The sequence below is a fragment of the Panthera tigris genome, chromosome B2, assembly GCF_018350195.1.
Source record: "Panthera tigris isolate Pti1 chromosome B2, P.tigris_Pti1_mat1.1, whole genome shotgun sequence".
Classification (NCBI taxonomy): Eukaryota; Metazoa; Chordata; class Mammalia; order Carnivora; family Felidae; genus Panthera; species Panthera tigris.
Window position 1 is genome coordinate 29,570,207 of NC_056664.1, and position 59,197 is coordinate 29,629,403.

The 59,197-nt window shown below is 40.8% G+C and overlaps 2 protein-coding genes across 2 annotated transcripts; both read left to right on the forward strand.

The window, feature by feature from the left end:
- The first annotated feature begins 15,160 nt into the window (after positions 1 to 15,160).
- Positions 15,161 to 31,191, forward strand: LOC102971238 (histidine-rich glycoprotein-like). Its single transcript, XM_042987584.1, has 3 exons — positions 15,161 to 15,239; positions 16,123 to 16,142; positions 30,244 to 31,191. The coding sequence occupies exons 1-3, from the start codon at positions 15,161 to 15,163 to the stop codon at positions 31,189 to 31,191; spliced, it is 1,047 nt and encodes a 348-aa protein (XP_042843518.1).
- A 6,539-nt stretch (positions 31,192 to 37,730) lies between these two features.
- Positions 37,731 to 39,732, forward strand: LOC122238835 (protein PBMUCL2-like). Its single transcript, XM_042987585.1, is given in 4 exon segments — positions 37,731 to 37,841; positions 37,844 to 37,931; positions 38,946 to 39,154; positions 39,289 to 39,732. Coding segments are annotated over 4 exon segments (852 nt in total).
- Positions 39,733 to 59,197: the final 19,465 nt, after the last annotated feature.

Genomic DNA, 59,197 nt, shown 5'->3' on the forward strand with positions numbered 1-59,197 from the left:
TAATACAATGATAGTTTGAAAATTATCGAGGCATAGCATTTTGCATAGCATTTTCTTTTTTTTTTCTTTTTTCTTTTGAAAGAGAGTGACCAGGGGAGGAGCAGAGAGACAGGGGGAGAGAGAATCCCAAGCAGGCTCTGCACTGTCAGTGGGGAGCCTGGTGAGGAGCTCAATCCCACAAACTGTGAGAAAATGACCTGAGCCAAAAATCAAGAACCACCTAGGTTCTCCTGAAGGCATAGCATTTCCTAATCGTAAAACAAATCTTATAAATTTAGTATCACTGCTTTTTCCACTGAGGTTGCAAATTGTAATTTGTTCAATAAAACATATATTACCAAATAGTTACAGGTAAATTCAAGTTTAGTAGTTTAAACTCACAAGTTCAGATGTCTACATTTATTAGTAATGGTATCTTTTAGTGTGTTTCCTTTTTATTTATTTTTATTTTTGGTTTGTCAGTCAATTCCTTATTTTATTCTGATAGAAGATTCAATATTGTATAACTACGTTTCAAGCATGTTAGTGAAAATATTTGTACATTGACAAATTAAATAACGCTTCGTTTTTTTACTGTCTTTGTTTTCCTTTCACTTGATTTCTTATTTAAAATTGTAATGAAGTAATAGCTAGAGGTACATGTTTTACTTCAACAATTCATACACAGATTTCAAAGTCAACCCAAAAGCCAATCCAGAGAGAGACAGATTGTGAGCAGAGAGGGGTAGAGAGAGAGGGAGACACAGAATCCAAAGCAGGTTCCAGGCTCCGAATGGTCAGCACAGAGCCCAATGTGGGACTCAAACTCATGAATGGCAAGAGCATGACCTGAGCCGAAGTCGGATGCTTAACCAGCTGAGCCATTCAGGCGCCCCTCATCCAGATTTTTTTAAATGTTTATTTATTTTTGAGAGAGAGAGAGACAGAGCACGAGTGGGGGAGGGGCAGAGAGAGAGAGAGAGAGAGAGAGAGGAAGACACAGAATCCAAAGCAGGCTCCAGGCTCTGAGCTGTCAGCACAGAGCCTGATGCGGGGTTTCAACTCATGAGCTATAAGATCATGACCTGAGCCAAAGCCAGATGCTTAACCAACTGAACCACCCAAGCACCCCCAAAATTATTTTTTAAATAAAAAATATTTTCCTCAATAATTTCCTTGTACGTCAAAAGTTCAAGTTCATTGGTTATGTGGGCTGCTGTATAAGTAGGGTGGTTACAAGAATTAAGTCTTGGATATGAACAGATTTAGTTGCTGATTGACTACATGATCTTAGCCAATATATTTATTTTTTAAGTCTTGTTTTCTTTACAGAAAGGGAACTTTAAAATCTTTTTTTGTCTTTCATGATTTTATTTAAATTCAAGTTACCTTGGCAATGAGAAAGAATGAAATATGGCCTTTTGTAGCAACGTGGATGGAACTGGAGAGTGTTATGCTAAGTGAAATAAGTCATACAGAGAAAGACAGATACCATATATTTTCACTCTTATGTGGATCCTGAGAAACTTAACAGAAGACCATGGTGGAGGGAAGGGGGGAAAAAGTTACAGAGAGGGAAGGAGGCAAACCATAAGAGACTCTTAAAAACTGAAAATAAACTGAGGGTTGATGGGGGGTGGGAGGGAGGGGAAAGTGGGTGATGGGCATTGAGGAGGGCACCTGTTGAGCACTGGGTGTTGTATGGAAACCAATTTGACAATAAATTTCATATTAAAAAAATTCAAGTTACTTAACATATACTACAGCATTAGCTTCATGGGTAGAATTTAGTGATTAATCACTTGCATATAATACCCAGTGTTCATTACAACAAGTGCCCTCCTTAATGCCCATCACACATTTACCCTATCACCCCATCCACCTCCCCTGCAGCAACCCTCAGTTTGTTCCCTATAGTTATTAGTGTCTTATGGTTTGCTTCCCTCTCTGTTTTTATCTTATTTTACTTTTTATCCCCTTCCCCTATGTTCATCTGTTTTGCTTCTTAAATTCCACATGAGTGAAATCATATGGTATTTGTCTTTCTCTAACAGACATATTTCACTTAGCATAGTACACTCTAGTTCCATCCATGTCATTGCAAATGGCAAGATGTCATTCTTTTTGATGGCTGAGTAATATTCCATCACATATATATCTCACATCTTCTTTATCCATTATGTCAGTCAATGCACATAGGCTCTTTCCCTATTTTCTTCCCATATTTTGGTTACTGTGGATAGTGCTGCTATAAACATTGGGGTGCATGTGCCCCCTTGAATCACTATTTTTTTATCCTTTGGATAAATACTTAGCAGTGTAATTGCTGGGTCATATGGCAGTCCTATTTTTAACTTTTTGAAGAACCACCATACTGTTTTCCAGAGTAAACTGGCTGCACCAGTTTGCATTCCCACCAACAGTGCAAGAGGTTCTCCTTCCTTCCTCTGCATCCTCACCAACATCTGTTGTTTCCTGAGTTGTTCATTTTAGCCATTCTGACAGATGTGAGGTGGTATCTCATCATGGTTTTGATTTGTATTTTGTATTTGTATTTTAATTTGATGATGAGCGATATTGTGTATCTTTTCATGTGTGTATTAGCCATCTGGATATCTTCTTTGGAAAAGTGTCTATTCATGTCTTCTGCCCATTTCTTCACTGGATTTTTTATTTTTGTGTGTTGAGTTTGGTAAGTTCTTTATAGATTTTGGATACTAGCCCTTTATCTGACATGTCATTTGAAAATATCTTCTCTCCATCCCCTCCCCCCGCAAAAAAAAGAAAAAGAAAATATCTCCCATTTGGTTGGTTGCCTTTTAGTTTTGTTGATTGTTTTCTTTGCTGTGCAGAAGTTTTTTTTATCTTGATGAAGTCCCAAGAGTTTATTTTTGCTTTTGTTTCCCTTGTCTCTGGCACGTATCTACTAAGAAGTTGCTGCAGCCAAGGTCAAAGAGGTTGTTGCCTGTGTTCTCCTCTAAGATTTTGATGGTTTCCTGTCTCACACTTAGGCCTTTTATCCATTGTGAACTTATTTTTGTGTATGGTGTAAGAAAGTGGTCCACGTTCATTCTTCTGCATGTCACTGTCCGGTTTTCCCAACACCATTTGCTGAAGAGACTGTCTTTTTTCCATTGGATATTCTTTCTTGTTTGTTGAAGATTAGCTGACCATATAATTGTTGGTCCATTTCTGGGTTCTCTATTCTGTTCTGTTGATCTGTGTGCCTGTTTTTGTGCCAGTGCTGTACTATCTTGATGATTACAGCTTTGTAATACAGCTTGAAGTCCAGAATTGTGATGCTTCCAGCTTTGATTTTCTTTTTTAACATTACATTGGCTATTTTAGGTCTTTTCTGGTTCCATACAAAACAATTTTTTAATATAATTTATTGTCAAATTGGCTGACATACAGTGTGTAAAGTGTGCTCCTCGTTTTGGGGGTAGATTCCTGTGGTTCATCGCTTACATACAAAACCCAGTGCTCATCCCAACAAGTGCCCTCCTCAATGCCCATCACCCATTTTCCCCTCTCCCCCACCATCCATCCACCCTCAGTTTGTTCTCTGTATTTAAAAGTCTTTTATGGTTTGCCTCCCTCCCTCTCTGTTTGTAACTATTTTTTCCCCTTCCCTTCTCCCATGGTCTTCTGTTAAGTTTCTCAAGATCCACATATGAGTGAAAATATATGCTATCTGTCCTTCTCTGACTGACTTATTTCACTCAGCATAATACCTTCCAGTTCCCTCCATACAAATTTTAGAATGTTTGTTCTAGCTCTGTGGAAAGTACTGGTGTTATTTTGATAGGGATTGCATTGGATGTGTAGATTGCTTTGGGTAGTATAGACATTTTTACAATATTTGTTCTCGCAATCCATGAACATGGAATGCTTTAGCATTTTTTTGTGTCTTCTTCAATTTCATTTATAAGTGCTCTATAGTTTTCACCATACAGATCTTTTACTTCTTTGGTTAAGTTTATTCCTAGGTATCTTATGGTTTTTCATGTAATTGTAAAGGGATTGATTTCTTGATTTATCTTTCTGTTACTTCATTGTTGGTGTTTAGAAATACAACAGACATCTGTGCATTGATTTTATATCCTGCAGCTTTTATGAGTTCATGTATCAGTTCTAGCATTTTTTTGTGTGAAGTGTTGCAGGTTTTCCGTGTGGAGTATCATGTTGTGTATGAAGAGTGAAAGTTTGACTTCTTCCTTGCCAATTTGGATGTCTTTTATTTCTTTTTGTTGTCTGAATTCTGAGGTTAGGACTTCCAGTACTATGTTGAACAACAGCGGTGGGAGTGGACATCCCTGTTGTGTTCCTGACCTTAGGTGAAAAGCTCTCAGTTTTTCCCCACTGAGGATTATATTAACTGTGGGTCTTTCATATATGGCCTTTATGATATTGATGTATGTTCCTTCTATTCCTACTTTATTGAGGGTTTTTATCAAGAAAGAATGCTGTATTTTTCAAATGCTTTTTTTGCATCTATTGAGAGGATCATATGTTTCTTATTCTTTCTTTTATTAATGTGGTGTATCACAGTGATTGATTTGTGGATATTGAACCACCCCAGCAGCCCAGGAGTAAATCCCACTTGATTGTAGTGAATAACCCTTTTAATGTACTGTTGGATTCTATTAGAGCTAGTATCTTGTTGAGAATTTTTGCATTCATGTTCATCAGGGAAATTGGTCTGCAGTTCTCCTTTTTAGTGGGGTCTTTGGTTTTAGAATCAAAGTAATGCTGACATCATAGAATGAGTTGGGAAGTTTTCCTTCCATTTCTATTCTTTGCAATGATTTCAGAAGAATAGGTATTGCTTCTTTTTAAAATGTTTGGTAGAATTCCCCTGGGAAGCCATCTGGACTCTTGTTTGTTGGGATATTTTTGATTACTGATTCAATTTCTTTGCTGATTATGGGTCTGCCAGATTTTCTATTTCTTCCTGTTTCAGTTTGGGTAGTTTATATGTTTCTAGGAGTTGATTCATTTCTTTCAGATTGCCTAATTTGGCATATAATTGCTCAATATTATCTTGTAATTGTCTGCATTTCTGTGGTGTTGGTTGTGATCTCTCCTCTTTCATTCATGGGAGGTGCAGAGAGAGAAGGAGAGAGAGAAGCTCAAGCAGGCTCCATGTTGTCAGCCCAGAGCCTGACACAGAGCTTGAATCCCTCAAACTGTGAGATCACGACCAGAGCTGAAATCAAGAATCAGATGCTCAACCAACTGAGCCACCCAGATACCCCTCTATATTCATTTTGATGTCTGGCTAGGGGATTATCAATTTTGTTAATTCTTTCAAAGAACCATCTCCTACTTTCATTGATCTGTTCTACTGTTTTTTTTCTATGTCATTTATTTCTGCTCTAATCTTTATTATTTCCCTTCTCCTGTTAGATTTAGTTTTTATTTGCCTCCTGCTGGATTTAATATTTTTTTGCTGTTCTTTATCCAGCTTCTTTAGGTGTAAGGTTAGGTTGCATATTTGAGACTTTTCTTGCTTCTTGAGGAAGACCTGTATTGCTAAAGTTCACTCCTAGGACAGCCTTTTCTGAATCCCAAAGGTTTTGGATTGTCGTGTTTTCATTTTCATTTGCTTCCATGTATTTTTAAAATTCTCCTTTGGGCTCATGGGTGGCTCAGTCGGTTAAGCGTCTGACTTCAGCTCAGGTCATGATCTCGTGGTCTGTGAGTTTGAGCCTCGCATCAGGCTCTATGCTGATGCAGCTCAGAGCCTGGAGCCTGCTTCGGATTCTGTGTCTGCTTCTCTCTCTGCCCCCCCCCCCCCGCCACTTGTGCTCTTTCTCTCTCTATCAAAAATAAGTAAATGTAAAAATTTTTTTTAATTCTCCTTTAATTTCCTAGTTAATCCATTCATTCTTTAGTAGGGGATGTTCTTTACCCCCCATGTATTTGTGGTCTTTCCAATTTTTTTGTTGTGGTTGACTTCAAGTTTCATAGCATTGTGGTCTGGAAATATGCATGGTATGGTCTCAATCTTTTTGTAATTATTGAGGGTTGATTTGTGACCCAGTATATGATCTATTCTGGAGAATGTTCCATGTGCACTTGAAAAGAATGTGGATTCTGCTGCTTTAAGATAAAATGCTCTGAATTTGTTTGTTAAGTCCATCTGGTCCAGTACATCATTCAAAGCCATTGTTTCCTTGTTGATCTGCTTAGATGATCTGTCCATTATTGTGAGAGTTGTGTTAAAGTCCTCTACATTATTGTATTATTATCAATGAATTTCTTTAAGTTTGTTATTAATTGATTTATATATTTGGCTTCTTTCAAGTTAGGAGCATAAATATTTACAATTGTTAGATCTTCTTGTTATATAAACCCCTTTATTATGATATAGTGCCCTTCTTCATCTCCTATTACAGTCTTTGGTTTAACATATAACTTGTCTGATATAAGTGTGGCTACTCCAGCTTTCTTTTGATGTCCATTAGCATGATAAATAATTGCCACCCCTACACTTTCAATCTGGAGGTGACTTTGGGTCTAAAATGAGTCTCCTGTAAGCAGCCTATCAGTGCATCTTGTGTTTTTATCCATTCTGATACCCTATGCCTTTTGATTGGGGCATTTAGTCCATTTACATTCAGAATAATTATTGATAGATATGAATTTAGTACCATTGTATTAACTGTAAAATTGCTATTCCTGTAGATTGTCTCTGTTCCTTTCTAGTCTTTTTGCTTTTGGTCCTTCTTTCCCACTCAAAGTGTCTCCTTTAGTATTTTTTACAGAGCTGGTTTAGTGTTCACAAACCCCTTTAGTTTTCACTTGTCTTGGAAACTTTATCTCCTCTATTCTGAATGATAGCCTTGTGGATAAAATATTCTTGGCTGCATATTTTTCCCATTTAGCACATTGAATATTTCCTGCCACTCCCTTCTGGCCTGCCAAATTTCAGTCTGCTGCTAACCTTATTTGTCTACTCTTGTAGGTCAAGGACCTTTTGTCCCTAGCTGCTTTCAGAATTCTCTCTTTATCTTTGTATTTTGCAAGTTTCATTATGATATGCTGTTGTGTTGACCTGTTTTATTTTATTTTATTTTTTATTTTGAGGGGAGTTCTTGGTACCTCTTGGACTTGAATGCCTGTTTCCTTCCCCAGATTAGGGAAGTTCTCAACTATAATTTGTTCAAATAACCTTCCACCCCTCTTTCCCCCACTCTTCTCTTTCTGAGGCTCATATAATAAGCATATTATTTCACTTTATGGAATAGCTGAGTTCCCTAAGTCTACCTTCATGATTTAATAGTTTTCTTTCCCTCTCTTTTCAGCTTCATTATAGTCCATAATTTTGTTTTCTCTATCACCTATTCTCTCCGCTGCTTCTTCAATCTTCATTGTGATTATATTCAGTACCTTTTGCATCTCAGTTAAAGCATTTTTTATTTCAGCCTGACTAGTTTTTTAGATCTTTTATCTCTGCAGCAATGGTTTCTCTGGTGTCCGCTATGCTTTTTTCAAACCCAGCTAGTTTGTCTTATGACAGTTGCTCTAAATTCTTGTTCAGATATATTGCTTATATCTGTTTTGAGCAAGTCCCTGGCTATGATTTCTTCTTGAGCTTACTTTTGGGCAGAATTACTCTGTCTTGTCATTTTGGCTAAGTTTCTGTCTCTTGCATGTTTTGAAAGCTTGTTATGTTTCCTGCACCTTGGAGTGCAGTCATACATTGCCCAGGACCTGGCATTCAGGAAGTGTTTCTGGTGTATGCTGTGTGCACTCTGCTGTTGCATTTTGGCTGCTTTTTCCCACTGGTCAGTCCTCTGAAGAGCTCCTCTTTGCTTGCAGTGGGGAGTGTTTGGACCTGTACCCGCTTGATTTGTTTGTTAAATAAGCCTAGAAAAAAAGAAAAAAAGAGAAGGAAAAAAATCCTGATCCAAAAAAAGAGAAAAGGAAAAGTAACAAAAAACCAACCAAACAAAAAACTATAAACCTGATTCCAAACAAAAAGAAAAAGAAAGAAAAAGAAAAGAATAAAAGAAGCCTGATCCAAAAAGGAGAAAAGGAAATGAAGCTAACAAATAAACAAAAAACTATAAGCCTGATTCTAAAGGAAAAAAAAAAAAAAAAAAAAAAAAAAACAGAAGAAAAAAGAAAAAAAAAGTAAGCCTGGTCTTATTTCCACCAAAACTTCAGGTGCCATTTTGAAGCACTTGATGTTCAGTACACTTGGTGTATTTTGGGGTGCTGGCTGTGGTGTTCTGGAGGACAGGCTCCCTGCACTGTCTCAGAGTCAGTCTTGCCCTCAGATGCCAGGCACAGCAAGGCTGGATTTGGTGTAAGCAGAGTGCAGCCTCAACTGGGGGCCACTTTGTTGCTCTTTGAAATCCCACCATGTTGGTGACAAGAGGAAAAATGGTGCCACTCCACTCTCTCATCCCTGGACAGGAGATCTCACACTTCCTGCTGCTTAGGGAGCACTCACAGAATAGCGAGGTCATCAGTGAACCCTGCGCCAAAGCTCTCCTGCGTTTTATCTTTGACGCATAGCTAGGATTCAACACTCCAAATCTTAAAGGACCCAGCATGGGGTAGACCCCCCATCCCTCCCCCCCCCCCCCCAGTGTAGAGTCTCTCCATGCTCTGTCTGATGTCTTTTGTCCCAGCAAAATAGTCCCACATCTGCATGGTGTATGGAATTTATGGTGTAGCACTGTGAAAAGCAGCGACCAGGTTATCTACCCTCTGTGCATGCCTCAGTCCCCTGCTGATACAAGGCCATTTGCTGGCACCTGCTGGGTTTTTTGTCCTATGAAAGGCAATATAACCTCTTCCAAATGTTCTACAGGAAGGGGAATGTTCTTTCCCAGTGCGTCCTGGAGATCTCGACGCCATGCTATGCACTGTGGGGCCAGAGCCCTCCTTCTCTCCAGGAGCCCACTCCACGGCTCCGCTCCAGACAAAGCTGTGCACTTCCAACCTAAGAGTTTGAGTTCCACACTGTTTGCAAAAAACCTGCGATGATACTCAGTATCCCTTACTCCCTGGTCTGTGGTCCAGAGAGGTTTTTGTCTTGTGTGACCCAATGCCGCACTTTCTCAACCCCTCATTCTCTTCCTTTTCTCTCCACAGAAAGGGTTGCCTCTCCTCTGCAGCTCCACCACTTTTCTCTCCCCCAATTCACATCCACGCATCTCACGCCTGCCAAGCTGTCTCCCTCCAATGGTGGAGACCCTTCTGCCAGTCCTCAGATAGATTTCCTGGGTGTTCCAAGTGATCTGACCTCAATACATCTGTGTTTGAGGGACAAGGAAAGCAGGGAGTCCCCCTACTTCTCCATCATCTTAACTCCTCCCTCTTTCCTTTTTAAATGGATGACAGAGCATAAACTGAGGATGGAAAACAAAAAGGACAACATGGTGAAAAAAACACACAAAGCATATCTTTAAAAAAAAATTTTTTGGGGGGCGCCTGGGTGGCGCAGTCGGTTGAGCGTCCGACTTCAGCCAGGTCACGATCTCGCGGTCCGTGAGTTCGAGCCCCGCGTCAGGCTCTGGGCTGATGGCTCGGAGCCTGGAGCCTGCTTCCGATTCTGTGTCTCCCTCTCTCTCTGCCCCTCCCCCGTTCATGCTCTGCCTCTCTCTGTTCCAAAAATAAATAAAAAACGTTGAAAAAAAAATTTAAAAAAAAAAATTTTTTTTAACGTTTATTTATTTTTGAGACACAGAGAGACAGACCATGAATGGGGGAGTGTCAGAGAGAGAGGGAGACACAGAATCTGAAACAGGCTCCAGGCTCTGAGCTGTCAGCACAGAGCCCAACGGGGGGGCTCGAACTCACGGACCGCGAGATCATGACCTGAGCTGAAGTCGGAGGCTCAACCGACTGAGCCACCCAGGCACCCCAAAACATATCTTTTGGTGCATGGAAGCATGATATCACAGCCAATAAAACTCTTTCAAGCAAAACATATTAGAGTGGAATAAGGTGGAACAAGGAAAATATTCATGGCACAGAAGGAATTATGTGAGATTTTTATTGTTGAAGATAAACTTGCTTATATGCTATTAAAAAGGATATTGGTGACTATTGAGATGCTACAGTATTCAGAGTCTGAAACATTTTAAAAAGTAGTGAAACTTTTATTGTTTCAATGTTTATATTTACAATATGGTAGAAATTACATTATTTGCAATTACTAAACTTATTATTTAAACACTAGATTAAACAGAAACAGATGAGGGAATATACAGTTTTTCAAAATGCTTATTGAGAATATATGAGTGGAAAAGTTGAAGACCATTGCTCAAGCACACAAAGACATTTCCATACAGTGGTTCAAGGTATTTGATGAAGTCTTAACAAACTCATGAGAGAGCTTCACTCTCAAATCCAAGGATGACAGCTTCCATCAGGGGGCCAGCTTGTAGAACGATGGGTCACAGACTTAAATCATCTAGGTCTGTATTTCATAGAAGACTGTGTTTCTTTTTATGCTATTTTCTGATAAACCATATGTCATATGGAAAGACAGTTTTGTGACTCCTTATACTGACAAGAATTCTGCTGGAATTGAGGATTCAGAAAAAGAAAGGAGACTCTTGTCCATTCAGTTTGGAGAAGGACATGTTGAGGTTGGAAGACAGGCAGTGAGAAGCTGGAACTCAGGAATTTCCTAAATAAAATGCTCAGCACAAGAGAGAGAAGGAAGAATTTCACATCTGCACTAGGTCTTTACAAATCGCTCACTTGACATAAGTACTTGGTTCCAGAAATTCCTTAAGCTGTGATAAACTAATCTCTTACTCTGCAAAATAAACAGAAGTTCTAAGCCTTCAGCCTCTGCATTTTCTTTCCTTCATAGTCATCAGAACTGTCATCTCCAAACAGGCACTCAAAAAAATGACCTCTGACCAGGTAGCTGGTCCTAATGCATTAACTCAGGCAACTTACTCTTAACACATTAACTCTTCTGACCTGTGCCTTCTCATGACTATTTCATCTATTTTTTAATACACCACATGGCTGGGTCTCTCCAGCTTCTGTGGTCATATATTTTAGCTTTCCAAGAGTGACAGCTCCAGAATTTCTATATAGGGTGAGGTTGTGAATAGGCAACCTGACTGCAAGAAGATAGGTATAGAACCAACCAGACTTAAAGCCCTGTTTGTGCATGAAACACTAATGGCTAAAAGCACATAGTCTGAAGCTGGCTTCTTAGTTTACTTCCTGCTTATGGCACTTATTAGCTTTGTGAATTTGGCCAAGTTACTTGCTATCTCTGTGACTTAGTTTCCTCATTTATGAAATGAAGACAACAGTAGCACGGTGTCTTAGGGTTGTTGGATGCCAGCACAGGTTCCAACTGGCCAGATCAGATAAGAGCAAGCTGAAGAGAGACCTGCTTGAAGGACCCAAGTCTTTTCTCCACACTACCATTAGGAAATATAAATTCCCCTCAGAGGACATGTGGAAAAAAAGTGGAGGGGAGACTCCACTTGAAACTAGAAAAACAGAGAGGGGGCAATGTAATTAATATGGGCTGGAAATTTACCTACAAGGGTCCTTTAAGTTTTTCTTTTTTTTTAATTTTTAAATTGAGGCTAACATATATGAGGCTAACATAAAGTGGACACATCATAAGTATTCAAGTTGTTGAATTTTAACCTATGCTTAGACCTTTATATCCTCCATCCAGACCCTACTGTGAAGTATTCACATTGCTAAATGTAGTCCCCATCTGTCAGCATACAACATCTTATAATATTATTGACATGTTTACTATGCTGTACCTTTCATCTCCATCACTTATTTATTTTATTACTGGAAGTTTGTATCTCTGAATCTCCTTTATCTATTTTACCCATATCCCCACCCACCTCCTCTCTAGCACCATCAGTTTGTTCTCTGTATTTAAGAATGTTTTTGTTTGGGGGCTCCTGAGTGGCTCAGTTGGTTGAGCATCTGACTCTTGGTTTTAGCTCATGGTTTGTGAGTTCACGTTGGGCTGTCTACTGCCAGTACAGCCTGCTTGGGTTTCTCTCTCTCTCTCTGTTGCTCACACACACAGTCTCTCTCTCTCTTTCTCTCAAAAGTAGATATGCTTTAAAAAATGTTTTTTGATTGTCCATTGTTGTTGCTTTTTAAATATTCCATTTATAAGTATGGCATTTGTCTTTCTCTGGCTTATTTTACTTAACATAATGCCTTCTAGGTCCATCCATGTTGTCACAAATGCCAAGATCTCATTGCTTATTATAACTAAGTAATATTCCCTACATATATATCCATATACTGTGTGTATGTGTGTGTGTTTACATTGTATAACACAGGAGGCAAGGATATACAATGGAAAAAGACAGTTTTTTCAATAAATGGTGTGGGGAAAACTGGATAGTAACATGCAACAGAATGAAAATGGACCACTTTCTTACACCATACACAAAAATAAACTCAAAAATAGACTAAAGATCTAAATTTGAGACCTGAAACCATAAAACTCCTCTAAGAAAACATAAAAAGTAAGCTCTTGGATATTGCCCTTAGCAACATATTTATGGATATGTCTCCTCAGGCAAGAGAAACAAAAGCAAAAATAAACTATTGATTTGCTTTCATATCTTGGCTCTTTTAAATAATGCTGCAATGAACATAGTGGTGCATGTATCTTTTCAAACTAGTGTTTTCATTTTCTTTGCATAAATATCCAGAAGTGGCCACTCAGCATTTAGCCTCATCTAAAAGCTACAACCTGACTGCCTTCATTTCATGCATAATAATCTGTGGGTTCTGCTCAGGCAGGGACAGTATGCTGAAGGTCCCAAAGAATCAAGGGGGGATTTGCACGTGAGGGTCTCAGCTCAAGTGTCCTACCGTTTTGGTGTGACCTCCCCTTTACTTTCACCCAGCTGAGGGAATGCTTCTGGGGATATCTGTCCAGATGACCTCTATGTTTTCAAACAACACATTTTCTCCTTCATCTGAGCTCCAACAATCCTTCATGTTAGAGAAATGATATGCAGTTTCTGTTTGTGTTGCCTCCTTAACATGTGTTAGATTTTAAGATTCACCTAGGCAAACAGCAACAAAAACCCCACAGAAACCAAAAGACTGAGGACCCTGATTAGCAAAATTCTTGAGGAAAGAAGAGTGTAGAGGTGATTGATCAAAAGATTCATTCAACACAGAAGCACAAGTGACTCAGCAGGCGTGCCCACAGCATCCACATTGGGGGTGGGGGGAGATTAACTGCAGTCTAGATACCAGTAGTTCTGCAGACTTAAAGGAAACAAGAATGACAAATTCGCACAATACTCTTAATTAAATATAAAAAATGCAAAAATTAGGGTTATTCCTGAATAAAAATTAATGTATTTTAGGGAGGACTACAACTCCTGGCTCCACCATAGCCTCTGAGCCCTCCATACCCTTGATCACAGCTGCCAGGCACACTACCAAGACAACCACGGCCTCAGGAGACACCACAGTGTGTGTGTCCACAATGGGCTCCTCCCACAGGTCCTCAGAGCAACTCAACGTCTCAGGCCATCGAGGTCTCCACCACAGCTTCTGAGACCACACAACCATCACCACAGCCTCTGAGGCCACCACACCCTCCACCACAGCATCTGTATCCACCATGACCTCTACCACAGCCTCTGAAACCACCACAGGCTCTGAGACTACCTCAGTCTCCCGTACAGTTTCTGAAACCATGAAGTCCTTCACTACACTGTCTGTGCCAATGATGGCCTGCACCCCAGCCTCTGAGACTACCGTGTCCTCCATAATAACCTCTGTGCCTACCATGGTCTACAACTCAGGCTCAAAGATTACAACAGCCTCTGAGACCATCATGGCCTCTACCACCACCTCTGAGACTACAATACCTGCCAACACAGCCTCTGATATCAGTACAGTTTCCACCAAAGCCCTTGTGACAATTTTGAAGTCTGTGCCTTTTGCAGTCACCCCAATAACTGCTGACGCCACAGCATCTCTGTCCTTCACAGCCTCTGGGAGCACTGCTCCCTCCATGACGACATCTGTGCCCACCACAGTCTTCACTACAACCTCTGAAATCATCACAGGCCCTAGAGCCACCATAGATTTCACCACAGCTCAAACACCACTGCAGAGTCTGTGTCCACCACAGGCTCTGAGATCACCATGCCCACAGTGGCCTCCTCCTTTGCCTCTGAAATCTCCATAAGCATGGACACCACCATAGCTTCTACTATAGCTACTGAGATCATCACACCTTCCGCTACAATGTCTGTGCCAACCACAGCCTTCAGCATAGCCTCTGAAGTCACCATCAGTTCTTCAACTACCCTAGTCTCTCAGATAACTTCTGAGGCCCTCAGGTCCACCACTGCAGCATCTGTGTCAATGATACCCTCTATCCCAGACTTTGAGGCCTCTGGAGTCTCTACCAAGGTCTCTGAGACCACCACAGCCTCCACAATTACATCTCTGCCCACCACAGGCTCTAAGAACACAGCTTTTGGGACTACCATGGCCTCCACCACCACTTCTGAGACCACCATGGCATCTACCACGACTGCTGATACCACTAAGGCCACCACTGATCTCTCTGACAGCAGTGTGGTGTCTACCTTGGGCCTCTGAGGCAATGACAGTATCCACTAAAGTCTCTGACACCAGAAGAATCTGTGCCCTCCACAGCTATTCCAATGTCTGGAGAGACCCTAACTGTCTCACCTACAGCTTCTTTTTTTTTTTTCTTTAACTCACCCCTTTATTTTAAAAAAATATATTTATTTATTTTGAGAGTGAAAAGGAAAGAGAGATAAAGTGTTTAAGTAGGGGTGGGACAGGCAGAGAGGGAGAGAATCCCAAGCAGGCTATGTGCTGTCAGCATGGAGCCTGATGTGGGGCTCACACTCACAAACTGAGATCACGACCTGAGCAGAAATCAAGAGCCTGCACCTAACCAACTGAGCTACGCAGGCACCCCTCAATGACAGCTTCTATGGGCACCACAGTTTCTTTCTCAGAATCCGGGTCCATCATATATTCTTCAACAGATTCTGGCAACACCGAAGCCTCCACCTCACCTTTTGGACATACCACAGCCTCAGAGGTCACCACACCTTTTACTTTGGCCTTATCACCTACCTTGGCCTTTACCTCTGCCTCTGAGGTCCCCACAGTCTCTACCAGTGTCTCTGGACCTTTCATGGTCTCTTCTATCACCTTGGTGCCCACCAAGGTCACTGACTTTTCTACTCAGACCATCACCAACACAGCTTTATCAGGTACTGACCACCATGTCTTCTCTAAGCACACACATTTACCTCCAGTGACAACCATCACCTTTTTGCCTGTTTCTGTCATTTCTGCTCTAGACTCTAGTCAAGCCACCACTCCTCTTAGATATAATTCTGTTCCCTCTTTTTGAATCTTACTTATTTCTGTTCTGGTCTCACCTTCTTTTGCTCAGTGTCCCTCATTTCCATCCCAATCAGATTCTTTGCAAATAACCGTCCCCCCACCCCAACACACACACATTAATTATATTCCATCACTTCTGCCTAGAGGGAACTCACCTCAACTGCGACAAACATCTCAATTTGTTAGATGCTATCACTTCTGTGCCAAGCCCAATCAGCTCTGTCCCACCCACCGCCTGTGACATTGCCACCTCATCTTCAATGTATTGAGCGCTGGCCCAGGGGCTGCTAACTACACTTCATGGACCAAATCTGGCCTGTTACCTGCTTTCTCAAATGAGGTATTATTGGAGCACAGGTGCACGTACTCCTTTACGTCTATAGCTGCTTTCCAGCTACTTTGCATACTTGTGAGAGAGACTTTGTGACTCAAATAGCTTAAACATATGCCACCTGATGACACTTTACAAGAAGAAGTTTTCCAACCCTTGCTCCAAGTTTAAGACCAAAGTGATTTTTTTTCATATTCTTCCACTTGCTCTGAATAAAATCACCTCTGCACTTGCCATCAGCACTCATGGAGAATGTGATTCAACCCATTTTGTTCTGAGCCACTCACTGCTATTCCAGTGACTGACACTGCTCTTGTAACCACTTCCAGTCTAAGCACAACCCTTGCTGCCAATGCCACCTGCTGTATGTATTAGTTCCCCCAGCCTTATTCTGAGCCAGCCTCTCCTGTCCCTAGGGCCAGACTCCTCCCTGTGGGTCAGGTTCTTCCACATGAGTTCTGAGCATACTCACCTCACCTTTGTTGACCACCACGATTGTGTTAGATTATGTAACCTGTGCTCCCAGCCATGGCCACTGTCTCACCCCTGAGTAAATCTGAGTCCATCATCCCGTCCTCCAGCAATGTCCTTATGCCCAGTTGAGTACATCACAAGAATATCAGACTCTGCCCCTTTTATCCCTTCTCTATTTGGGTGATCACTTCTAAAATTGAATAAATCTTCTCCTACATCAATCACAGTCACATTTCCTCAGTCTTAGCCTTCACTATCACCAGTGGACATAGTCTACGTCCTCTTCTCTAAGACACTCACCTCTACTCTGGGGACCATGGCCTCAGGTGAATCACTTTCTAACATCTCTCCTCCCACCACAACAGCTCTTCTCAAACCACCACTCCCATTAGTGCGCTAGATCAACCTTTCTTCTCTAAGTACACCCGCCTCCCTTTTGATTACCTGTTTCCTAGGCACCAGGACTCTGGAATCAGGCCAACTACCCCCCCCCCACCCCGTCACCATGGCCCTTGCAATGGACTCTACATCCCCTGCCACCAGGAATATCGTCCCTGAGAGAGCCCCAAATGCTCTGACCTGGGCACATCCACTGTTGGAGCACCATCTACCACCTCTGTTCCAGGTACCAGGAACACCAGGATGAGATTCACCCAGGAGTCAATCTCCACTCTTGGAAGAAGAATTACCTCCCCCTAAATAGACCCAGTCACCACAGGCACAAACACAGTTACCAAGAGTCAAATGCCAACAAATGAGAGTAAACAAGTGGATATTTGCACCCCTGGGGCATCATCCTCATCTCTCTGTCTGGAGTCATAGCGGCTATTGGACTGTTAGTGGGACTGAGTTTTGGGCTGGTGAGTATCAAGGTTGAGTTAATAGAGGAGCCTGCTAAGAAGGCAGAGTATGAATGGGAGAAGAATTCATGTAGATAGTGCCATTAAGATATCCAGAATGAGAGAGAAGAATAAATTGGTATGCTACGAGGAAAAGAATCACCTAGTACACTATAAAGACTACAGAGAATGATTAAATGAGGGAAAGTGATAAATTTAAGGAAGAAAAAGAAGAGAAAAATATAAAATTAGGACTAATGTGAAAGGATATTTTGTGAAAGGGGGAAAAACAGAAGGCATTTTTTCAGAAATCATGTCTCTTAATGAAACAAAATCTGGAAGTAAAGCTGTTTTAGCACTGGAAGAAGAATCTCCAGGGAGTAAGGGATGGTTAGGCCCTCACCTTGTTTACAAATTTCCACTGCAAATGTTAGTACTGGTTATCCAGGCAGAGATAGTCTACCTTGGCTTTTCTCAGCTCAGCTTTTAGGCTGGCAATGTCAAAACATTTCACTAAATCTGAGAGAGAACAGGAAAGAAATAAACATAAAGAAAACAGGAAACATGGGGATGTTCAGCCGCCCATAGTGCAGTTTTCCAATGTTATATACTAACAAGCACTCTGCAGTTCCTAGTTCTATCTGGGCTAGTCAATCTCTGACTTCCCACAGCATCTCTGCTTTCTGGTCTTTATCTTTCTGTAAATACATATTTGTACTATTCTGATTTTGAAATTTATTTATGCTTTTCCTGTTTTCTGTAGTTTCTGTTACTAAGCTCATATTTGAGGAATGATTCAGAGAACAATAGGTGGTGTGCAGAAGTATGTCACACTGCCTCACAAGAGACTGTGCATCTCTTCCCAACTCTGGGTTCAGGAATGTCACTTTGGTAGTTTAAAATATGCTGTGGTGGAAGTATTTATAGCCTAGAAACCAGAAAATTCTACATAATGTCTTTTAACCTCTGGAGAGCCGTTGTTAAACAATCACCAGTAAAAATAAATGCAACACATTCTGCAGCCAAAAGCTGGCATAATCTAGTCAATTTACTAGCATTCTTTAGTTCAGAATTTTCAGTCTGCCTCCATACGTAGGCTAAAAAATAAAGTCCCATCATCCAGGAATGACTTCCTAAATTATTATTTTATGTGAAAAGTTAACATATAATGAGAACTAAATTTATTGAGTTTTTACTAAGCGTTAGGCTCAGGTCTGAGTGCTTAAAATGCATCATTTCATTTCATTTGCTCTACAGTCCTAAGGGGATATTATAGCCACCTGATAGACTAGGAGCCTGGAGCTCCATGATCTTAGTTATTTGCTCCAGCACATACAATCTCAAAGCTCTACATGAATATATTCTAAGGTCTCTCAATTCCATGCACCTGTCTTCAGCTTCCTTAGCTGACTAACAAATTGAAAGTCTCTCTTAAGTGAGTCTCCACAATTTCACATATAGATGTGCATTCACTTTTTTCTTGATAGTCCAATAGCGCATAAGCTTACCATGCTGGAAAGGATGTATTAATAAAGTGACAAGGAAAGTTGTTTACTCAGATAGAAATATGGGAGAGACAAAGACACAATAAGGATGGTAACAAGAGGAGAAAATAGGTGGCTCTGAAAAGTAAAAATCTGACAGTGAAAGAGATGATAAGGGAGATAAAGGAGAAGAGATAAGGTTGGTGATAAGAGAAAAGATAAATTAATTTTATAATATTATTATTTTTTTCTTTTTTAGACGGACTTTTACTTCCCCCTGATAAATAGTGGTACTTACTACCCTCATGACTACAGCCTTGACCTTGGTCTGGACCTGGATTATTCAGAACTGGGCTCTGGCATGTTCCACAGCCTGGAAAATGAATTGGTCCATGGAGGAGCACATGGCTTTGGACACAGAGTGGGCCATGGTATCAACCATAAATTGAGCCATAGCTGTCAGAGTGGTTATGGCATGAATCATGACAGAAGTTATGGACATAGAAGAAGCCATTACAATAGCCATTACCACAGAGGAGGCCACTGAGGAAGCCATGAAGTGGGCCACAAAGGAAGATATCATGGAAGCCATAGCAGGGCAAGATGGTCATGGCCATAAACTGGATAATATAGGAAAATATAGAAAACGAAAGGTTGAGAGGGTGTCATGGGGGAAAAATGATCATGAAATGATTAAAATGAAGTTATAGGGGCACTTGGATGGCTCAGTCAGCAGAGCATGAATTCAAGTCCCACATTGGGCACAGAGTCTACTTAAAAAAAAAAAAGTTAAAATGGAGTATAAAAAGGTTCTCAAGGAGCAAGGAACAAGGTCAAGGTCAAAAAAGAATGAGCAAAAAGATCTCAGAGACCTTGACCAATATTGGGAAAAATCAAGCAAAGACTAGGTTTAGAGTAGATGCACAGCTTTACCAGGCTTGGAGATGACTTCAAGTCAAAGCTTTCTTGAGTTCTACCTGAGTCTCAGACTGTATTGTAGGGAGTCATAGTGATCATCCGCAGCACTTTTTCTCTCCTATCTCCCACCACCAAGTCATGGTCAGTGTTTCTCATCCCTATGTTTCCTCAGGGTGCTATAAATGTTACCACACAGTTCTAAGAAGCAAAAGCACAAAGTAAGTATATTATCAGGACTACAGGCTTATTTGGTTTCCTTGTTTTCCTGTTTGTTCTTTTAGTATTCACTGATTTTTTTTTTTTTTTTTTTTGTGACTGCTATGTTCCAGGAGCTATCCCAGGAGCATTTAAATACATCATCATTTAATCCTTAAAAAGTATGAGGATGAGGGAAGATGGCGGTGTAGGAGGATGCTGGGCTCACCACGTCCTGCTGATCACTCAGATTCCACCTACACCTGCCTAAATAAGCCAGAAAACCACCGGAAGACAGAGATCAAGGGACTAAGGAACAGCCAGGAGGAGCTAAAAATGCTATAAATGAACTGCAAAATAAAATGGAGAACAACCACGGCTCGGATTGAAGAGGCAGAGGAGAGAATAGGTGAACTAGAAGATAAAATTATGGAAAAAGAGGAAGCTGAAAAAAAGAGAGATAAAAAAATCCAGGAGTATGAGGGGAAAATTAGAGAACTAAGTGATGCACTAAAGAGAAATAATCTATGCATAATTGGTATGCCAGAGGAGGAAGAGAGAGGGAAAGGTGCTGAAGGTATACTTGAAGAAATAATAGCTGAGAACTTCCTGGATCTGGGGAAGGAAAAAGGCATTGAAATCCAAGAGGCACAGAGAACTCCCTTCAAGACGTAACTTGATCTTCTGCATGACATATCATAGTGAAACTGGCAAAATACAAGGATAAAGAGGAAATTCTGAAAGCAGCTAGGGATAAACGTGCTCTAACATATAAAGGGAGACCTGTAAGACTCGTGACCAATCTCTCTACTGAAACTTGGCAGGCCAGAAAGGAATGGCAGGAGATCTTCAATGTGATAAACAGAAAAAATATGCAGCTGAGAATCCTTTATCTAGCAAGTCTGTCATTTAAAATAGAAGGAGAATAAAGGTCTTCCCAAACAAACAAAAACTGAAGGAATTCGTCACCACTAAACCAGCCCTACAAGAGATCCTAAGGGGGATCCTGTGAGACAAAGTACCAGAGACATTGCTACAAGCATGAAACCTACGGACATCACAATGACTCTAAACCCATATCTTTCTATAATAACACTGAATGTAAATGGACTAAATGCGCCAACCAAAAGACATAGGGTATCAGAATGGATAAAAAAAAAACAAGACCCATCTATTTGCTATCTACAAGAGACTCATTTTAGACCTGAGGACACCTTCAGATTGAAAGTGAGGGGATGGAGAACTATTTATCATGCTACTGGAAGTCAAAAGAAAGCTGGAGTAGCCATACTTCTATCAGACAAACTAGACATTAAATTAAAGGCTGTCACAAGAGATGAAGAAGGGCATTATATAATAATTACAGGGTATATCCAACAGGAAGAGCTAACAATTATAAATGTCTATGCGCCAAATACAGGAGCCCCCAAATATATAAAACAATTACTCACAAACATAAGCAACCTTATTGATAAGAATGTGGTCATTGCAGGGGACTTTAACACTCCACTTACAAAAATGGATAGATCATCTAGACACACGGTCAATAAAGAAACAAGGGCCCTGAATGCTACACTGGATCAGATGGACTTGACAGATAAATTTAGAACTCTGCATCCCAAAGCAACAGAATATAGTTTCTTCACGAGTGCACATGAAACATTCTCCAAGATAGATCACATACTGGGTCACAAACAGCCCTTCATAAGTATACAAGAATTGAGATCATACCATGCATGCTTTCAGACCACAATGCTATGAAGCTTGAAATCAACCACGGGAAAAAGTCTGGAAAAACTCCAAAAGCATGGAGGTTAAAGAACACCCTACTAAAGAATGAGTGGGTCAACCAGGCAATTAGGGAAGAAATTAAAAAATATATGGAAACAAACGAAAATGAAAATACAACAATCCAAACGCTTTGGGATGCAGCGAAGGCAGTCCTGAGAGGAAACTACATTAATCCTTAAAAAGTTCTTGAGGATATTTTGAGGTAGGCAAAGGTATTTAAATAAGACACAAAAAAGCACTAACTGTAAAGGAATTTTGATGGTTTGGACTTCACTAAAGTCCAGTATCAGAATATACCTGAGGTACCTGGGTGGTTCACTTGGTTAAGCATCTGATTTCAGCTCAGGTCATGATATCACAGTTGGTGAGTTTGATTCCCATGTTGGGGAACTGTGCACCTACTCTGTGCTGAAGGCTCAGAGCCTGGAGCCTGCTTTGGATTCTGTGTCTCCCCCTCTCCCTCTGCCACCTCCCCTCTTTGTGCTCTCTCTCCCCTTCCAAAATAAATAAATTAATTAAATTAAAAAAAATTTTTTAAAGTATATACCAGTAAGAGAATAAAAAGGAAAGCCAAAGATGGGATCATATATTATAATACATATATCTGACAAAAGACTCATATCCATAATATAAAAAGTACTACAAGTCAATAAGAAAAAAAAAACAATGCAATTAAAAGTTGGAAGAAGATTAGATAAATATTTAACAAAAGAGTATATCAAATACTTAATGAACATTTGAAAAGGTGCTCAACTGCTAGGAATTTACCCAAGGGATACAGGAGTACTGATGCATAGGGGCACTTGTACCCCAATGTTTATAGCAGCACTCTCAACAATAGCCAAATTATGGAAAGAGCCTAAATGTCCATCAACCGATGAATGGATAAAGAAATTGTGGTTTATATACACAATGGAGTACTACATGGCAATGAGAAAGAAGGAAATATGGCCCTTTGTAGCAACGTGGATGGAACTGGAGAGTGTGATGCTAAGTGAAATAAGCCATACAGAGAAAGACAGATACCATATGGTTTCACTCTTATGTGGATCCTGACAAACTTAACAGAAGACCATGGGGGAGGGGAAGGGAAAAAAAAAGGTTAGAGAGGGAGGGAGCCAAAACATAAGAGACTCTTAAAAACTGAGAACAAACTGAGGGTTGATGGGGGATGGGAGGGAGGGGAGGGTGGGTGATGGGTATTGAGGAGGGCACCTTTTGGGATGAGCACTGGGTGTTGTATGGAAACCAATTTGACAATAAATGTCATATATTAAAAAAAAAAAGGGAAAATAAATAAATAAATAAATAAAAGACAGCCACAGTTTTTCAGGCTTAGAAATGACCTCAAGTAACTGTATTTCCTGGACTCTCCCATAAATCAGAATCTCAAGATCAAGGAGTTTGCTGGCCCTTGATAGGAGTGGGGATGAGTACTGTGACTGCACTCAACACAGCATTCCAGTACCCTCCATAGCTTGACTTTGTGTTTGAGAAGAGTCTTCTTCTCTTCTTTTGTGTCTTCTTCAGATGTTGTATGACTAAGAAGAGAATTACTAGATACTCTAAGGAATAAAAATTCATTAACATAGGTGGTATCCAGATTAAATGCTTATCTTTTAAATTTTATTGGTTTGGCCTTGTCCTTTGTTTCTGAGTGACTGCCTGTGCCACTCAGTGTGCTAAGAGCTTTTACATGTACCATCATCTGGCCCTCACAACAATCCTATGAAGTCCAGATTACAATCCCCACTAAGCAGAGGAGTAAACTGCAACTCAGAAAAAAAGTTAAGTGAATAAAATTACACTGTAAGACAAGTTCTCTAACTCCAACTCCAACTGGTTCTGTGGTGGGGAGGGGATATTTTTCTATTTAGAAGTATTATAGGGATTTTTACCCTTAGAGCAGAGTACTGAGATCCTCGTACTAACTTGTGACTGACCACACCACTCATCCATCCCCCTCATGGAACTTCCCACTACAGACAATAGTCAGATCAACTGCCAAGCCCAGGGCATCCTAGAATCCAGAGTCCTGACCTCTCCCCTTTCAACACCTCATTTTCTACTGCAGCTCATTCTCTTATAGCTTCTAGAACTCAAGTCATTCACAGTTCTTTCATATCTTAAGATAAAAACTCCCCCAAAACATAAGTTTATGTTTTGTTTTTTTTGGAGTACAATGTCCAGCACATAGCAGGCAACAACTAAGTATTTGTGGGATGAATCCCCAACTACATCCTGTTAGGTCATTTCCACCAGGCTTCATGTGTCATGAATAGTCTTCCACCCAAATGGCTAAATGATCTGAAATGGCTCCTCTGCCAGGAAACCTTGCTAGATTTTTGGAGGGAGTGGAAACAGCTTGTTTTGACTACATATAGCATAAAATTAAAACTTTCACAGGGTCTATTCCTAATTTTCTTGCCATGAACTGTAGAGGAAGGAACTGTGAATCCCGGTAGCTCATTACTATCTTTGTTTTGTTTTCTTTGTTCAGCTGTCTATGCATCATTTCTGTTGGCTCCATCTAAGTGTCTAAACAAAATGTACTTCAAGCCTCAGTTCCCCAGCAGACTGTCAGTGTTTTTCTTGATGATTCAGCTTATCTAGCTTATATAACTGATGAGAAAAGCAGCTGAAGTTCCCCAGAATGTGAAAATTCCTATGAATTCTTCAAAAATAAGAGAGGGGTGCCTGGGTGGCTCAGTCGGTTAAGCATCTGACTCTTCATTTTGTGCAGGCCACAAACTCACAGATAGTGAGTTCATGCCCTGCATTGGGCATTAGATTCTCCCTCTCTCTCTCAGCCCCTCCCCCACTCTCTCTCTGTCTCTCAATGAATATATATATATTTTTAATTTAATTTTTAACTTTTATTTTTTATTTTTTAAAATTTACATCCAAATTAGTTAGCACATACTGCAACAATGATTTCAGGAGTAGATTCCTTAATGCCTCTTATCCATTTAGCCCATCCCCCCTCCCATAACCCCTCCAGCAACCCTCAGTTTGTTCTCCATATTTATGAGTCTCTTCTGTTTTGTCCCCCTCCCTGTTTTTATATTATTTTTGCTTCCCTTCCCTTATATTCATCTGTTTTGTCTCTTAAAGTCCTCATATGAGTGAAGTCATATGGTATTTGCCTTTCTCTGACTAATTTCACTGAGCATAATACATTCCAGTTCCATCCATGTTGTTGCAAATGGCAAGATTTCATTCTTTTTGATTTCTGAGTAATACTCCATTGTATATATATACCACATTTTCTTTACCCATTCATGCATCGATGGACATTTGGGCTCTTTCCATACTTTGGCTATTATTGATAGTGCTGCTATAAACATGGGGGTGCATGTGTCCCTCCGAAACAGCACACCTGTATCCCTTGGATAAATGCCTGGTAGTGCAATTGCTGGGTTGTAGGGTAGTTCTATTTTTAGTTTTTTGAGGAACCTCTATACTGTTTTCCAGAGTGGCTGCACCAGCTTCATTCCCACCAACAATGCAAAAGAGATCCTCTTTGCATCCTCGCCAACATATGCTGTTGCCTGAGTTATTAATGTTAGCCATTCTGACAGGTGTAAGGTGGTATCTCATGGTGGTTTTGATTTATATTTCCCTGATGATGAGTGATTTGAGCATTTTTTTGTGTGTCAATTGGCCATCTGGATGTCTTCTTTGGAGAAGTGTCTATTCATGTCTTTTGCCCATTTCTTCACTGGATTATTTGTTTTTTAGGTGTTGAGTTGATAAGTTCTTTATAGATTTTGGATACCAACCCTTTATCTGATATGTCATTTGCAAATATCTTCCCCCATTCTGTCAGTTGCCTTTTAGTTTTGCTGATTGTTTCCTTCACTGTACAGAAGATTTTTGTTTTGATGAGGTCCCAATAGTTCATTTTTGCTTTTGTTTCCCTTGCCTCTGGAGACATGTTGAGTTAGAAGTTGATGCAGCCGAGGTCAAAGGGGTTTTTGCCTGCTTTCTCTTCGAGGATTTTGATGGCTTCCTGTTTATGTTTAAGTCTTTCATCCATTTTGAGTTTATTTTTGGGTATGGTGTAAGAAAGTGGTCCAGGTTCATTGTTCTGCATGTCACTGTCCAGTGTTCCCAACACCACTTGCTGAAGAAAGTGTCTTTATTCCGTTGGATATTCTTTCCTGCTTTGTCAAAGATTAGTTGGTCATACACCAATGCACAGAAATCAATACATTCCAATACACCAACAATGAAGCAACGGAAAGAGAAATCAAGGAATCGATCCCATGTACAGTTGCACCAAAACCCATAAAATACCTAGGAATAAATCTAACTAAAGAGGTGAAAAATCTATACACTGAGAACTATAGAAAGCCTATGAAAGAAATTGAAGAAGACACAAAAAAATGGGGAAAGATTCCATGCTCTTGGGTAGGAAGAAAAAATGTTGTTAAAATGTCGATACTACCCAAAGCAATCTACATATTCAAAGCAATCCCTATAAAAATAACACTAGCATTCTTCACAGAGCTAGAACAAATAATCCTAAAATTTGTATGGAACCAGAAAAGACCCTGAATAGCCAAAGCAATTTTGAAAAATAAAACCAAAGCAGGAGGCATCACAATCCCAGACTTCAAGCTATACTACAAGGTTGTAGTCATCAAGACAGTATGGTACTGGCACAAGAACAGACACTCAGATCAATGGAACAGAATGGAGAACCCAGAAATGTGTGGCCAACTAATCAAAATATATTTTTTATTTTTATTTTTATTTTTATTTTTTATGTCTTTTTATTTCTTTTATTTTTATTTTTTATTTGCACATAATTGACACACAGTGGATAGAACTAGTTTTGTATAGATTGTTTACAAGGTCTTCTCTCAGTCCTCTTACAGTATGAGTTTTTGTAATCTTGAAATTATATTGCAACAAAATTGAAGTAAACAACCCTATTTTTTCTTATAATTAGCCTTTTCAAGTGTTTTCAAAAATTTACATCTGAGAAGAGTCAGTGCAAAAGTTCAAATCTCCCAGATACTCATACTGGCTATAGATGAACTCAAACTTCCTTTTAGTTAAGCAATGCCCCTGGTCAATTGTGTGCTCTACATGCATTCCTTAATCTTCACCACCAGCATCTCCACTGTGATCCAACAAATATGCCTGTCTTTGTGAAGCTTACATTCTAGCAGGGAACAGGAAAGAAAGAAAGAAGAAAGAAAGAAAGAAAGAAAGAAAGAAAGAAAGAAAGAAAGAAAGAAGAAGTCTATTTTAATAAAAGGAGCATGGCTGAATGGGGATGCACAGTTAAATTAATTTTTTTGTAAAATGAAGATCAAATAGAAACTCATTTTTTCTCAATCTTTGATGAAAATATATCTCAAAAGCGTACAGCTACTCTCCTACTTTAATACTGAACATGCATAGGTTAGCTTGACTTAGTGCTGATTCTGGGACTAATCTGAAAATCAAAGAATATATGTATATATATATATTTTTTTTATATATGAAATTTATTGTCAAATTGGTTTCCATACAACACCCAGTGCTCATCCCAAAAGACGCCCTCTTCAATACCTATCACCCACCCTCCCCTCCCCCCCACCCCCCACCCATCAGCTCTCAGTTTGTCCTCATTTTTTAAGAGTCTCTTATGCCTTGGCTCTCTCCCACTCTAACCTCTCTCTCTCTCCCTTTTTTTCCTTCCCCTCCCCATGGGTTCCTGTTAAGTTTCTCAGGATCCACATGAGAGTGAAAACATATGGTATCTGTCTTTCTCTGTATGGCTTATTTCACTTAGCATAACACTCTCCAGTTCCGTCAAAAAATATTTTTTAAAAAAGAGAGAGGAATATCCCTATGAAGGGGGTTTGAAAGCAGAAACATTCTTCTCCAGTTGTTACTCTCTGTAGGTCTCATCCAGTGTGTGTACTGGTAAATGTTTAACGACCAGTTTTCTGTGGTGCAAATGCTCCCACCATAGCTCATTTCAGGTTACCAATGTGACATCAATGAAAAGGAGATTGAGAAGAGATGTACACACACCATTATACACTATTTCCACGAGATACAATAGATGTACATAACTTCATGAGCATAGATAATAGTAAAATGTAGCAAAATAATTAGGAATTAATGAGTTTTGAGTATTTTTACCATTGTTTTAAATATAATTTAGTTCACAGTAAGCTAAATGTTTAAGTGGCTGTGTTGCAAAAAATCCTGAAAATGCAACAATTTAGGGACCTTGAAAACAGGTATGCACTGACACCAGGATACCACAGGTCTCATCTCCACAATAGTCCACAGCCCCACTCCTTCCACCCCCACCTCCCATGCCCCAGAGATTCTAAAGACTGTCCTTGAGTCTCCTGCCTCATTCAAGATGTGTCTTACATGCCTATGTATGCTCAGCAGCTCCCAGAGGTCCAGTCCCCAGTTCCAATTCACATTGAATCTCACTTGATATGCCCTTCCTACTAAATTCTGTTCATGAGGGCCTACTTCTAACACCCAGGCACTCAGGACTTCACATCCAGGAAACAAGGTGCTGAGTCAGAATAGGTTTTCAGCCCCATCTCTGCCTCAGAGGGTGCGTCCCCTCCACTTTGACAACTTGATCCTCTTGAACTGTCCTACTTCCTGTTCCTCCCCAGGCCCTGCCTAATGGGATCATGTCATTCTCCATTCTCATGTACCTCCTGACCTCTGTACCCTTCCTTTCTGAGTTTGAGTATACTGTCACCTGCTTACATCTAGAAAAACAACAAGCCACATATCTTGCTCCTGCCCAGCCCAGATGATACTATAAAGACTCTCTTTGAAACATAAAGAAAGAGGTGACATTCTATGGAGGAAACCCAAGGCGCACCAGGCACCAGCATCCCCACTCTGCAGCCCTAAGTGCTCTTTCCTTGTGGTTTGCTTTAGGTTAAGGACACATTCTTTGAAGACTCAAACTGCCAGCACTCCAGCCTCAGATCTCTACCTATTCTCTCTCAATACCCTCTGGTGTGTTTTTTTCTTTCCCTTCTAAGCTTTAGTCATATCTGGGACTCAGGAGTCCCCCTTCTAAGCTTCACAGGCAGATTATCTCAAGATTAAGAGAAAAACATTTTCCTTTGCATGTTGGCCATTGTTTCACCTTCTTCTACTTTTAGGAAATGGTGAGTTATTTTGTTTAAAAAAGGATGTTCTTGGAGTTTAAATACAGTTTGAGGAAATTTGTGACAACCCCTGGGATGCACACTCTGTCTTGTTAGTTCCCACTTTCCAAAAAAGGGTTAAGGCCATTATCTTGCTCTATTCTCTCCAATTCACCCCAGCATTTATTCTCCATTCTGTTTCCAGTAGCAGCTCTTCTGCCCAGAAATCTGGCCTATTTCCTCTTTCCTAAATCAATATCAAATGGAGACATATTAGAGTTGGCAGAGATCTTAAAGTTACTCTCTGACCACCTACAGTAGGCAGGGATCCATCTCCAGTATCTCTGACCCTAGTCACCAAGCCTCTAGTTGAATATGTCAGGAGCAATGCTGTTCCACACTTGCATAGCTTTAATTTTTTCTAGAGTTTCCTCCATCCTATCTTTGATTCATTTGTTTTGTGCCCCTGAATGACACAAAATAAATCTACTCCTTCTCAGAAACCAGCTATTCATCTCAATTTCTCACTTAGTTTCTCCATACTCTAACCCTAACCCACTTAGAGGCATTAACACAGACTTTTGGATTCTTCCCCCAAATCTAAATTTGCAATCCTTACATTAGTCCAGACAACACACACACACACACACACACACGGGTAGGGTGAAGGGAAGAAAATCTAAATCCCAGTGGAAGAACAGGGCCATAAATGAACCATGGATATATAGACATATGGGAGGTCAAGTTGTTATTGGGATGGAAAATCAGGGGGTAGAAGGTAGTCATGAGATACAGGGAAAAAGTATGGCTTCACATTAACTCTAACTCACTAACCAAGAAGGTTTAGCCCCTTCCTTGAATCACAGATTATCTATTTGAGCTACATGTGGCTAGTTCTTTGATAGACTAAGTACCAAGGCCATTTGGATCCCTTAACTGGTGGTCCCAAAATTTTGTGTGCATAAAAATTACCTGATAGTAGTAAAATGTCCATCACTGTCCTTTCCCAAACTGATTCCCGTTGATTACCTTTCCCACAGAAAAAGGGTATAATTCTATTTGGAGACTTAATATGTATACACAGTCCTACTAACTTTCTCTTTTACATTCTGTATCTGGAGAGTATCATGAATAGTCAGAGGAGAAATAATACCATCTTCTTGTGACCTCAGGTCATGTGACTCCTCAATACCTAGGATGTGGAATAGTATATGGGCTAAGAACTGGCTCTGTGTCAGACTGCTATGGTTTAAATCCCTGTCTAGGGTGGCTGGCTGGCTCAGTCAGTGGAGCATGCAACTCTTGATCTCAGGATTGTGAGTTCAAGTCCCACATTGGGCATGCACATTGGGCATTTATGCACAAATAAATCCCTGTTCCATGATCTGCTAGCTACATAACCTGGGACCAATTGCTTAACTTCTCTAAACCTCAATTTCCCTAACCATAAAATGTGAGTAATAACAGTCTCTATATCATGGTCGTATTGTGAGGATTTGAAATACTAATTCATATATGGCACCTAAAACAATGCCTGAAACATAGTGACCACTCAATAATGATAGTTATTATAATTATCATTAGTAGTAGTAGTTGAAGAACCAAGGTTTCCAAAGGAACTAACATGCCATCCTTTCTTAATAAGCTGTAACTTCCAATGTTAATGCTACAACGACCTACCCTGTATCAACCACACCATCCAGCAGGACCATCACAACCACCCACCCCGGAACAACTGCACCACCCAGAGGGACCATCACAACCACTCACCCTGGAACAACCACACCATCGAGCGGGACCATCACAACCACCCACCCTGTATCAACCACACCATCGAGTGGGACCATCACAACCACTCACCCTGTATCAACCACACCATCGAGCGTGACCATCACAACCACTCACCCTGGAACAACTGCACCACCCAGTGGGACCATCACAACCACCTACCCTGGAACAACTGCACCACCCAGCGGGACCATCACAACAACCCACCATGTATCAACCACACTATCGAGTGGGACCGTCACAACGAACCACCCTGGAACAACCGCACCACCCAGCAGGACCATCACAACCACCCACCCTGGAACAACTGCACCACCCAGCGGGACTGTCACAACCACCCACCCTGTAGCAATCACACCACCCAGCGGGACCATCACAACCACCCACCATGTATCAACCACACCATTGAGTGGGACCGTCACAACCAACCACCCTGGAACAACCACACCATCCAGCAGGACCATCACAACCACCCACCCCGGAACAACTGCACCACCCAGAGGGACCATCACAACCACTCACCCTGGAACAACCACACCATCCAGTGGGACCATCACAACCACCCACCCCGGAACAACTGCACCACCCAGAGGGACCGTCACAACCAACCACCCTGGAACAACTGCATCACCCAGAGGGACCATCACAACCACCCACCCCGGAACAACTGCACCACCCAGAGGGACCATCACAACCCCTCACCCTGGAACAGCCACACCACCCAGTGGGACCATCACAACCACCTACCCCAGAACAACCACATCATCCAGCAGAACCATCACAACCACCTACTCCGGAACAGCCACAGCCTCCAGCAGGACCATCACAACCACCCACCCTGGAACAACCACACCACCCAGTAGGATCATCACAACCACCCACCTTGGAACAACCACACTATCCAGTGGAACTAAAATAATACCTATGGCCTCTAATGTCACCAGCACAAGCACTGCCACTCCAGAGAATGAGGAAAACACTAACAGATACTTCAGGCCATGGGAAATTTCCCTAATCACCTGGCCTCCATTGGAATGGCTGTGATCCTCTTCACTGGGCTCCTCTTCTGCTTTGTGAGTGCCTGAAGTACAGGAACCTCTTTTCCTGAGAAAAAGAGAGCAGGAAAGTGAGGAAGGAAATATAGTAAAGAGAGCAGGGTCACTGTAGGGATATTAGGGAGTGGGAAATCAGTAGATAGAAAGCAAGACTTAGAAACAGCAGGTTAGAACCAGCAAGACAGATGGTTAGAAAAGCTAAGACATATTCAGAGGAGATGAGAGAAAGATGGAGTCAAAAAGAGCAATGGGGAGTAGTGCTGGCAGGGAGGAGGATGCTTGGGACTGGAGAACACTGGAAGAGGGGGCATAACTCAGAAATGATTCATCCTTTTGTTTTCTGGAGAAACTTTCTACGCCTAAGAAAACTTTTCAACACAGATATCTACTACTCCTATGTTTCCAACCTTGGTCCACATCTTATAGCTTTTATGGAGTCCATCATGGGTCTGTGATTGAGTCCAGTGGAGACCAGTCTCCCCCTGCAGCCATGTAGCTGACTGAGAGACACAAGTGGCCCTGAATAGCCCTGAAGGCAGAAGCATCACCTCAGGGGGAGAGAGAAAGCTGACCTGGATGACTGGAGGGTCTGACTTATGTCCTATATGCCCCCAGGGCTGCTCCTCCCAGCTCTAACACTCCTCCTTCTCACTGTTTTTTTCCAAACCATGAAAAGGAGGCTGTAGCTGTAACTGAATTATTAAATTAATGTGTCAAATACATGTGATAGCCAAACAGTATGTGTCAGTGTTTATATATTGCTGTGAGTAGAGGTTCCCTGTATCCCAAAGACCACTCTTTCCTGTATCCTCTCAGCTCTTAAGTCCCTAGAGTGAAATCCAGAGACCTTATAGCTGCCCCATTTTCTTCTCTGTCTTGTCCCCATTCCCTTAAGTCCTCTAGGTTGATGGAAGAATTGAATCAGGAAAAATGAGGGAAGGCAAGTGTTGGACTTCACAGATTTGTGTTGCACAATGAAGAGATGGTCTCTGTGTGAGCTTAGAGTGTGAAGGGTTGGGGTTGCTGTGAGGTAAAGACTTAACAGTTAATGGGGCTAATCCCAGGAATGGCCACATTGACTGTTCATATATGCTATGGGCTTGGACTCTTTACTGAAAAGACAGGTTTGAGTTGCCACCTTTCTCTCCTGTGGTCTGCCAGCCTCAAGAGGGCTACCAGACAAGGAGACCATGCTCCCAGTTTCTGCAAGGATGGGCCCAGCCTGCCCTGCCAGGAGCTGGAAACTCAGCATCCCCTGCAAAACCAGGCCTCAAAGCAGAGACACAAAGCTTATGTATTAACACCATGCTCTTGCTGAAGGCCACCGCCTTGTTAAGGCTTCTGGTGCAACTTGCTCCTCACACACATTCCACTAACCCTCCTGGCAGCAAATGAATCACTCACTTTAACTTAACCTTGTGTCTTAACCCTAAGTCTCTTCAGCCTCTATCATTCTCAAAGTCTGGATCTTTGCCAGAGCCTTTTTAACAGGACCAAAGCTGTTTATGTACATTTTATAACACTGTTAACAAAATAGTTTTAAAATGCTATATAGAAGCCAAATGCAAAAGAATACCTATTGTTTGATTACATTTCTTTCAATTTCAAGAATAAACAGAACTAACCTATAGTGACAGAGATTAGATCACTGATTTCCCATGGAGGTGAGAATTTTTATAAAGGGAAAATTTCTGGGTGATAGAAATGTTTTATATCTTGGTTGGTCTTTTGGTTACACATGTAAATATATCTATTAAAACTCATCTGAGTACTTAAGATATGTGCATTTAACTGTCTGTAAATTTTACCTAAACAAAACTATATGGTAGTTAGGGTTGTGTTTTTTACCACATAACAGTTTAATGCTACACAATTCTTAAAATAAATTATACTATATAATTTTACTATATAGTGGTTTTATACCCAAAGGTTCTAACTAGTTATCTCTTCAGTTTTAATAGTCCCCAGTCCTTTGTCTTAAAGTAATTATCACATTTCTCATTCATTTCTTCATTCATTCATTAATTCACCATATTTACTCAGCATGTGCTGAGTGCCAGGTCTAGAGAAGTTGGGGAGACAAGGATGAATGTGTAGGTCACAATTTGATAAAGGGGACACACTTGTAGACATAAGTTTAGGCCAATGCATCAAGTACTATTAATTAAGGTACTCCAAGAAAAAACATGGAACTTGACCAAGGGAAGAGGGGCTGACTCACATAAATGACTTTGATTCAGATCATAAAGAGCTGGCAGGCATTTATAAGGAGGAAAAGGAGAAATATCAAGCAAACAATCACCTTGTGCAAGACGAGGTGTGGCACTGCTAGTGAATGGTCAAAAGAACTGTAGGTAGGACAGCACAGGGAAATGAGGCCAGAGAATTAACTATGTGGTTTTGGATGCCACACCAAGGTAGTGAGATTTCCTTCTGTAACACCAGGAAGCCAACAGATTGTTTTAAGGTGTTGTGGAATTAAATATTTTTTCCAAACAAGAACATTCTGCCTGAGTGAGTAGAAAATAGAGGCTGGAATCCAGTAGGGACTGAAATTCAAAAGCTCTTGTAATGTCCCAGCAAAGAAACAAACAAATCCAAGAGCACAATTGGAAATAGGAATCAAGAATAAAAGTGGATTTCAAGACGTTTCTGCCTAGCAGTTTTTTAAAAATCCCCTTCTCCAGAGCCCATAGTGACTTTTTTTTAGAAGTCCTGTTTCAGGGAGGTCCTCTTCTAACAGCTGTAGGCAATTTTCTTAGAATTAATTTATCAAATGATTAATTCTTTGAATTTTTTAATTGTCTTTGAAAAAAAATCAACATGTCTCCCACCTGCTGTAGCTAGAGCCTGGACTGGGGGACAGGCAGAGGGGAGACTGAAGAATATCTTGCTGCTTATGACATGTTTTATAGACAAGAATACAATGAAACCTTGGTTTGTGAGCATAATTTGTTCTGGAAACATGCTTGTAATCCAAAGCATCTGTATCTCGTATATCAAAGCAAATCTCAAGAATCATTGACTCAGTTGTTTTCATGTAACATTCGGTGTTACATACTACTCATATTGCAAGATGTCACTTGTTTATCAAGTTAAAATTTATTAGAAATATTTGCTAATCTTGTGGAACACTCACAGAACAAATTACTTGCAATCCAAGGTTTTACTATATACTCAAGAAGATATATTTATTTATAAAAATCTTCATATAAAACACTATATTCAAGAACATATGCAAGAAAATAGTTTATTCTTGGGGCACCTGGGTGGCTCAGTCAGTTGAGCGTCTGACTTCAGCTCAGGTCATGATCTCACGGTTTAGGAGTTCAAGCCCGGAGTCAGGCTCTGTGCTGACAGCTCAGAGTCTGGAACCTGCTTCAGATTCTGTGTCCCTCTCTCTGCCCCTTCCCTGCTCATCCTCTGTCTCTCTCTGTCTCTCAAAAATGAATAAACATTAAAAAAAAACAAAATAGTTTACTCTTGACTAATGAATAATTGTGAACATTATTTCCATGTATAATATATAGATTATGGTAAAACCAATAAGGCTACAGGCTATATAATTTCATTCATACAACTTTCTGGAAATAGAAAAATTATGGGGACAGAAACCAGGTCTGTTTTGCCAAAATCTGGGAGTCAGGGTAATTGAGGTAGGGTTGACTATTAAGGAACAGCATAGGAAGGGTTTGGGGGGGGTGGGGAAATATTTCAGAGTGGTGAAGACATGACTCTATAATTTATCAAAATCCCTACAATTGTACCCTACAAAGAGTAAATTTTACTGTGTGGAAATTTAGCAAATCAAGCAGGGTGTAGGGGGAGAGGTGGAATGCAGACTCTGACAAGCGAATCACATAACCATATCGAATGAGATAGGGAAGGAGCTGACCTCAGTAACTTTGAAAAACAGTGTTTTGACTGTTAGACTAAAGACACAAAGAATTGTGCACAAATACAGTACTCCAGTTGACAAATTTGTCTTCTCACATGGGTGTGGATTAGCAATTCCAAAACTACTGTTTAATAGGCATGAATAAATAAGTACTGGAAATATTGTAGGGACACCTGGCTGGCTCAGTCAGTAAAGCATTGTGAGTTGTGAGTTTGAGGTTGTGAGTTTGAGCACCATGTCGGGTGTATACATTATTTAAAAATAAAATATTTAAAAAAATTTTAACGTTTATTATTTATTCTTGAGAGAGTTAGAAAAACAGAGACAGGGGGAGGGGCAGAGAGACAGGGAGACAAAGCCCGACACAGGGCTTGAACCCACAAACCATGAGATCATGACCTGAGCCAAAGTCAGATGCTCATCTGACTGAGCCACCCAGACACCCCTAAAAATAAAATATTAAAAAAAATAATATTGTAAATATTGCAAGCAATGTCAGAGAAAGAAATTACAAATAAGGGAAGGGGAGAGGGTAGAATGAACTCTGTGTTACTAGACTGGAGCTAGAGGCATCTTAACTGACTGAGCCACCCAGGCGCCCTGGAGCTAAAGGTATCAAACTGGACTCATGTTTGTGTTTAATATATTTGCAGATAGATAATACAGAAATAAATACAGGTATGTGTTTACGTATGAGTCAGCATTTATTTATTTATTTATTTGTTTGTTTATTTATTTATTTATTTATTTCCTGGCTCTACTGTGACAGACAAGAAGCAGCAATTCCTAATTAACAATGAACACACCTAGTGCCCAGATCTTGGTTTCTAAATATTTTTCCCTAATAAACAGAACCAGAGTTGCATGGAGAAATGGTTGATTCCAGGGCCTGGGCAGAGAATATACAAAATAAGCATGGAGCATTTTGTGATGACAGAATGTAAGAAAATACTTTAAAAGAGGGCGCTGGTTAGCTCAGTCAGTAGAATATGCAACTCTTGAGCTCAGGGTCATGAGTTTGAGCCCCACGTTGGGCGTAGAGCCTACTTAAAAAAAAAAAAAGAATATTTGCATAGTCTCAAAACATCTCCCCCAAAATATTTCGTGATTACAAAGGGAAAAATAGTAAATTTACAGTGGGGATCCTGTCAGGCACCACCTTAACAGAGTGTTCAATGTTAACATCACCAGTAATAAGTCACATTGATATCATGATCTCCCTGATACAAGGCACCGAGAAGGGCACAGCACCTTTGTGGTATACCTCCCAATAATTCATAACACCAATTTAATCATAGGATATCAAATAAATGATAAGAAATCAGACAAACTGAGGCATCTAGGTTAGTCAGTCAAGCATCCAACTTTAGTTCAGGTCATGATCTCATGGTTCTGGGTTTGAGCCCTGCATTGGGTTGTCTGCTCTCAGCACAGAGCCCACTTATGATCTTCTGTACCCCTCTCACTCTGCCCCTCCCCCACTTGTGCTCTCTTTTCCTCAAAAATGAATAAACATTAAAAAAAATCAGACAAACCAAAATCGTGGGGCATTCTATAAAATGTGCGACCATTGCTCTGCATGAAAAACAAAGAAAGAGAGAAACTATCACAGATTGTAGGAAGGAGACTAAGGAAAGCTGATGAGTGAGTGCCATGTGGAATCCTGGATGCAGGTCAGAGAAGGAAGAAATATGAGCATTCTCATTCCAGGCCTGAAGGAACCTTTGGAGGTGAGCTAATTTCATCTAGTAATTGAGGCAATCTTGATAGCATGAGGGCACTGAAGCAGTAGGAACCAGGAGCCCAGCATCTGTGGGCTGCAGACAAGGCAATGAAAAGGATCTGTGTGATGACTGAGAGAAGAGAGTGGTTTTAAGACAGTGAGATCAGGTGTTTATGTCCCCCTCATCAATGTCACTCCTTTCCTTGGTCCTTTGTAGGACCAAGGTGCCCTACACCCTCTGACATCTAGTTCTTGTACCATGCATTATCTCCCCAAGAGAGGCCTGGCTTATACCTTCCTTGTCCACCTCGACCTTACCACTCCCACCTGTGGAAGGGAAATCCTCGCCCCTCTCTGAGGGCTGAGACATTGTGTGGAGAACAGCTTTCATCCAGGGCTCTACATCAGAAAGTGATGCCACCCATGCTGATAAGCTTGATATCATTACTGTTGAACTCTGGGCTCTGGGCCAGAGCCAAGAGCCCCTTTTGCACCAGCGACATCTCTCTTCTTCCCTGCCACTTCACTATATCAGAACCTGACTGACAGAGAGTAATGGAGCAGGCTGCTCCTCCCTGCAAGAAGACAAAGGAGTACTGGATTCCCTTGGCAGCAGCACATTTAAATTCCACAGCCACTGTGGGCTTAAGGAGAAGGAAAGAGAGAGAGAGAGTAGAAGGAAGGAGGGAGGAAAAAGTGTTTCCAGCCCTTGTGGTTTCTCTTGAGATGAAAAGAAGAAACTGCTCTGCCACATCCCTTCTCCTGCTACTCCTGCTTCTACTTGGGGGTTCAGAACTGGGTGAGTGAATTAACTTTGAAGAAGATGCAAAGGCTCCTCAGGGCCTGCAGAAAGAGGGGTTGGGATCCGTGGAGAAAAAAGATCCTGGGACTCAGGCAGGGCCAGTTGTGAGCAAAGCTATGGAATAAGTAAATGAACCTTGGGAAGTTCTGGACCCTGCTATCTGCCCCCAACCTCCTGTCACAGGAAAGCAGGGCTCCCAGGGACCTGTTAATTCTCTTTCTCACATCCTCTTTCAAGGAAATGGTCTACTTTTGATTACTTACACTTTATTTAAGTTTCTCTATTTCAATTCTCCTAAGAAATAAAGGATTTGAGCCTTATTAGAGGAATTTGGGGAATCAGCAGCAGATAGGGAGGAATTCTTTTGGACAGAAAGACCCAAAACTCCAAAAGTAATGCCATGTAGGCTGCATTTATTCATAAGAATAAATACTCCCAGTTCTGATTCCCTGCAGGTGGGGGCAGTGGGAGGTGCAGATGCTTCATGTCTTCCTTCTACTTATACCCAGCTCAGTGCAGCTGTCAACCTCAATCAGCTCACACATCCCTCATGATTCATGCAACCCAAGCAACCTTGAATCTTACCTGCCTCCAGTCTTTCCACCTCAGCATCAGAACAGAACCAGGAACTGATTTAGAAATCACACACCAAGCCATGACCTGAATTTAATCTCTAGTATGAATCACAGGTCCCGCCTCATTTGTTTACCAGAGCCCCAGACAGAACTGAATGAGAGGCAACACATACAAACACAGAGTAAGAATACCTAATTTGCTGAACTACTATCCCCGGGGGCAGGAGTGCAAGGGAAGAGTGACCTTAAGGAAGAATCGGGTTTACTATTCCACGGAAAGAGACTAGAACTGCAAAAAGTAAAATCAAAGGCTGGTGAGCAGACCTTGTATGGTTATGACTTAGCTCTGGATACTCCATATTATAAAACAAGAGGAAGCCTTGTGGAATATGTTTTATCAGAATTAAATCCAAAATACCAAATGATCCTTAACACGAATAAGTCCAACCACATTATATGGGGAGACCAGTTATATAAATGGGAGGATAACTATTAAAAACATTAAGCTGAGCAGATGATGACAGGCCATCAAAGATCCACTTAAAAGAGATTATTTTTTAGTAGGAACAAGCCAAAATGTTTCTACTAAGGACCCAGTGGGTAGCCCTGATGACTCACAAACAAAAGAAAAATATACCAGTGATGACCTGAGGACCATTGAAGACTACACTACTGAACACGTGGTGACCCCTGAGGACTACACCTCTGTAGATGCAGGGGCCACCCAGGACTCTACCACTATAGATCTGGGGATCACCAAGGACCCTACCACTGTAGACCCAGGGAACACCTAGGACTCTACCATTAGACCTGGGGACCACTGAGGACTATACCATTGTAGATCCGAAGACCACCAAGGGCTACACCACTGTAGATCTGAGGGCCACCCAGGACTCGACCAGTGTAGATTCAGAGACCACCGAGGACTCTACCATTAGACCTAGGGACCCCTGAGGACTATACCTCTATAGATCCAGGGACCACTGAGAACTATAGCACTGTAGATCCAGAGACCACAGAGAACTACACCACTACAGGTCCAGGGACCACTGACTGCAGACCGAGGACCACCAAGGACTATAGCACTGTAGATCTGGGGACCACAGATGACTATTTCACTGAAGACCTGAGGGTCACCAAGTGGTATTTCACTACAGACCTGGGGTCCACCAAGGAGTACTTCACTGCAGACCCAGGGACCACAGAGGAGTATATCACTGATGACCTGGCGACCAGTGAGGATCATGTCATTGAGGGCCCGGCATCACCGAAGACTACACCACTAAACACCTGGATATACCTGAGGACTACATTTCTTCAGGCCTGGGAGCAGCAAGCTCTACACCACTAAACATCCAGACACTCATCCTGAGGGAACAGATTCAGGAACCTCAGTGAACCCCACTGGATTGCTGACACCTATCAGAATCATCCTCATTTCCCTGGCTGCCACCACAGTGGCAGTTGCATTCTTTGTTGGACTCAACTTCTTTGTGGTGACTATCCGCCCAGGAATGTGAAAGACATGGGAACGAGAGTATTGAGGAGGAGGATGTGGGCACGAGTTGAGGCATGATAAATTGTCAGAGGTGAGGAAACCTACATAGAGCTTTGGAAAGACACAAAGAGAGACAGAGATGGAGAGAAAGGAGAGGAGCAGGTAACATAAAAAGGACAGAACTAAGGGAGAGAGGAAGTTGTTAGAGACAGAGGGAGAAGGAGAGAAAGAGAGAAGGAGAAAAGAGTATGGAGGAAAATAAAGCAGACAGAAGGAAGAATATAAAAATACAAATATAGTAAGGTATGGTGAGAGCTAGAGCAAGGTATAAACCATTAAGTAAAGATAGATGTAAAAATTTGGAAATTTTCATAAAAAGACAAGAAATTGGTGGTAAGAGGAGAGAAGGAAATAGAGACATTCTGAATGGCCCACTCATCTCAAAAATGATATTATTTTGTGTTGATTGCTACCCACTCTGAAATTCTGCAAAAGATTTTTTAAAACCAGGTTTGGGTAGGTTTTATGAACATGGGCTACAAAATATCAGAGAGACAATTGGTAAGAGCTCTCAAAATGGGGTCTCTATGTATTTTTATGCCTCTGCCATTGCTTCTACAGGGAAGATAAGAAGACTCCACACCAGCCTTGTGGTTTGCTCTTACTGACTTTTGGTTAAAACCTAAGCCTTCAATGTTTGACTTCTGCTGAATGGGAAAAGGCTGGTCCTTTTTGGCCATACTGACCTAAGGATTAAGTTCCTGTTGAAATCTTTAACAAGTGGTGGCTTACATGCCAGCTCATGCAGGTCATTAAAGCCCCATTAATTCATTGATGCCACTGTGCATTGACCCCAAGAGGCAAACCCACAGCTTGGAATCAGTTTGGAAGTGTGATTTAAGTAAAAAATAATGCATTATTCAGTTGAGGTGTTCATGTTTAATTCCACCAAAAACACTATGAAATTTGAACATTCTGATGGATGGCTGACAAGAGGAAAAGGGGAATAATAGCCTCCATATGTACTTGACACACACATGAGTCACATTCAGTATTCACCAGTAGAGGGAGGACCTCCTTGACTTCACTGTTACACAAACAAGTGGATTTTTAATTACGTGGATCAGGATGAAAAGCCAGACACTCTTGCTCCAGGTTGGTGGATACTCTTCTGCCTCCAAACCAGACCTCTAAGTGCTGATACAGAGTAATCACTAACAATGGCACCTTCTTAACCTCTTGTAGAGACTAAAAATGAGATGGCTAAAAAGGCTCAGAGTACAGAGAGTAAGAGGAAATTCTGTGTTCCCAAACTTGCTAAAATTTTAACTTTAAAAAATTTAAAAATATTTTTATTTATTTTTGAGACAGAGACAGAGCATGAGCAGGGGAGGGGCAGAGAGAGAGAGACACAGACTCCAAAGCAGGCTCCAGGCTCTGAGCTATCAGCACAGAGCCCGACGTGGGGCTCGAACTCGCAGACCGTGAGATCATGACCTGAGCCGAAGTCTGACATTTAACTGACTGAGCCACCCAGGCGCCCCTAAAATTTTAACTTTTAAACATTTAACCAAAAATGTTTATGGGGCGGCTGGGTGGCTCAGTCGGTGAAGCATCGGACTTCAGCTCAGGTCATGATCTCACAGTCCATGAGTTCTAGCCCTGGGTTGGGCCCTGTGCTGACAGCTCTCTTCCCCTCCCCCACTCATCCTCTGTCTCTCAAAAAATGAATAAACGTTAAAAAAATATTTTTAATGTTTAAAAGATAAGAATTATCTATATTTTCATCTCTCCCCCTAATTCTATTTATCAAAACAGTTTTATTTTCCCTACATGACTTCAATATTTTTGGAAATTATATATCTCTAGGGGTAAGTGTCAAGATCTAAAGAAAATGGTGATACAGGAAGGAGTCATAGAGCTGAGAAGAGGAGATGGATTGATCTTGATAATTCACACATCAGTTAAGAAAGAAACTGTCTTAAAACCAAACCACTTCCTTCTCCTCTATAAAAATTGATTCCTGGAGTCATTAAATCCATCCACCAGAGTTATTTATTTTCCCCATGCCATGGATTTTAGTGCACCATGAAAAAGATAACAGCAATAACTATAATGGGTTCTAGAGCAAATCAATTTAGACCCTGGTCAGTCTCTGCAGGACCATGAAGTGGATCCTCAGACTTCTACTTTTCTGCCCCATTCCAAAGCCCTGGGACCACCAGATGAGGAAGGCAGCTGGCCCTGGGAATAAGCACATCAGGGGCACCCAGAAGGATGCCTGTCTGCTCTGAGTATCCCCTAATTCTGACTGGCCATAGTTGCTTCCTCAGGAAAATTGCCTTTCCCTGTCTACCAGGTTTAGTCATGAAAGCTATTTGAAGGAGACAGACAAAACTCAGCTAGAAGAGATATTCATTAATTCTGATCAAAGGAATAAAGCAAATGTTCATCTATTTCTGTCCAGGTCTCATATCTAAATTTAACAAAATGGTGAAGTACCAGGCAGAGGCCACTCTATGCCTTTCTGTCTGTCCAATTTGAATCTGTGTACCTGAAGGATACAGCTTTCTGGTCTCTCAAGAGCACTACACTCAAGTCCTGTGCACACCCAGGCCAAAGGATTATGTTTACAGGATGTAGCTAACTGGTCACTCAGCAAGTATCAAGTGAGCACCTACTGTAGGGATGGGCCACCATAGCAAATAACTGAGTTTCATTTCAGTCATGGTGTGAAATGAGCGACAAAGTCCTGATCTGACCTCTCACAGGAGAATAGCTGTTCCTTTATGGGTCACACAGAGAGAAATTCATGGAAAAGCCTACAAATGATATGTAAGATGGCTAAGACCACAAACAAGGCCAAAGTATCAAACATAACAGCTCCATGAGGAGTTTAGGATAAAAAGCCAAGAGAAAAATATTTGAAGATAGCTGATTGTTGGTTGTCCACCCAGCCACTATTTTCAGCATCACCACCACCGTTTAATAATGGAATTGTGGTATGGAGTTCCTTGGTGGCTCAGTCGGTTAAGCATCCAACTCTTGGTTTTCACTCAGATCTCACAATTCATGAGATCAAGCCCTGCTTTAGGCTCTGCACTGACAGTGTACTGAAGTCTACTTGGATTCTCTCTTTCTCTCTCTCTCTCTCTGTCTCTGCCCTCCCCTGCTTGCACATCCTCTCTCTCACTCTCTCTCTCTTTCTCAAAATAAATAAACATTTTTTAAAAGATAATGGAATGATGGCAGTATGGTATATAATCAGAAACACAGAATAATAAATTAAAATATTAGACTCCATTTTAAGTATGTTTCCAAGATTTAGAAAGCAAAGCAAATCTCCTTTGCCATGTGATGTCTCTGTTCTTCCATGGGTTTTCCTGGGCAAACTATCTCAAAACTTTCAGTCTCTCAATGAGTTATCAGATTGTCTGGCATTCACTTAAGGCAAAGGCATCATTTAAATGTTAAGACAGTCCTTGTTCTATTCTTGTTAGCCTGTGAAAATTGTAATATCTAACAATTTCTATTAACTTTATGTTGGTTTTATATTGGTCATAATAGGATCCAGAAAATGTTTACATTATGGGGATTTTAAAGATTACCATCTAAAGAAAACACATGTAGGGCACTTGGCTGGCTCAGTCAATAGAGCATGTGACTCTTGATCTCAGGGTCATGAGTTCAAGCTCCACATTGGTTGTGGAGCCTACTTAAAAATATAATTTAAAAAATAAAACACATTGGCATAAACACTTATTTGCTATCCAAATTCCATTCTCCCTTTCTTTCATACTTAGGGAACCCAAGTTTGTGTGGGGCGGCAATGTACCCAGCTGAAAATACCCCATTTCTCAATCTCCCTTGCAGCCATAATGGTGATGAGATACAGTTCTGACCAATGAGATGCAGGCAGAGCCTCTGGGGACAGTGTTCCTTCTGAAATGAAAAGGCAGAGAGAGACCAGGAGAAAGCACTTCACCCTTCAGCCTTCACTGTTATTCCTGCCTGGAGTGTAAGTATGAGAACTGGAGATGCAGCAAACATGCTGAGACCAAGTGGAGACAAGCAGGAAGGTGAAGGGCACCATGCTGAGAGTGGAGTAGAGGAAAGAAATCACTTGGGTTCTGATGGTGCTTCTGTGGCCTGACTGCTGCTCCCAGACCTTTTGTATATGAGACGAGTAATGTGCTGCAGCTCAGTTAGGTGACATTCTGTAATTCCAGCCCAATGGGATCCTAACTGATATGACATGCTTTTAAATTATCATGGAGAACATGTGGACTACCATAGACACCATTTAAGGAAAAACTGTGTTAGGTCCTTCTAGTGCTAAATGCTAATCCATATTATACGCATTGTATACTCACTTATGATTTGTTGCATGTATCTAATCATGCCCTCTCTTTAGTGAATGTATACAGCTCATCCCATCGTGTGAGTCCAGCCCCCCTCAACTAATCCTCCTATTTTCTTTATAAAGTCCAGTATTGAGAGGAATTCTTTAGGTATTGTTTAGGAGTGGTGCCAAATCCAGATGACCCCAAGTGGCACATGCTATTACTATACTACCCAGATTAAGAAGACCAGGCAAGCACATACCTTACAGAATTGTGCCTGAACAGGATTTATGCCTGTTTGGGCATGCCACCCCTCACAAAAATGTCTGTGAATGTACATTCTGGTCCAGTAACCTGTCTTTACAAACAAGAATGTTTGTGAAGTTATCCAGCAATATTGATTCAGCATTCTCCCTACAGAAGTGTTGTGTGATACCTTAGTAAACACATAATTATTTCTCAAATCTAGCCATGCCCATTTCTGTGATTTATTTACAACTTTTCTCTGTAGTCTCTATATGTCACCATATTTACTTCCCTTATGGAGTGATAACAAGCTGAGCTTATCTTTATGTTTTGATTTATTTGTTCTCTGTCTTCTTCCACTAGAATCTCAGTTCCTTGAGATCCTAAGATGCTTAGGATCCTTAATCCTAAAATGCACATTCTTCCCCATTGCATATAGTTTAATATGGAGTCTAACATGGAAATGTGTCTTACCACTGATGGCATGTCATAGTTGGCAGCACTTTTTCTTTCTTAGTGGGACATAATATGGTACATATTGAACTCAGTATCATCTTAGATTTGATTAAATATTTTTGGAATAAATGAATGCATAATTCATTTTGATGCTATCCCTTTGGTTTTCATCTTGTTTGGAAACAAAGAAGTTAAAACTCCTTTAATGAGTGTCTAGTATGTGCTAGGAATTCTTTTGAGAACATAGATGGCAGACTAACATATGTGAATTACATAGTCCACTTAAAGTTTTTGAGGCAGCAGCCCTGAATCAAGGCGCTTTAAGGTATTTGTGAATTTTTCTACACAGGAGTGTTTTTTAGTTTGTATACTCTACACATTGTGGAATGTGATGATTTATTTAACCATCCATCAGGTCTTTACTGAGTATACATATGCAAGTTACTGTGTGTGGCTCTGAGGACATAGTGGAAAACCATAGAAAGATCTACCATCAAGGTGTCTGGTGGAAGCTAATGAACATTTCTGTCATGTAAATGCAAAAGTTGTGAAATACCTCAGTGTTCCACACCCTCTTTGGGAACCTTTAAAAAATTCAAGACTTTAAGGAGTGACATTTATCATCAACAATGTAATCATATGGTGCATCAAGCAAGGTGAACTACAGATACACCCCTGAGCAGAGGCATTCATGCTGAGACCACAGCAGACCCATCCTTTCTCATTTTGATTAGTATTCACTGCTGTGTCTAGCTGCTTGTAGTTGATATCTGATTTGTAAGTGGAATGCAGTGTTAGATACTGGATCAGAGGCTGCAACTATTTTATTTTATTATTTTATTTTTTATTTTAGAGAGAGAGAGATAGAGCATGAGTGAGGGAGAGGGGCAAAGAGAGAGAATCTTAAGCAGCAAAGGGAGAGAGACCCTGGGATCACGGCCTAAGCCAAAATCAAGAGTCAGATGCTCATCCAACTGAGTCATCTAGGCGCCCCTAGCTGCAACTATTTTAAAAAGCAGAACTCATGGGGAGGCCTAGGTGGTTCAGTTGGTAGAGCATGCAACTCTTGATCTTGGGGCTTTGGGTTTGAGTCCCACGTTGGGCATAGAGATTGCTTTAAAAACTTTTTAAAAATATTTTTATTTATTTTTGAGACAGAGAGAGACAGAGCATGAGCAGGGGAGGGTCAGAGAGAGAGGGAGACACAGAATCTGAAGCAAGCACCAGGCTCTGAGCTGTTGGCACAGAGCCCGACGCAGGGCTTGAACTCACAGACTGTGAGATCATGACCTGAGCTGAAGTCAGACGCTTCACCAACTGAGCCATGCAGGCACCCCAAGATTGCTTTAAAAAAAAAACAGAACTCACTAATAAAGTCAAATAAATACCATAAATATCACAGTTAGTGAAAAATGGCTGTCAGAAAACTTTGGATATTGTTAAATTGTTAAACTGACATGGATGAAGATTTAATTAGACTATATATTCAGCATGGGAGAAGAGATAATAGGGAGGAATGCAATGACAGTCTAAAGGTCGAAGCAACTGCAGAAATGGTATCCATGGCAACAAATGGCCAGGACAGAAGAAAGACTCCTAGACTACCTGTATCTTCCTGATGTTTTTTTTAAAATTAAGATATAATTGACATATAGCATTATATTAGTTTCAAGTATACAACATAAGAATTCTATATTTGTATATATTGTGAAATGATCACCACAATAAGTCTGGTTAACCTCCATCACCACACACAGCTACAAATTTTTTTGTGTGTTGAGAACTTTTAAGATCTACTCTCTTAGCAACTTTCAAATATGTAATACAGTATTATTAACTATAGTCATCATGCTGTACATTACATCCCCAGGACTTACTCATTTTATCACTGAAAGTTGGTACCTTTTGGCCATCTTCATCCATTTCACCCACCACCCACCCCCTGCCTCTAGCAACCACCAATCTATTCCCTGTGTCTATGAGTTTAATTTTTTTGTTTTGTTTTGTTTTTTGTTTTATTGTTTTTTTTAGATTTCACATATAAGTGAGATCATATGGTATTTGTCTTTCTCTATCTGGCTTACTTGACTTAGCCCTCAAGGTCCATCCATTATTGTCACAATGGCAGGATTTCCTTCTTTTTACGGATGAATAATATTCCATTGTCTTATATAGCATAGCTTCTTTATCCATTCATCTTTTGATGGACACTTAGGTTGTTTCCATATCTTGGCTATTGTAAATAATGATGCAATAAATATAAGTGTTCAATATCTTTTCAATTTAGTGTTTTCATTTCTTTTGGATAAGTACCCAGAAGTGGAATTGCTGGATCATATAATAGCTCTATTTTTAATTTTTCGAGAAACCTGCCTACTGGATGCACCAATTTATCTTCCCACCGACAATGAAACAAGGGTCCCTTTTTCTCCACATCCTTGGCAACACTTGTTATTTATTGCCTTTTTAGTTATTCACAGATGTGAAGTGATGTCTTGTTGTGGTTTTGATTTGCATTTCCCTGATGAACACCTTTTCATGTACAAATTGGCCATCTGTATGTCTTCTCTGGAAAAATGTCTATTCAAATCCTCTGCCCATTTTTTAATTGGATTGTTTAGTTTTTGATATTGAGTTGTATGAGTTATTTATACATTTTGTATATTAACCCCTTACCAGATATATGGTTTGTCAATATTTGCTCCCATTCAGTAGGTTGCCTTTTCATTTACTTGATGGTTTCATTTGCTCTGCAGAATGAAATATCTTGATGAGCCCTCTAGTGGCAATGGCTGGGTAGTATCCCTCTAAGAGATGAGCACCTCGTGGAAATTGCCTGTTCTGAATGTCTCAGGGGAAGTTGGCTTGCAACTCTTGCTGAGCACTGAGGCACAGCATATGTCTATAAAGAACTACAATTTTGGCAAGGGAATTAAAAGCAAAAATGAACTACTGGGACCTTATGAAGATAAAAAGCTTCTGCACAGCAAAGGAAACAACCAACAAAATTAAAAGGCAACCAACAGAATGGGAAAAGATATTTGCAAATGACATATCGGACAAAAGGCTAGTATCCAAAATCTATAAAGAGCTCACCAAACTCCACACCTGAAAAACAAATAACCCAGTGAAGAAATGGGCAGAAAACATGAATACACACTTTTCTAAAGAAGACATCCAGAGGGCCAACAGGCACATGAAAAGATGCTCAACGTCGTTCCTCATCAGGGAAATACAAATCAAAACCACACTCAGATATCACCTCACGCCAGTCAGAGTGGCCAAAATAAACAAATCAGGAGACTATTGATGCTGGAGAGGATGTGGAGAAACGGGAACCCTCTTGCACTGTTGGTGGGAATGCAAATTGGTGCAGCCACTCTGGAAATCAGTGTGGAGGTTCCTCAAAAAATTAAAAATAGACCTACCCTATGACCCAGCAATAGCACTGGTAGGAATTTACCCAAAGGATACAGGAGTACTGATGCATAGGGGCACTTGTACCCCAATGTTTATAGCAGCACTCTCAACAATAGCCAAATTATGGAAAGAGCCTAAATGTCCATCAACTGATGAATGGATAAAGAAATTGTGGTTTATATACACAATGGAATACTACGTGGCAATGAGAAAGAATGAAATATGGCCCTTTGTAGCAATGTGGATGGAACTGAAGACTGTTATGCTAAGTGAAATAAGCCATACAGAGAAAGACAGATACCATATGTTTTCACTCCTATGTGGATCTTGAGAAACTTAACAGAAACCCATGGGTAAGGGGAAGGAAAAAAAAGAGGTTAGAGTGGGAGAGAGCCAAAGCATAAGAGACTCTTAAAAATGGAGAACAAACTGAGGGTTGATGGGGGCTGGGAGGGAGGGGAGGGTGCGTGATGGGTATTGAGGAGGGCACCTTTTGGGATGAGCACTGGGTGTTTTGTGGAAACCAATTTGACAATAAATTTCATATATTGAAAAAAACCCAAAACAAACAAACAAAAAATAAAATAGCTTATAATAAAAACACAATTATGATGGGACACAGTGAAGGCAGTCATAAGAGGAAGAAAGATCCCAGATACACAACCTAACCTTACGCCTTATGGAGCTGGAAAAAGAACAGCAAATAATGCCCCAAACCAGCAGAAGACAGGAAATAATAAAGATTAGAGCAGAAATTAATGCTATAGAAACCAAAACCCAAAAACTAAAAACCAAAAACAAACAAACAAACAGTAGAACAGATCAATGAAAACAGAAGCTGGTTTTTTGAAAGAATTAGCAAAATTGATAAACCACTAGCCAGTCTGATCAAAAAGAAAAAGGAAAGGAACCAAATAAATAAAATCAAGAATGAAACAGGAGAGATCACAACCAACACAGCAGAAATAAAAACAATATTAAGAGAATATCATGAGCAATTATATGCCAATACAATGGGCAATATGGAAGAAATGGACAAATTCCTAGACACATATACACTACCAAAACTGAAACAGGAAGAAATAGAAAAATTTAACAGGCCCATAGCCAGTAAGGAAATAGAGTTAGTAACCAAAAATCTGCCAAAAAACAAGAGTCCAGGGCCAGATGCCTTGCCAGGGGAATTCTACCAAACATTTAAGGAAGAGTTAACACCTATTCTCTTGAAGCTGATCCAAAAAATAGAAATGGAAGGAAAACTTCCAAACTCACTCTATGAAGCCAACATTACCTTGATTCCAAAACCAGACAGAGACCCCACTAAAAAGGAGAACTATAGACCAATTTCCCTGATGAACATGGATACAAAAATCCTCAACAAGACATTAGCCAGCCAGCTCCAACAATACACTAAAAAAATTATTCACCACAACCAAGAGGGATTTATACCTGGGATGCAAGGCTGGTTCAATATCCACAAAACAATTAACGTGATTCATCACATCAATAAAAGAAAGGACAAGAACCATATGATCTTCTCAATAGATGCAGAGAAAGCATTTGACAAAATACAGCATCCTTTCTTGATAAAAACCCTCAAGAAAGTAGGAATAGAAGGAGCATACCTCGAGATCATAAAAGCCATATATCAATGATCCAATGCTAATATCATCCTCAATGGGGGAAAACTGAGAGCTTTCCCCTTAAGGTCATGAACAAGACAGGGATGTCCACTCTCACCACTGTTATTCAACGTAGTATTGGAAGTCTTAGCCTCTACAATCAGACAACACAAAGAAATAAAAGGCATCCAAATTGGCCGGGAGGAAGTCAAACTTTGACTCTTCTCAGATGACATGATACCGTATATGGAAAACCCAAAAGATTCCACCAAAAACTGCTAGAACTGATTCATGAATTCAGCAAAGCTGCAGGATATAAAATCAACGCACAGAAATCAGTTGCATTCCAATACACCAACAACGAAGTGACAGAAAGAGAAATCAAGGAATCAATCCCATTTACAGTTGCACAAACCATAAAATACCTAGCAATAAATCTAACCAAAGAGGTAAAAAAAAAATCTATACATTGAAAACTATAGAAAGCTTATGAAAGAAATTGAAGAAGACACAAAGAAATGGAAAAAGATTCCATGCTCCTTGATAGGAAGAACAAATACTGTTAAAATGTTGATACTACCCAAAGCAATCTACATATTCAATACAAAGCCTATCAAAATAACACCAGCATTTTTCGCAGAGCTAGAACAAACAATCTTAAAATTTGTATGGAACCAGAAAAGACCCTGAATAGCCAAAGCAATTTTGAAAAAGAAAACCAAAGCTGGAGGCATCACAATCCTGGGGTTCAAGCTATATTACAAAGCTGTAATTATCAAAACAGCATGGTACTGGCACAAAAACTGACACTCAGATCAATGGAACAGAAGAGAAAACCTAGAAATGGACCCACGAACATATGGCCAACTAATCTTTGACAAAGCAGGCAAGAATATCCAATGGAATAAAGACAGTCTCTTCAGCAAGTTGTGCTGGGAAAACTGGACAGCGACATGCAGAAGAATGAACATGGACCACTTTCTTACACTCTACACAAAAAGAAACTCAAATGGACGAAAGACCTCAATATAAGACAGAAAGCCATGAAAATCCTCAAGGAGAAAGCAGGCAAATCCTCTTTGATCTTGGCCGCAGCAACTTCTTACTCAACACTTTTCCAGAGGCAAGGGAAACAAAAGCAAAAATGAACTACTGGGACCTCATCAAAATAAAAAGCTTCTGCACAACAAAGGAAACAATCAGCAAAACTAAAAGGCAACTGACAGAATGGGGGAAGATATTTGCAAACGACATATCAGATAAAGGGTTGGTATCCAAAATCTATAAAGAACTTATCCAACTCAACACCCAAAAAACAAATAATCCAGGGAAGAAATGGGCAAAAGACATGAATAGACACTTCTCCAAAGAAGACATCCAGATGGCCAACTGACACGTGAAAACATGCTCAACATCACTCATCATCAAGGAAATACAAATCAAAACCACCATGAGATACCACCTTACACCTGTCAGAATGGCTAACATTAACAACTCAGGCAACAACAGATGTTGGCAAGGATGAGGAGAAAGAGGATTTTGCATTGTTGGTGGGAATGCAAGCTGGTGCGGCCACTCTGGAAAACAGTATGGAGGTTCCTCAAAATATTAAAAATAGAACTACCCTACACCCCAGTAATTGTACTACTAGGTATTTATCCAAGGTGTGCTGTTTCGAAGGGACACATGCACCCCAATGTTTATAGTAGTGCTATCAACAATAGCCAAAGTATGGAAAGAGCCCAAATGTCCATCAATGGATGAATGGATAAAGAAAATATGGTATATATATATACAATGGAGTATTACTTGGCAATCAAAAAGAATGAAATCTTGCCATTTGTAACTATGTGGATGGAACTGGAGGGTAGTATGGTAAGTGAAATTAATCAGGCAGAGAAAGACAAAAATTGTATGACTTCACTCAAATGAGGACTTTAAGAGACAAAACAGATGAACATAAGGGAAGGGAAACAAAAATAATATAAAAACAGGGAGGGGGACAAAACAGAAGAGAATCATAAATATGGAGAACAAACTGAGGGTTACTGGAGGGGTTGTGGGAGGGGGGATGAGTTAAATGGGTAAGGGCACTAAGGAATCTACTCCTAAAATCATTGTTGCACTATATGCTAACTAATTTGGATGTAAATTTTTAAAAAATAAAAAATAAAATAAAATAAAAAGGAAGTGGTATACACACACACACACACACACACACACACACACACACAATGGAGTATTACTCGGCAATCAAAAAGAATGAAATCTTGCCATTTACAACTATATGGATGGAACTGGAGGGTATTATGCTCAGTGAAATTAGTCAGTCAGAGAAAGACAAATATCATATGACTTCACTCATATGAGGACTTTAAAAGACAAAACAGATGAACATAAGGGAAGGGAAACAAAAATAATATAAAAACAGGGAGGGAGAAAAGCATAAGACCTCATAAATATGGAGAACAAACAGAGGGTCACTGGAGGGGGTAAGGAGGGGGGATGGGCTAAATGGGTGAGGGGTATTAAGGAATCATTGAAATCATTGTTGCACTATACACTAACTAATTTGGAAGTAAATTTTAAAAAATAAAATTTAAAAAAAGGAAACCGATTTGACAATAAACTCTATTAAAAAAATAAAAGTAAATAAAATATATAACAAAATAAAAAATAATAATAAAAAGAAAATAGATTAAACAAAAATGACAGCTAAGTGAAGTAAGTCAGTTGGAGAAAGACAAATATCATATGATTTCACTCCTGTGTGGAATTTAAGATACAAAACAGATTAACATAAGGGAAGGGAAGCAAAAATAATATAAAAATAGAAAGGGGTCATAAGAGACCCTTAAATACAGAGAACAAACTGAGGGTGGCTGCCAGGGTGTTAGGTTGGGGGAAAGAAGGGCTAAGAGGGTGAGGGACATTAAGGGGGACACTGGTTGGGATGAGCACTGGGTGTTATATGTAAGTGATGAATTACTAAATTCTATTTCTTAAAAAAGTATATATATATATATATATTATTAAAAATAAATAAAAATTTAAAAATACAACTAAGGGGGTGCTTGGCTGGCTCAGTCAGTAAGAGCATGTGACTTTTGATCTTGGGATTGTAAGTCTGAGCCCCATGTGTTATGGGGTATCGGGGGGGCTCAATCAGTTAAGCATCTGACTGTTGGTATTGGCTCATGTTGTGAATCTCATGGTGGTGACACTGAGCCCCACGTTCTGCTCCATGTTGGGCATGGAGCCTGCTTGGGATTCTCTCTCTCTCTCTCTCTCTCTCTGCTCCTTCCCTTCTTGTTCTCTCTCTCTCTAAATAAACATTAAAAAAAAAGACACTTGCCTTTGCATTTTAAAAAATTTAAAAAAAAATAAAAATCTTACAAAAGAATTACTAGGGAAAATGAAAAGTTAGAAAAATCAGATAAAATGAAGAGTACAAACATGCTGGGAAGAGGTCCACATATTCAGAACTTTCCTTTCCTAGATCCCATAGAGGCCACCCTCCTCTGCAGCTACATTCTTTCTTCAGATGGGGCCCAGAACCATGGATTCCGTTTTCTCTTCCTGAGTCATGGTATCCATCCAGGCATACTTTCCCGGGTTACCCTTTGGACTTGATTATTCCCAAATTTCCTTAGCATCACCCAACCTAGATGGTTCCTCTCATTCATGGTGTGCACATTTGCCACAACTTTCCCTCATGGGGTGATGAACTTCCAGCTAACTTCCTAGGAAGCCCTTTACTAGCTGTGTGACTTTAGGCAAACTACTAAACCTCTCTGGGCCATATTTTCCTCATTTCTAATATTGATAATGCCTATCTTGGGAGGTTGTTTGGAATTAGAGTGAATTGTAATAATGTAACAGCAATTTGTTGAGTTCTTATTGTACTGGACTCAATGCTCAGCACTAAACATGCAATTATTTGATTGGGTCATATCAACAACCTTAGCTCAGAGACCAAAAAAGGAGACCAAGCTGTGTATCTATATTATTTCTTTTTCTGTTTTTTTTTCTTTCCTGATTTTCACTGAAAGGATTGCTTTCTGTGCTGTCATTTCAGATCATCCATTGGTTTAAACATGGACCTTTAAGTTCTAGTGGAATGTGTGGTTACCCTTAAATTTTTAACAAAGCTATTTAAAGTTATATTTTCATTTAACATCAAAGATATAATCAGTACATTGAGTCTTTCCCCTCCTATTCCCCCACTGTAACCTCCCAGGATTCCCCAGGTTTTGTTAAAATCTTTTGGAACTGGACTCTCCTGTGTTTGAACGGACCATTTAGCAGGCAGAGAAGGAAGAGGTGGATGTGAAGCGGGAGCAAGGCCTTAGAGTGGCCAAGGGCTTGAGGGCTGGGCACCCGTAGATGGGCTGGGCAGGGGTTTGGTGCATGAGTATATGAACTCATTGCTTCTGCAGACCCTCTCTGAGTTCCACTGGTGATGTCTCAGACAGCACAGAGTAGGACCCACGGATGAGGTTGAGGAGAAGAGGAAGCCAAAATCCAGAGGGGCAGTTGGCCACACAGGAATGACCTTCAGTGCAAGTTCCAGGCTCTACAACAGCTGATAATTGAGGAGGGGAGTGGTCTGACAGAAACCAAATTTGTGTATGTGTATTAAAATACACACAACACAAAATTTACCCTCTTGACCATTATTAAGCGTACAGTTCAGTAATAGTAAATCCATTCACACTGTTGGGCAGCCCTCACCACCATCCATCCCCATAACTCTTTTCATCTTGTAAATGTGAAAGTCTGTTAAACAGTAACTATGACTCCCCCCGCCCCGCCCCCCGCAGCTTGAGCTGAATTTAGGATGGGCTGGAGAAGGTGAAGCTTATGGCTTTAAGGCCAATTAGGAGTTGCTGTAACCACCCAGGCAGGAGGCCAAGAGGCCATGTGAGAAAGAAGGGCAGAAACAGGAAACAAACTTAATAATTAAACAGAAGCACCTCCTTGTACGCGAAGCATGCACAGCACCATTCAGCCATTGGAGGAGTCATTTCCTGTCAGGGTGACTTGCCCTGCTGGCATCAGCCCCTGGCAAATACAGAGCATCTTATCTTGCCGTCAGTGCTCTAAACAGCCCTTTCCTGCACTCATTTTTCATATTATTGAAAGTCCCCAGATGGTCAAAATCTATCCCTTATTAGCTCATCTACTGCCATTCTCCTTCAATTCCTTCTCCATCCCGAGAAATCATTTTAAAAGGAAAATATGATCCCATTATTCTCCCCCCCCCCACTTCAAACTGTGAATTCAGATACAGATAAAACCCAAAATCTTTAAGAGGTGCTACAAGGCTCCCCACAGGATCTGCTTCTGCCCCTCCCCTCCCCTTAGCCTCCCTCTGTGGCCCTCAGGCTTCCTTAAGTTGTGCAGATGCTCCAGGGTCCACCCACAGGGTTTCATTTCGATGTTCCTTCTACTGGGAAGGTGTCTCACCACAGCTGCCATTACCCAAACCCTTTTACACACACACACACACACACACACACACACACACACACTGGCGCATCTGTTCTAAATAAAATATTCTGAAGAATATTTTAGATTCAGTATTCTTTACCTATGAGATCATTTTCTTCTCCTCCATTCGCCTGTAACTTCCAGGAGGTAAGGACCATGTGAATCGTGTTCCCTACTGTAGTCACAGTACCTGCACATAGTAAGTGCCCAATATTAACAGTGAAATGAGGGGCTCCTGGGTGGCTCAGTCAGTTAAGTGTCCAACTTCAGCTCAGGTCATGATCTCACAGCTTGTGAGTTCAAGCCCCATTTCAGGCTCTGTGCTGACAGCTCAGAACCTGGAGCCTGCTTTGGATTCTGTGTCTCCCTCTCTCTCTCTCTGCCCCTCCCCTGTTTGCTCTCTCTCTCTCTCCTTCAAAATAAATAAATATTTTTTAAAAGTAAAAAACAAACAGTGAAATGAGTGAATAATGTAACTCTCTCCTGCTCTCAAAAAAGTATCTTAAAGCCAGTTACACTTAGTTGCAGGTGACTCATGACAACTTCGGTGATGATCCTGGAGAGAAGGTCAGAGAGGTGTATGTTAAAGGGTTTGTAATTAATTTTCTCAGGCTGCCATAACAAAGTACTACAAACTGGGTGGCTGAAACAACAGAAATTTGTTGTCTCTGCATTCTGGAGTTAGAAGGCTGAACTCAAAGTATCAGCAAGGTTTGGTTCCTTCTGAGGGCTGTGAAGCAGAATGTGTTTCGTGCCTGTCTCCTGGCTTCTGGTGGCCTTAGGCGTTCATTGGTTTCTAGATGACATTATCCTTGTGTCTTCACATTGTCTTCCATCTGTGTGTGTCTGTGTCCAAATTCCCCCCCCCCCACATCTATTTTTATTTTTCATTTTTTTGAGAAAGAGAGAGTAGGGGAGGGGCAGAGGGAGAGAGAGAGAGAGAGAGAGAGAGAGAGAGAGAATCTTAAGCAGGCTCAACGCTCAGAGCAGAGCCCAACATGGGGCTCAATTTCATGACTATGAGATCATGACTATGAGATCATGACCTGAGTTGAAACAAAGAATCGGACGCTTAACCAACTGAGCTACCCAGTCGCCCCTCCCCCACCTTAAAAAAAATTTTATAGATGACATTTTATTATTTTTATTTATTTTTGAGAGTGCAAGTTGGGGAGGGGCAGAGAGAGAAGGAAACACAGAATCTGAATCAGGCTCCAGGCTCTGAGCTCTCAGCACAGAGCCTAACACAGGGCTCAAACTCACCAACTGTGAGATCATGACCTGAGCTGAAGTCAGATGCTTAACCGACTGAGCCACCCAGGCACACCCCAAAAAGATTTAAGTAATCTCCACACCCAATGTAGGGGTCCAACTCACAACCCCAAACCCAGAGTCACGTGCTCTACTGACTGAACCAGCCACGTGCCCTTTCCCCTTTTTATAAAGGCACCAGTCCTATTGGATTAAGACCCATCCTAATTACCTCATTTTACCTTGATTACTTCTATAAAGACCCTCTTTCCAAATAAGATAATATCCTTAGGTACTGGCAATTAGGACTTCCACATATCTGGGACATATTTCAACCCATAACAGGGTTTAATATGGTCTCATACCAAATGAGTACAGCTCAAACAGGCCCTACCAAGTGGAAATATCACTGAGCACTTCACCCTGTCCCAATATGATCACTTCAAAATCTCTGCAGTGAACTGGCTCCCAATACTAACCTTAGTTTACTTGAGTGTGCCTAATTCACATCCTCCAACCTTCTCCACACCTACATTAGCCTCCACATGTGCCTTCACTTCACGTGAAGTGCCTGGTGCCTCGTCCAGAGTGTGTTCTCCTCCTTTAGTCTCTTGGTGATGTCAAAATCTTCATGGTTTAATGACACACAGATCAGATAAAAGTAGGAAACAATTGACATATCATGTTAAGTTAGCAAACTCAATGTAAACTGTGTATCTTAAAAGTGGCCAACAGGGGCGCCTGGGTGGCTCAGTTGGTTAAGCGGCCGACTTCAGCTCAGGTCATGATCTCGCGGTCCGGTCCGTGAGGGCTGTGAGTTCGAGCCCCGCGTCGGGCTCTGTGCTGACAGCTCAGAGCCTGGAGCCTGTTTCAGATTCTGTGTCTCCCTCTCTCTGACCCTCCCCTGTTCATGCTCTGTCTCTCTGTCTCAAAAATAAATAAATGTTAAAAAAAAATTTTTAAAAAGTGGCCAACAGAGGACATAGCATTTTTTAAAGTTTTTTTATTTATTTTGGGGTGGGGAAGGGAAGAGAGAGGGAGAGAATCCCAAGCAGGCTCCATGCTGTCAGTGAGGAGCCTGATGTGGGTCTTGATCTCACAAACCAGGAAATCATGACCTGAGCTGAAATCAAGAGTCAGATGCTTAACTGACTGAACCATTGAGGTGCCCCATACCTTAGTATTTTGGGGGCGGGGAGAAGAGTCAGAGAGAGAGTGCATGCAGGGAAGGGGCAGAGAGAGAAGGGAAGAATCTTAAGCAGGCTCCATGCCTACCACAGAGCCCAACAAGGGGCTTTATCCCACGACCCTGGGATCATGATCTGAGGAGAAATCAAGAGTCAGACGCTCAACCCGCTTAGCCACCCAGGCACCCCAAGAAGGTAGCATTTTTAATCAACTCTCATATGAACATCCAACACCTTGTCTTTGATTTCAAAGACTGTTCTTTCCTGAAAGAAACTAGGACCCCTTTGAATGCAAGGCTTGGTTGATACCTGGTCCATGTCTCAGGGAAGAGAAGAATCAGGACAGTACTTGAAAGTTCTGTTGTTACCAGGAATCAAGAATGCCTCAAGCGTAGCAAAGAACGTGCTAAAAAGGACAAAGGAAAGTGAAGGGATGGAACTCTTCAATAAACAGTGTTAGGAAAACTGGACAGCCATATGCAAAAGAAAGAAACTAGACCACTTTCTTGTACCATACACAAAAATAAATTCAAAATAGAACAGTAAAATCCTTAGAAGAAAACATAGGCAATAACTCAAAGGGAACAAAACCTCTAACTCAAAAAGATACGTGTGCCCCTATGTTTACTACAGAATTATTTACAACAGCCAAGATATGGAAGCAACTTAAGTGTCCAGCAGTAGATGAATGGATAAAGAAGATGTGGTACACACACACACACACACACACACAGGAAATGGAATGTTACTCAGCTATAAAAAAAATAATAAGGTCTTGCCATTTACAATAAGGTGGATGGATCTAAAAGGTATAATGCTAAGTAAAATAAGTCAAAGAGAGGCAAATACCATATAGTTTCATTTGTGTGGAGTCTAAGAAACAAATGAAAAAAGGGGAAAAAAGAGACAAACCAAGAGACAGGCTTTTTCCCCCCTTACATTTCTTTCTTTATCTTGAGGGAGAGAATATGCATGCATGAGTCGGGGAGGGGCAGAGAGAGAATCTCAGGCAGGATCTGCACTGTCAGTGCAGAACCTGATGCAGGGCTCAAATCCACATACCGTGATTCATGACTGGAGTCTAAATTAAGAGTTGGATGCTTAACTGACTGAGCCACTAGGGTGCCTGCAGACTCTTAGCTGTAGAGAACAACCTAATGGCTACAGGGGTGGGGTGGGGGTGGTGTGGTTGGGCAAAACAGGTGATAGGGATTAAGGAGTGCACTTGTGATGAACACCAGGTGTTGAATCAGTATATTGTACACCTGAAACTAATATAACACAACGTTAATTATACTTG

Coding starts and splice junctions, on each gene's coding strand:
- LOC102971238 (XM_042987584.1), top strand. CDS start 15,161: ATGGTCTCTTCTATCACCTTGGTGCCCACCAAGGTCACTGACTTTTCT. Junction 15,240..16,122: donor CACCAACACAGCTTTATCAG/GTACTGACCACC, acceptor TCCTGTCCCTAG/GGCCAGACTCCTCCCTGTGG. Junction 16,143..30,243: donor GGCCAGACTCCTCCCTGTGG/GTCAGGTTCTTC, acceptor CACACCATCCAG/CAGGACCATCACAACCACCC.